This window comes from Cetorhinus maximus, chromosome 7, assembly GCF_964194155.1.
Source record: "Cetorhinus maximus chromosome 7, sCetMax3.hap1.1, whole genome shotgun sequence".
NCBI lineage: Eukaryota > Metazoa > Chordata > Chondrichthyes > Lamniformes > Cetorhinidae > Cetorhinus > Cetorhinus maximus.
Window position 1 is genome coordinate 18,075,281 of NC_135885.1, and position 72,089 is coordinate 18,147,369.

The following is a 72,089-nucleotide window of genomic DNA, read 5'->3' on the forward strand; positions in this document are numbered from 1 at the left end:
CTTGCACTCAGCAGATTTCTAAACTGAAAGCTATGTTCTAACTTGTATATTTAAGTTTTAATTTTTGTGGGCCATAGTCCAAATTTGTTCATTAATTTTCAATTATCTAAAGTTGCCTTGGCGATCTAATTTAGGGTTTATCTGCCAGCCTGCTTAAAAGTCCTCTCCAAACTTCGTTGTATCGATTTTGAGTGATGGAGCACCATTGCCTGTGGGGTGCATATGAGAAGGGAACAGAAGTGGGCTGATCAGCCCTCTAGATCCGTTATCATGGCTGATTTGTGTCTACTGATTTGTTTTTCAATATTCCATCAATATAAAAACAAAATACTGTGGATGCTGGAAATCTGAAATAAAAACACAAAATGCTGGAAAAACTCAGCAAGTCTGACAGCGTCTCTGGAGAGAGAAACAATTACCATTTTGAGTCCGTATGACTTCTCCAGAGCTGAGCTTTCAATCTCTGCCTTGAAAACTTCAATTAACCCCACAATCATTTTCAGGAGAGAGGGTTTCAGGTATCAACTAACTCTTGTTGGCAATCTTAAAATTGCTTTTCACACAAAGGTTTTAACCCTTGAAGCCCTGAAATCATTCAGTTGACTCTAAGCTGTACTCTACTTACGTGAAAACATCTTTCCTGAGGTTTGGTACTCGAACTGAATGCAGTACTCCAAATGGAATCTGACTAAGGTTCTGAAGCATTACTTTATCATCATTTAATTCCAGCTTTGTTTAGGTCAATATTCCATTAGCTCTTTTAATTACTTTGTTTACCTGTTCATTAGGTTTCGGTGATTAGTGTACATGGATTTCTAAATCCTTTTGCTCCAACAGCCTCTAGTCACAGCATAGCAAAATATTCAAATATGTCTTTTCAAAGTAGATTCCCACTTCCCTATATTGAAGTTCATCTCTCAAAAATTTCCCTACTCACTTAGTCAATGGCCCTTTGTAACTTACTGTTCCCATCCACACAAGTTATGCTTCCTAATTTTCTGCACACCTGGATATATAATTCCCTCTTCCTTCACCCAAGTTATTAATTATATGGTGAAAACTTGTGGAACGGAGTACTGATATCTAGGGAACACCAATTACCTTTATCCTTCCTCTTAACTACCTCTCAGCCAATTACTGACTCATGTCACAAGGTTACATCCAATTCTACATGTTCTGTTTTTTTGCTAATCTCTTGTGCAGGGCCTTATGACATGCCTTCTGGAAGTTCTTCTAGACAATATTTATTGACAGCTCTATCCACCCAAAAGAAAGATTCGATTCGTTGCCTATGTGCATTGATCAACAAGTATTTGCATACCTGTTCTAAGTGACGATCATAAAATGTCTTGAAAGTGCACCTTACTCATGGTGTATGTTTAATCAGCTGAAATATTAGAATGTCCAAGTTGGATTGTGGCATAAACATTGATTAGCTTAAGAAATATCTTATGATCTCTTAGTAGTATTATGCTCCTCTTCACATCTCTTGTAATAAAATTATACTCCAGGGAGCATACACTGATTTTAAAATATTTTCTTTTGAATGTGTTGGGACAGAAACTAAACAGTCAAAATATGAGGCAACATGAACACTACTCTCAAATCACAACTGGAGAATGTTTGTATCTAGTTCAGGTGATAATATGCTTACACTGCCTTATACCCCATAATAGTTATTGGGAATGGCATTATTATTTATAGTAAAGTATTGAAACATGAGTATTGTTGCTGTACAAAATAGGTTGCTCCACGAAGATGCAATTTTTTTCCCATACATTTGTTCAAACTGCAAATGGATGCTAATAAAACAATTAGAATATTCCAGAGATTGTATATAAACACAACTTGTGGATGATGTTTGATAATCTGAATGAGGTGGAAACAACATTTATTCCACTGGTTTAAACTGGAAGGTCGCTATGGTCTATATGAAAGTTTTTTTTACAAAACTACAGTGCAATTTTTCATTCCTCAATGGAAGCCAATTTAAGATCAGTTGGGCTTCTAGTGTGGCTCACTTACACATGCTAGGAGCTACATATATTCACACAAAGGGCCCTGTCCTTCATAGACAGAAGGTGCATGTCCACACATTGTGCCTTTTTCAATTAAACAAAAGCTTGGGGGAACAACTATTCCCTGGTGCATTCTCCATCGCAATGCCTCTACCAATCAATCAACATTCTCATGCAGTATAAATTGTTGTTCCCTTTACTATTGGTATTCTTGCAAACAGTCCTGATGAGTGCAAGACAAAAAGCTTTGACAGTATATCACTTTTTTTAGCAATTGTTGCTATACTCAACTGATATAGTAAATCTCACTTTAATACCAAAGATCTAGGGAGATTAGGAAATCAGGCTCTGCTTATTAGAACAGAAATGATTAACAGCAATTCAGATTGGTGCTCAAAAGTGGAAGGGGAGAAAAAAAACTTTCTATTGAATTACAACTATAGAAGATCACTAAAAGAACACAAGGAAAGTTTGGGATTTTTTTTTAAGTAGAGGGTCATTAGGGCATGGAAAAAGAATCCCTAAGAGCTTTTAAAAGGGTGGAGGATTGGAACTAAGTGAATAGTTGTCATGTGCTGAATGGCCTCCTTTCAGACTGTAAGATTCTCTTATACAAAATATCAAACTGCATCATCAAGCATAATTGAGCTTGATCCCATTATAACCTACGCCTTTGTATACACACTTCCCAGCTGGGGTCACTGAACCTCCTTTCCCTCCACTTCCTCCCTGGGCTTGGGTAATTGGAGGTCAGTTAAGTTACCACCATAGCTGGCCTAACATCAACAAACTCCAATTAGGCAAGACAATTCCTTCAACTGAGTAGGTCAATGAATTCTAGGAAGTATATGTTACTCCTAAATATTGAAAAGCAGTCCTAGAGAGTAAATTGAAGGACATAGAATTAGGAAGAATAGAAGTGTAAGGAAGGCACCATATTAAGATCAGTGTAATTAAAAAGGCCAGAATAAAATGACACATTGTGCCCATCTGGCCAAATTTATCCTTTTCTTCGTTAATGTAACTTAAATTTGCTAATTGGCTTGAATAAACCCACTTATGGGCAAAGGTTTATTTTAAACACAACAAAACCACAGCAAATGTCTGTAATTTCAATTTGTGGAACTCTACCTGAATATTTCTTTCCACTTTATCTTGCTAATATACTGTAAATATACTAAGAAAAAGTGAATCCAAAAGAATTTTATTTCAAACATTTAAAATTAAAACCCTCAGTGCATAAAGTACAGTATTGTTTTCAAAAAATATTTAAAATAATGAGTCAGCATGTGTGTTGTTACATGGTGATTTCTTCCCCCATGGTTATTTCAACCATGTAAACCACAATGCATCATTTAAAAGATGTTTAAAAAAATGAGCCATGAAAAATAAGGCAAATAAAAATGCAGTTTAATAACCCTTGGTCCATCCCAATCACACTGATGGAAAAATGATTGTCCCTAGAGACTCTCCTTTACAATATGTGAAGTCACCAACATAGATGACCTTTTACAAGCAGCTCAATTCTGGTAACTATGACAGTAGAGTTACTATAGACAGCGCACTGTTTTACCTTTATCCATTAACATTTTGTTATCCGAATCTCACATGGTGATCATATTTCCATTTCTTCTAGAGGAGACCATTTCAGAGGAGTGCATGTCCGAATTCTCGGTGCAGCTTTCGTTTTCCACATTGTGGTCTAACCGCTCATAATGTACACTCCCATTGGCAGTAAATCCCTTCTCCTCCTTTCTCATGAACACAGGCAAAGTTGCCAGTGTTAAATTGATATCTTTAAAGGCATGCAACAAAAAGATGCCCACTATGATGGTGAAGAAGCCACTCAATGTGCCAATGATGTCATCATTGTCCATATGATACCATTCTTTAAAAAGAATAGCAGAACATGTCAAAACAGATGTAGTGAAGAACACATAATAAATGGGAGTCACTAAAGATGTGTTGAAAATATCCAGTGCCTTGTTCAAGTAGTTAATTTGAGTGCTTACACAAGCTATAAGGCTTAGCAGAAGGATCCATGACAGAGAATAGGTAAGTACAGGCTTCCCGCCAAACAGTTCCTTAATAGCAATACCAAGGCCTTTCACACAGGAGACAGAGAGGGCACCGATGACAGAACAGATGGTTATGTAAACCAGGATATTCGTCTGCCCATGACGGGGTCCAACAACAAAAATAAGAATCAGAGAAACAATGATGACAAAAGTTGCGAACACCACAAAACCTGAAAGAGAAAAAAAGCTGTTCAGAGAATTAAATATTTTGTTTTTTCTCTGTATAGCATTAACATGAACTATTGTAGAATTCCTCAGCTTTGAGTGTAGGTGAGCAGGCAGCCTGCTCTTTATTCCCTCTTCTTTTTCACTGACGATGCTGAGTCTTGTTGCTTTATTGCCACAATGTTATCAGCATGTTTTAAGTATCCTACAGAATAGTATTTAATGGAAGTGGGAAAAATAAGCTTTATGGAATTGTAATCCTTTTGTAAGTTTACTGTTTAAATCCCAGAGGGAAACTTGAACTGTCATAACCTATATTTTCAATATGTTTGAGATGCAGCTCTGAATTCAGGAATAAGACCACTGAGTCTCGAGCTTTTTTTTTAATATCAAACTAAATTAAACATTTATTAATTTAACAGATTAAACACATACACATGTCTACGAATTGCTACCATAATAACTTTTAAATAAGTCACCAAATTAATCACTCCCAGGTAAATCTTCACCAAGGCAACAATAACCCATAGACTTTAAACAGACACCAGGCAAAGCACATATGACTTTACAAATTCAAAATGAGGTTCCTTTGCAGGCACAGTTGGAGACTTACAGGCTGGTTAGATCTTAAATGCCTCTGCCTTACACACACAAACTTCTTTCTGTTTATACCTAGCTTTTCCTTCGAATGTAACGAGGTTTTTAATTTTCCCTCTCCTAACAATATCCTTTCATTCCACCAATTTTATTAGTAAGCTGAAAAAAAAATAAACACATTGCTTGGCATCTTCTAGCTAGATTGTACTCCCACTCTTGAATGTTTTATTCAACAAATGCAAATTTACACTTTACCTTCTATCCTCCTTAATGTTTATCTAATTAACATCTCAAACTACTATACATCAAAGCACCCAGACTACCTAGCTTTAATCCAATTGAGACATACACAAACACTTAGATACAGACTCTAGTTTTAAAAAAAATTCCAATAACATTATAGACATTAATATCTCTTCATGACATTTAAAGAGGGTGGAAGGCCAGCTGAATGAGCATGGTCGAGTCTGGAACTAACGTAGGCATGGTTGAAAATTTCAATAGTAGATGAGATGAAGGGGGGCTAGGACAAGCAATATTACGAAGATGGAAGTAGACGGTCTTGGTGGGAAGTATATTGTGTCAGAAGCTCAGCTCGGTCAAAGAAGACACCAAGATTGCGAACAGATTGTTTCAGCTGAGAGGCAGAGATGTGGAATTGATGGCTAGGGAATGGTGTCTGCAGTGGTGACAGAGGGCAATTGGTGTTCCCAATATTTAACTAGAGGAAATTTCTATTATTCCAATATGTTGAACAAGCAGTGTGCCAAATCAGATGTAGCACAGGAGTTGAGAGAGATGGTGGTGAGGAAGGGCTGATTGTCCTCAGTGCACATGTGGAATCTGACGTTGTGTTAGTGGACAATGTTGCTGAGGGGCTACATGTTGATGAGAAATAGGAGGGCCCATGAATAAATCCTTGCAAGATTCCAAAGTAACAGGAGTGTGAAGAGAAGCCACTGCAGGAGATTCTCAGACTATGATTAGATAAATAATAATAGGTGAGGACAGTCCACTCAATTGAACAACGGAGGTGGTTTGAAGGAGGATGGCTTGGTCAACCATGTCAAAGGCTACAGACAAATCGGGAAGGATAAGGAAGAATAGTGCACCACAAACACTTAAGATGTCAACTTTTATAAGGGCTGTTTCACTGCCTTGGCAGGCTCAGAAAACTCAGGATAATTTCAAACATGAAGTTGTGGGAATGATGGGTACTGATTTGGGAGGCAACAATTCAAAGAAAGGATAGGTTGGGGATCGGCTGATAATTTTCAAGCATGGTGGGGTTGTAGGTAGGATTTATGAAAATTAGGGTGACGACCACAGATTTGAAAAAGATAGGGGCGCAATAGCAGCCAAAATAGTTAACATTATCAGCTAGTATGAGGGCCATGAAGAGAAATTGGTTATCAGCAGTTTAGCGGGAACAGGGTCACATGGATAGAATGAGCTCAGATAGACCATGGGGGGAGGTAGGAGAGAAACAAGAGAAAGATGAGAGTTGAGGGCTAAGACGGGGGAACCTTGGGGAAAATCTGGCTTGGGGGACTAGGCGTATCAAAAATTCTACTGTTTGTATCCTGACTCATACTAAGTTCCGTTCACCTATTACTTGTGCTAAGTGGCTCCTGGTATAGCAATATGTCAATTTTTAAATTCTCATCCCTGTATATTAATCCCTCCATGGCCTTGGCTCACTATCTCTAACTTCTTTCATCCCCACAACCTTTCAAAAATTCAGCATTCCTCCAATTCTGCCCTCTTGTGCATTCCTAATTTCCGTCGCTCCTTCACCCCAGCCTCTAAGTTCAGGAATTCCCTCCCTAAAACTCTCGCTTCTCCTTTCAAGATGCTCTTTAAACCCTGCTTCTTTAACCAAGCATCTATCCTAATGCCACTTTATGTGGTTTGCTGACAAATTTGTCTGATAACTGATGTCTCATAATGCTGTGAAGCACCTTTGGACATATTACTATGTTAATGGTACTACATAAATACCAGTTGTTGTTGTATAACTGAAATGTAACAATCTTCTTATTTCTCCAGAGGAGAATCAATGAGATTTATCAGTCCTCACAAGACAAACTCCATTGTAAATCAGTGTTATAAGAAAAATTATGACAGATCAAGAGAATTAAAATCAATTTATTGAAGTGTCAAAATAGAAAATTTTTAAAAACTTTGAGACAGTACAGAAAGGAAAAGATTTTTTTTTAATTCTCCATCTCCTCACTTTTGATTTTTTTCTTGTTTAGTAGGATACATTTAAGAAAAAATAATTCCCATTTCTACAATATTTTTCACAACCCCAGGACCAAAAGTGCTCATCAGCCAATTAAATATTTATGAATTGTAGACACTGCCAATGTTGCAATGTAAGGAAGGCAGAAGGCTAACTTGCTCACAGGAAGGTCCCATAGATCTAAATGAGATAAACTGCCAGCTAATCTGTTTTTGGTGGTGTTGGTTACAGGTTAACATTTTGGCCAGGACACCAGGAGAACTCTCGCTATCTTCAAACTACAAGAGAGCACAGGCAGCATTTTGGTTTAATGACTCATCTGAAAGTTGGCAACTCTGCCCGTACAGCTCTCCCTCAGTACTGCACTGGGAATGTCAGCCTAAATTTTGTACTCAAGACACTGGCCCACAACTTTGTCTCAGATGTAGGAGTGCTATTCACTGAGCCAAGGTTGTGCCTTATTTAAATTACTGCTGTATAAAGGAAGTAGAATGTGAAAGCACGCGTGGTACCTGGATCTTTAAGTTTAACGGCCATTTCATGTATGGTTTCCACTTCTTCCTCTTGTGGTGCGTGTATTACCATCACAGTAGAACCAATAATACTTAGAAAACAACCAAGTTTGCCATGGAGGTTAAGTCTTTCATTCAGAAAGTAAGATGACAGAACAGCACTATGGAAAAGAAAAGCCAACATATAAAAGAATGCAAACATTATGTTTGAAATAGATTAGATATTAAGGTAGACAAAAACTACATGTAGCCACAGTTATTTTATCACAATTGAAGTTCAATAATTATTCAACATTGAACTGTCCTAGCACCATGAGACAGTAGACACCAACAAGCAAGAACCTGCCCATTCCTTGACCCACTTCCATGCTAGCTTGTGCAACGACTGTGGAGTTCTCTCTTGTTTTGCCAGATGACAGGTGTCTAGTACATTGCATAAATATAAAAATGAGGTGCAAGAGGGGAAAAATTGTTGTTTCTTCCAAAATTGATGCATGCAAATGTAGTCCAACCAATGAATTTAAAAGAGTTTTGTTTGTACCTATAACCAGATGCCTTTTATGTACACATCAATACTTAATTGAGTCCATTAACAGCTTTACACTGACTGGATACAGTCAGTCTTTTGTGAATAATCACAAACAAATGGTTTTCATTTGCTATGGACACTCAGTCACTGTGTGCACATGCTCCAACGTGTTAAAAACCATTAAATCCCATCCACAATTTATCAACCTCTTGTGTCCTGTGTACTCAAGAAGCATGGACATTTCCAGCCTGTACAGGTGTGGATCATCATCCAGTCTGGTCCTAAACTCAGATTTGCCAGGTTTCTCTGCAGAGGTAGTCTTTAATTTGTACCCTGCTTTGAAGGAGATGCAAAACCTCCACAGAGAGGAGAGTTCATATGAAAATGCTACAAGTTGTAATTTGGTATTATATCGACTGGAGTCATATTTTATACAAAGATTTGTTATATCTTTTCTTTCTCTGATGCCCAGCATTAATATTCTTACCTGACAAGGACACTAAGAGCTCCCAACGGGGTCACTAATGTGGCCGGAGCAAAGGCATATGCAGCAAAGTTAGCGGCTTCTCCAGCGCCCACTGCAAGGTGAGGTAAAGAACCCAGTTAAAATTCTTGATGCATTTTTTATAAAGTCACAATTTGAGTTTGTTAGCACTGTCTGCATAAGTGATATTAACATTTTACAAAACCACAATGAATTGCTGTGAAAAAGCATTTGGTACAAGGATTCCATCCACCCCAGGATGTGGAGCCTGCCAAGGACTTTTTGTAACATTTCTAATAAACAAAGGCAAAGTATTTCTCTAGGTGATACAGAGCAGAGTGTGAACTAGGGGTATACTGACGTGTCCTCAAAGAAAGACTTTCATTAATATAGCACTTTTCACTGGATGGCTCAAAGCACTTAATAGCCAATGAAGTATTTTTGAAGTGCTTAACTGTTGTGATGTAGGAAATGCAGCAGCAAATTTGCACACAGCAAACACCCACAAACAATAAGATGACAATGACCAGATAATTTGTTTCCGTGATGTTGATGGAGAGATAAATATTGCCCAGGATACTGAGGATAACTCCCCTGTCATCTTCAAAATATCCACTTGAGCAGGCAGATGGGGCATGGTTTAATGTCTGATTCAAAAGATAGCAACTCCAACAATGCAGCACTCCCTCAGTACTGCACTGGAGTGTCAGCCTTTCTTCTTGTGCTCAAGTTCTGGACTTGAACCTGGGATCTTGTAACTCAGAGGCCTAATCAAAATAGCAAAGTCAGTCATTTAAACTGCATTTGGCTTTGAAATTATTAAATCCTTGGCACAGAACAGAGTAAAAGAAATTTTACAATAAAATGCAGAGCTCTTTGTTTACGGCCACAAATTACACCGGTTAAGTTCAAACAATACTTAATTTGTAAGTAATCATTTAGCTGCGACTTGATAAGAATCCAGGTTAGATTGGGACGTTTTCAATGTCTAACACAACTCCTAAAGCTGCACTACAAATGAGCACAACAATGTACAGCATGAACAGTATTTAGTAAAATAGTTTCAAGTTGGCACCAGCTGATTACATAAATGGCTGACCAATTTAAGCCAAGACATTTGTTTTTGCTAAGTTAGTTGATTTTGGGATAGTTGTATAGATATTACAACTTTAATAGAAATCCTGGATTAGAAAAGGGAGAATCATCCAGAGTTCCTGTTCCTGATAACTGTCCAACAATGCTGGAAGTGCATGTGTGGGAAACTCAAGGTGAGGATGGAATCAGGCTCAGCTCTGATTCCCACAATAACCAACTCGGAGTCAGAATTGTCAACCTCTGACTTGAAAACACAACGACTGAGATCCACAGCCCTCAACGGTAGAGAATTCCAAAGATTCATAGCCCTTTGAGTGAAGACATTATCTTCATCTCAGGATGGGGGAGTGTTGGTGACATAATGGTAATGTCACTGGACTAGTAATCCAAAGGTCCAGGCCAGTGTTCTGGGGAAATGGATTCAAATCCCACTATGGCAGTTGGTGGAATTTGAATTCAGTTTATAAAAGCCAGTCTCAGTAATGGTGACCATGACAAATATCATCAATTTTTGTTAAAACCCATCAGGTTCACTAACGTCTTTTGGGGAAGGAAATCTGCCATCCTTATCCGGTCTGGCCTACATATGACTCCAGATCCACGGCAATGCGGTTGGCTCTTAACTGCCCTCTGAAAGCCAGCCACACAATTCAAGAGCAATTAGGGATGGGGGAAAAAATGCTGACCCTGTCAGCGACACCCATATCCCCTGAAAGAATAAATTTTAAAAAAATCTCAGTCCTAAATGGCTAACTCCTTATTCTGAGACTATGACCTCAGACCTAGACTCCCCATGCCAGAAGAAACAATCTTCTAGGTTGATCCTTGTCAAGCCCTTTAATAATTTTACACTGTCCAATGAGATCATCTCTCATTCTCCTAAACTCTAAGGGATGGGCTCTAATCAATCTCTCATCAGAGGATAATACCCCCATTCCAAGAATGAGGCCGGTGAACCTTCATTGTACTCCCCCTAAGGCAAATATATCATTCCTTAGATAAGACAACCAAAGTTGTACACAGCACACCAGGTATGGCCTCACCAAGACCCTTTATAACTGCAGCAAGGCTATCTTACTCTAATGCTCCAATCCCTTAGTAATAAAGGTTAAAATACCATTTGCTTTCCTAATTGCTACTATACTTGCACCTTAACTTTCTGTAATTCGTGCACAAGAACACCCAGATTCCTCTGAATACCAAGATTTCCCAGGCTCTCATCCTTTGATCCATTTTCCCCAAAGTGAATAACTTTATATTTTTCCACGTTATATTCTGTTTGCACTTTCTTGCCCGCTGACTCAAAGCGTCAAAAGCCTTTTGCAGCCTCTTTGCAATCCTCCTCATCACTGATTTCTCAAAGTTAGGTGTGAAACTAAATAATTTCAAGAATGAATGAAGAGATGGAAGAAAGGATGTTGTGTTCCTATGACATGAGAAGAACTCCAACACCGTTATTCTTATAACTATTTTTATAAACTGACTTTTTGCTGAAACAAAAAGATGGCTGCTACAAGTCACCTGACAATAGAGTTGCCCTTTGTCTGAGAACCACAACCAGGAGATTCAAAAACAAAATAATTATTTTCGCGGTTTCTGGAATCTCACACCTCATTGTACAGACCCATTGTAATCACAAAGACCAGATTATCCAACCTCACTGTGCCTAAAGAGCTGCTAACAGATTCATATCACACTTGGGGCTGTCCAGATTCACGTCAAAGGGAACCACAGGGGTGTCATTCACCTTGCTAGCAGAGTCAGTGGGTCTGCCTAGACAATGGCTTCCTAAACACCAAGCCCTCAACATAGCTGGTACCTCTTTCAACAATTAATGACTGGGGCATTATTAGCCCTGAAATCAAAGTCAATTCCAGACACTGGATAAACATCCCTTTTTGAAGTCTTTGTGGAGAAGGAAGGTCACATGACTCCAGTGACCATTTTGAAATCCCTATATGTCTTTGAGAACAGAGAACTAGTCAGTTTGCTTTTTTAACATCCAACTAGTGAGCCAGCAAAAAGCAGGCCCCTCCAGGCAGAACAAAAGCCTGTACCTCGGAACTTGTCTCTGCTGGAGGATTTTGTACCATTGTCTACAGAACTGACCCAGTCACTGCATATCTACTTCATCTTGTGGTCAGCACCAACTGAAAAGCGAATACTTCAATTCTGCTCTTCAGCCAGCTAACTCGAATGCCTAAATGAAAGAATTCCTCATTGGACTCTGAAAATAACATGAACTAATATTCATTTCAGTGGTTCTTGTACTGTAAGACTCCTTTTCTCTATTCCCCCCCTTTACTGACTGACTGTGTGTGTGTGTGTGTTTTTGGAGTGGAATGTTGCAAACACTCCTTCCCCTGGACTTTGAATGTGGAAAATAAACTAACATTCTGAGTTAGTCCTAACTCAAGTTTATTATTAGTAAATTGGATCACAAAAACCAAGGGATTGGGAAAACGCCACCACAAACACCTCTGCTTACGGACAGGTGGTAAGAGGAAATCAGTGCAATTTGGCTGTCTCTCTCTTGTCTATAACAGGGAGAAAAACTGTAGGCAAAGGGTATTTCATTAAACAAACTACATTACTCTAATACTTACTTGACAACAGTCCAGCCCACCATAGCCACTCTTTAAGATATGCATGTCCTCCCTGGCCTGTGAATTCACAGAAAACAAGATGTACTAAAATAATTAAGTAATCAGCAATAATTCTAGTACATAAAGAAATTTCTACAACAAGCAGGAGTGGAGTATGGGACAGTCTACTACAGTATTTGAAAGTAGCTACATGCATAAAATCTCTAATTCTTTCTCCTGTCCCTTATAATTCTCTCACTTTAGTTTCAGGAAATTTTATGATCACACTGCCTCAATTTATTTTTCAGGAAATCCCTTCAGATGTTACTGATCTCCTTCCCATCAATGGAACTGAGGCTATTGGGGGTAAGGAACAGTATCCTTGTTCACAAGGGAACACACATACACATTTACTTCACATTGCTAATGGACTTTAGTTTTTTTTTTCTTCCAAATCTTTCTTTGCAACTTTTCGTGTAAAGGTACTTAATCATGCTGAAATACAAATTACATGGTCAGCAGGCACCATCTGGTACCTCACCGAGGTACTCTTATCTCCTTGTGTGAGTTTAAACAATGAACAGGTATTCTGATATTGTGGCTATTACAGCTGAGCATATTCCTGCTCACACTTTATATCCAGGCTCACTGGATAGCAATCATGTTTAAATGATATTGTGTCATCTTAGCACAGGGATGTTGAATTTAATTGCACTATCATCCCAACTGAAAAGCTTACTCAAAACAGACCAGAGATTAAAAATGGGACCTGCCTGGACTGTCACCGTTGTTATACTCCAGGCTGTGAATTAACCAACCAAGTAACTGAAGTGGTCCTTCCAATGAAAACGTAAGTCTAGTTAGTAATTAGACCCATCATCAGAATATTTATCAGGCAAATTAAAATTGACTCGGAATTGACAATTTAAATGGTCAGGGAAAATATCACAGCTGTGCATAAGCAGGACAGCCCGGAGGGCTCGTCTACAGAGGCCATATGGGTGGAGCTGAGGAATGGGAAAGGTGTGACCACACTAATAGGGTTGTATTATAGACCGCCCAATAGTCAGAGAGAATTGGAGGAGCAAATCTGTAGAGAGATAGCAGACCGATGTAAGAAACAGAAAGTTGTGATAATAGGAGATTTTAACTTTCCACATATTGACTGGGACTCACATACTGTAAAAGGGCTGGATGGCTTGGAGTTTGTCAAATGTGTTCAGGAAAGTTTTCTAAATCAGTATATAGAGGTACCAACGAGAGAGGATGCAATACTTGATCTCCTATTAGGGAACCAGACAGGTCAGGTGACAGAAGTATGTGTACGCGAACATTTTGGGTCCAGTGACCACAATGTCATTAGTTTTAAGCTAATTATGGATAAGGATAGGTCTGGTCCTCGAGTTGAGATTCTAAATTGGAGAAAGGCTAATTTTGTGGAAATGAGAAAGGATCTAGGAAGAGTGGATTGGCATAAGTTATTTTCCGGCAAGGATGTGTTCAGTAATTGGAAGGCATTCAAAGGCGAAATTTTGAGAGTGCAAAGTTTGCATGTTCCTGTCAGGATTAAAGGCAAAGTTAACAGGCATAGGGAACCTTGGTTTTCAAGGGATATTGGCGATCTGGTTAAGAAGAGAGGTGTATAGCAGGTATAGGCAACAAGAAGCAAATGAGGTACTTGTAGAGTATAGAAAATGTAAGAAAATACTAAAAAAGGAAATCAGGAAGGCAAAAAGAAGACACGAGGTTGCTTTGGCAGATAATGTGAAGGTAAACCCGAAGGGTTTCTACAAGTATATTAAGAGTAAAAGGATAGTAAGGGACACAATTTGAAGATTGAAGATCAGAGTGGCCGTCTATGTGTGGAGCCTCACGAGATGGGGGAGATCTTAAACAGTTTTTTTGCATCAGTATTTACTCAGGAAACTGGCATAGTGTATAAGGAAGGAAGGGAAACAAGCAGTAGTTTCATGGAACATATAGAGATTAAAGAGGAGGTGCTTGCTTCCTTACAGCGAATAAAGGTAGATAAATGCCCGGGCCTGACATGATATTCCCTCGGACCTTGACTAGTGTAGAAATTGCAGGGGCCCTGGCAGAAATATTTAAAATGTCCTTAGCCACGGGTGAGGTGCCGGAGGATTGGAGGGTAGCTCATGTTGTTCCGTTGTTTAAAAAAGGCTCCAAAAGTAAACCAGGTAATTACAGGCCAGTGAGCCTGACGTCAGTAGTAGGTAAATTATTGGAAGGTGTTCTGAGAGATCGGATATATAATTATTTGGACAACCAAGGGCTGATTAAGGATAGTCAGCATAGCTTTGTGCGTGGTAGGTCGTGTTTAACGAACCTTGTAGAGTTTTTCGGGGAAGTTACCAAGAAAGTAGATGAAGGAAAGGCTGTGGATGTTGTCTACATGGACTTTAGTAAGGCCTTTGACAAGGTCCCACATGGGAGGTTAGTTCAGAAGGTTCAGACACTTGGTATCCAAGGAGAGGTTGTAAACTAGATTCGAAATTGGCTGTGTGGGAGAAGACAGAGAGTGGTAGTGGATGATTGCTTCTCAGACTGGAGGTCTGTGACTAGTGGTGTGCCTCAGGGATCTGTGCTGGGACCATTGTTGTTTGTTGTTTATATCAATGATTTGGATGATAATGTGGTGAATTGTATCAGCAAGTTTGCTGATGACACTAAGATTGGAGGCGTTGTGGACAGCGAGGAAGGCTTTCAAAGCTTGCAGAGAGATCTGGACCAACTGGAAAAATGGGCCAGAAAATGGCAGATGGAATTTAATGCGGAAAAGTGTGAGGTGTTACATTTTGGAAGGTCAAACCAAGGTAGGACATACACAGTAAATGGTAGGGCACTGAGGAGTGCGGAGGAACAAAGGGATCTGGGAGTTCAGATACATAATTCCCTGAAAGTGGCGTCACAGGTAGACAAGGTTGTAAAGAAAGCTTTTGGCATACTGGCCTTCATAAATCAATGTATTGAGTATAGGAGTTGGGATGTTATGGTGAGGTTGTATAAGACATTGGTGAGGCCAACTTTGGAGTATTGTGTGCAGTTCTGGTCGCCTAACTACAGGAAGGATATCAGTAAGATTGAGAGAGTGCAGAGAAGATTTCCTAGGATGTTGCCGGGTCTTAAGGAGTTGAGTTGCAGGGAAAGATTAAACAGGTTAGGACTTTATTCCTTGGAGCGTAGAAGAATGAGGGGAGATTTGATAGAAGCTTACAAAATTGTGAGGGGTATAGACAGAGTAACTCCGAGTAGGCTCTTTCCACTTAGATTAGGAGAAATAAACACGAGAGGACATGGCTTTAGGGTGAAAGGGGAAAGGTTTAGGGGGAACTTCTTCACTCAGAGAGTGGTGGGAGTGTGGAACGAGCTACCATCTGACGAGGTAAATGCGGGCTCACTCTTAAGTTTTAAGAATAAATTAGATACATGGATGGGAGAGGTCTGGAGGGTTATGGACTAGGTGCAGGTCAATGAGACTAGCGGAATAATATTTCGGCACAGACTAGAAGGGCCGAATGGCCTGTTTTCTGTGCTGTAGTGTTCTATGGTTCTAAGTGCAAGAACAGAGATCCCTTGGGGTCTATGTACACAAATCTTTGAAGGAGGCAGGACAAACTGAGAACATTGTTTGAAAAATAAATATAATCCTCGGCTTTATAATTAGAGGAATAGAATACAAACAGCAAGAAAGTTATGAAAGAACCTTTATAAAACACTGGCCAGGCCTCCGCTGGAGTACTGATCCAGTTTTAGCTACCACACTTTAGGAAGAAGGTCAATTGACCTTGAAGAAAGTGCAGAGGAGATATCAGGGATCCGGAACTTGTAGAGAAACTGGAATTGTTCTCCTTAGAATACAGAAGGTAAAGGGGAGATGCAATAGAGGTGCTGACCTCCCAGTTTTTGGTAAGATCTGGTTAGGGACCCATAACGTTTTGTTTAAAGTGGCCAAAGTTTGAGATTCAAGACACTTGCTAAGGGAATAAAGCCAAAAGATTCCACTAGTTTTGAACAAACAATACCAGGTTAGAAAGGTAAAACAATTTACAATATCTATCTTATATTCTAACATTCAGGGGAGGCACTGGCATAGTGGTATTGCTGGTATTCCAGGGTAATGCTCTGGGGACCCGGGTTCGAATCCCACTTTTGAATTCAATAAAAATCAGGGGTTAAAAGTCTGATGATGACCATAAAACCATTGCCAATTGTTGTAAAAACCCATCTGGTTCACTAATGTCCTTTAGAGAAGGAAATCTGCCATTCTTACCTGGTCCGGCCTACAATTGTCTCCAGACTCCCCCCTCCCCCACCCCAAACAAGGACAATTAGGGATGGGCAATAAATGCTGCCCTAGCTAGCGACACCCAAATCCCATGAACAAATTTTTAAAAATAATTAGGGTTAACATGGAGGCACATGTGAATTAATGGGCCTCTCCTGAGCCCTCCCTGATGGCCAGAGCTTCTCCTGAGCCCTCACCGCTTAAAAGTCTGCCAATCGTAGCCCTGCTTCTGCTTGCAGCATCTTTATCTGCTCCTCTTTCTTCTCAATTGGGACCTCTCCCTGCCCGGAACTGCCTTTTTGGGACTTCTCCCTGGGTCCCCTACCTGGGACTTTTCTCCAAAACCCTTTTTTTTCCTGACACCACTGTCAGCATGGCTGTGCCCCAAAACTGCCACCCTGCGCATGCACCACCCACTCCCGGACTGCACATGCACAAAACCCCCTAGACCTATTGGGGCTTGGAGTTCCTGATTTCCCGCTCAACGAACTAAGTTTGGTTCTCATAAAAGGTACAGTAAATGAGAAAATATTTCCAGTGGCAGAAGGGTCAATGACCGGGTTGGCAAAAGTAAGATGAGCAAAAAATTTTCACTGCGTGTTGTGATGATCTGGAATGCAATTTCAGAAAGGGTACTGAAAGCATATTCAATAGTAACTTTCAAAGTGGAATTGGATAAATATTTGAAGGAGAACAAAAATACAGGGCTATGAGGAAAGGGCAGTGGGGTGGGATTAATGGATAACTCTTTCAAAGAGCTGGCAGGCACAATGAGCCAAATGGCCTCCTTCTGTGATGTATCATACTATGAAATTATGTCTCCAAGCAACCTGTATAAAACATATAAGGACAAGAGGTATAACACATTTTAAGCTGCAGAATAAATTTTAAGCATCCACTATCTTGGCAAGTTGTGTTGTGACACAGGATGAATTTCTATGGCTAACATTACTCAAAATGAGTTATATAACATTAGAAAACATTATATGCCATATGGAAACATAACTGTGGACTTTTAAAGTATTGTTCTCGAAATGTGGGCAACACTGACAATACCACATTTAATGCTCATCCCTAGCCGTCCTGAGGTGGTGATACAGGAATGGTGATCCAAAAGACTTCATCTCACCCACATATTAGAATATTGTTTACAAAGCAGTCCAGTAACAATATCTTACCTGCTCGCATTGACCCTTTTTTGGCCAGTCTGAGGAGACCTTTCTTTTTTAAGATGAAACTCCCTCCAATAAAGATGCTGGAGCTAATGGCTAATACCAAACCAACATAAAAGTCATATTTTCCTCTTTCCTGTCCCATCCTTCTTGGTATTAGCAAGCAGATGTTTACCACATTAAGTACCAAACCGAGGAGCTGCCACTGGGACCGAGGCAAACGAGTAAAGGTGACAACTGGAGCTATGATCAAAACAAACAAAAATTGGTTAAAACTTTTCTGACAATTTCACAGAAACACAGTAAAGACAGAACAAATTAGACACTGTTTCCTTGTGGCTTATTTGGGATTTGTTTTTGTCACATTTCCTCTTCCTCATAGGCAGAACCTATACTTGCATTTTGCAAACCTCTCCTATGATACATTGCCAAGCTTCAAGTATTCTCTTGTCATATTTAATGGATTAGTAAGGTAGTTTTTGAAGTTTTCTTGCTTGATTGCTAATATTTTAACACAAGCCAAATGTAATGGAAACTACCAACACTTTGCTCCCCAAAATTCATGATGAGAGCATATTAGAAACAGAAAATGAGTCATAATTCAATTAAAACGCTTTTTCACAAACTTAAGACAAACAAAAAGACAGACAAAAATAAAAACAAGTTCTGAACAGGAGTCATATTCGACTCGAAAGCTAAAACTCTGTTTCTGTCTCCACAGATGCTGTCAGATCTGTTGAGTTTTTCCAGCACTTGTTTTCAGACAGAAGGTGTAATTCAGCAAAATAAGGAAAAATTGTTGGAAATAGCTCAGTGAAGATTTTTCAATTGCATAATCTAACCCAGCCCAGCCCTTGTTCAGCTCTCCTCTTCTGACCTTACTTCCCTCATTCATTCCTCTTCACCCAATCCCAGCTCAATTCTCCTCATCCAATTTAAATACCGATCTTAAGACCGACTCACATGATACAACTTCCAACGGCAACTCTCACTCTCAACTGAATGGACATATATTACAAAGGCAAATTCAATGAACTTAGAAGTGCCAGATATTTTTCAGATATGAATACACTCATACACGCCAGGGAATGAATTTGAGGTGCCTTTGCCCTTCAAATTGGGTGAGGAGAGGTGACAGAAAGACAAAAAGCATCTACAGCCCCTGTAAATTCACCATTTTCTTTAACTAATTGCTGGATCTGCTGACCTTTACATTTTTGCATATACCAAACCTCCACTCCAAATATATATTCAGTACACACTTTGTTTTCATTTCCCAGTGTGCAAACCCTAGACAATTATTACATGGTATCTTCACTGTCGGTTAGCTAATAATTGTTCTTTGGGGCGGAGAGGTATATACAAATTTTAAACTATGAACAGAACTAAGACTAGCAGTATGACAAAAGGAAAATTCATTCATGTGTGCTCACCAGTTTAATATCCCATGTGCCTTTTCACTACAATAAACACCCAGATGAAATTTAATGAGAATGAATGAGCAAGAGATACCAACTCTCAAGAGATTACTGAACATTAATCTGGTTTGCCTGATCCCCACCTAATGATGTCAAGAACACAAAGAGAGAAAAAAAATAAATAGAAATTATAATAATGGAGATGTTGGAAACCTGAAATAAAAACAAAAATTGCTGGAACAACTCAGCAGGTCAGGCAGTGTGAATGGGGAAAGGAACAAAGTTGGTGTTTCAGGTCGATGACCTTCCATCAGAACTGGGAAAAATTAGAAATGTACAAGTTTTTAACGATGTGAAAGGGGAGAGGGTGGAAAAAGAGCAAAAAGAAAGGCTTGTGATAGGATGGAAGACAGGAGAGATTAAATGACAAAGGGTTGATGGTGCAGGGCCAAAGGGAACAGCAATGGAACAAATAAAGAAACAAAAGCTGTGCCTGGAGGAGGTGTGAATGATGAGCAGTTGCTGTCCGAAAGTAAAAACAAGGAAGAAACAAGGCTAAAATCAAAAACTGACCTAATCTTCCACTCCCCTAGCCTCAGTGTCCAATGGATCATTCTCCACCATTTCTGCTAGCTCCATGTAATGCCACCTCCAAACACATCTTCCTCTCCACTCCTAGCATTCCACAGGACCATTCCCTCCACAACTCCTTGGTCCACTCCCCAATCATTCCACTACCCCCTCCCCTTCCCATGCAAACGCAGGAGATACAAAACCTGCCCTTTTATATAACTCCTCCCTCCTCACCATCGTAGGCCCCAAACATCCCATTCAGATGAAAGTGATTTCCATGTACTTCTTTCAATTTAGCATACTATACGTGCTGCTCACAATGCCAGCTGCTCTATATCGCAGAGACTAAATGCAGATTACATGTATGCTTTGTTCAGTCCACAAGCATGACCCCAAGCTTCCAGTAGCATGTTTTAAATCTCCACCTTGCTCTCAACACTGACCCCTCTGCCCTCGGCCTCCTGCAGTGTCCCAATGAAGCTCAACATTGCCTCAAGGCACAGCACCTCATCTTTGGATTAGGCACTTTACAGTCCTCTGGGACTCAATGAGTTCAACAATTTCAGACCATAATCTCTTCCCCCAATTTGTTTCTTCCTTCTCGTAGGTCTCGGTTTTATTCTTGTTTTTACTTTCGGACAGCCATTCACTATTGTGCCATTCACATCTCCTCTGGACATATCTTTTGTTTCTTTGCTTATCCCATCACTACTCCCTTTGGCTCTGCACCACCAATTCTTGTCATTTAATCTCTCCCATCTTCCACTCTATTACATCCTTTCCTTCTGTTCTTTTTCCACTTTCACTTGGTTAAAATCTATTACATCTCTAATTTTTCCCTGTCTGATGAAAAGTCATCGACCTGAAATGTTAACTCAGTTTCTCTCTCCATAGATGCCTGACTTGTTAATTATTTCCAGCATTTTCTGTTTTTATTACTTAAGAATCATTTGTTGGCTTATGTATTAAAATGTCAATTTCAGAGCTTCTATCCTGCAATTTATATTTACTGACATTACATTTACTGACATTAAATATTCGACACATGGACCCACACCCGCATGCCATTTCAATCTGATTATAGTCTTTTCCTCATGTTGGATTCTAACACCAACAAAAATCTTTGTGCCATCCACAAATTTACTGACAGTTCCCACATCATCTTCATTCAAATCATTTACATAGACAACGTAGAAAAATTATCCCAACCCCAATCCCTGTGGAATTTCACTAGTAAGCATCTCTACATAGAGCCACTACCATTTTAACTATCCCCTGCCTACGAAAATACAGCCAACTCCTTATTTATCCCAAGATCTACCCACTATTAGACAGTTCTCCACCTTCTAAATTAGTCTATTATGTGGCAGCTCTTGAAAATCCAAAAATACCATGCTTCTCAGGTTATCTAAACAGACCTGAAAAACTGAACCAGGCTGTCAAGTTGTGACCTTCTTCCGAAATCATTGAGATTTCTGCTAACTTCTTCTCTGTCTGGGTGGTCTCTAATGATCTCTTCTAGTAACTATAACTGAAATAAAGATAAATTGGCCCATAAACTTTGGACTCGGTGCTTTTTTTAAAAAAAAACGGTATAATATTAGCCTACGTTGGATTGAATGTCTGAACGGAAAAAAACAAGCTTCTTATTTGGCCGCAGGTACTAACTCCCATTCCAAATGGAGATTTGTGAGGAAGAGAGAGAAGATCAGCACAAATAGCTGTGACTAAAAAGATAATTATTGGCAGATTTACAGGGACTGTAACTGCAAAGCCCTCATCAATGCAAAGGAAAACCTGGCAGGTGTATAACATGTGGTCCGTCTACATTCTACAGCCACCCTTCCAACCAGAGCTGGAAGTTCCACCTATGGAATCATAGGCTTAAGCGTTGAACTTCACAGCTGTACATTATTTGGATTGCACACCAGCTTTGCCCATTTAATAAATATTTACTAAAGTCCATTAAACCCTATTGGAAAAGTAGTGCTTTTACTGATTTTCTGTTTTTATTCTTTTATGGGATGTGGGCGTCGCTGGCTGGGCCAGCATTTATTGCCTATCCTTAACTGCCCTCGAGAAGGTAATGGTGAGCTGCCTTCTCAAACCGCTGCAGTCCACGTGGTGTTGGTACACCCACAGTGCTGTTAGAAAGGGAATTGCAGGATTTTGACCCAGCGACAGTGAAGGAACAGCAATATGTTTCCAAGTCAGGATGGTGAGTGACTTGGAGGGGAACTTGCAGGTGGTGGTATTCCCATCTATCCACTGCCCTCGTCCTTCTAGATGGTAGTGGTCGTGGGTTTGGAAGGTGCTGTCTTAAGATGCTATGAGTAAGAAATATGTGAAGGTACACCACCACATTAATGATGGACAAGAAACTAGGAATCCTGTGACGAAAAACTCACCTCCTGACTCCCCAAAGCCTGTCCACCATCTACAAGGCACAAGTCAGGAGTGTGATGGAATACTCCCCACTTGCCTGGATGAGTGCAGCTCCCACAACACTCAAGAAGTTTGACACCATCCAGGACAAAGCAGCCAACTTGATTGGCACCACATCCACAAACGTTCACTCCCTCCATCACCGACACACAGTAGCAGCAGTGAGTACCGTCTACAAGATGTGCTGCAGGAATTCAGCAAGGCTCCTTAGACAGCACCTTCCAAACCCACGACCACTACCATCTAGAAGGACAAGGGCAGCAGATAGATGGGAACACCACCACCTGGAAGTTCCCCTCCAAGCCACTCACCATCCTGACTTGGAAATATATTGCTGTTCCTTCACTGTCGCTGGGTCAAAATCCTGCAACTCCCTTCCTATCAGCACCGTGGGTGTACCTACACCACATGGACTGCAGCGGTTCAAGACGGCAGCTCACCACCACCTTCTCAAGGACAACTAGGGATGGGCAATAAATGTTGGCCCAGCCAGTGAAGCTCACATCCCGTGAATGAATAAAAAAAATGTGCTACTTCAGCCTTTATTATGAGAAATAACCACTTTCTGAAATGTAATTCATTCTTATAGGTTGACTGCTGATGGCAGTCCAGGTTGACAATGGATTACAATCCACCAATTTGCCCAATGCTCTGAGCATGCATCATAATTCATTGATCAAGTTTGGTATATTTACTGTACAGTCTCAAACACATACTGGGTTGAGATTTTGAGTGCACAGGCTGTCAAATATTTGCTTTACTTTTTCTTAAATAATATGATTTATATAATCACATGGATAGGGCCCAATGGCAAGCATTTATACATCATGCAGTGTTCTGAACTGAAATATGAAAGAAACCGCAGTGTTATACTTACTGCACGAGTCTCTTAAGATTCATGATTATTGCCGCAAGGACATAGTGAAGGATAAGGAGTACTGGGATGCATTGTTAAGACAATTCCATATAAAACAAAAGATGTGTCCTTGTACAAGACCTTGGCTAGGCCTCATCTAGAATATTGTGTCTGGTGCTGGTTTCCTCATATGATGGGAGATAGAGGATCTTGAAAAAGACTTCAAGGCAAAGCAGTTAGAATGAAACCAAGTTTAAAAACCCTTAATTCTCACAATTGATTTAGGAGTGCGGGGTCTTTTTATTCTAAAAATGAGTTCAGCGAGATTTGATTGGACATTTAAATTAAAGAAGGAATCAGATTGTGGCTATGAATAGCCAAGTTGAATCAAATAGGTCAGGAAAATAAGGGGACATGCATGTAAGATACATAAGCACAGAACCACCCTAGGTGCCAAGTGTTTTTTTTTACAGAGGGCCATCAACCTATGGAAGAACTGGCTAGCTTAGACAGATGCACTGTACACATTCAAAAGGGAGATGTTGGCAGTTTCTGGCTGAGGTTGATATCACGACATACAAAAGATGTACAAGAGTTACGTCTCACTCACTGTGATCTCCTGGAATTTATTTTAATTGCCTTTGGGAGCTGAAGAAGAATTGCCACCAATAATCTCCATTTTTCTAGTACCATTTACATAGCAAAACTAGTGTTATCAAACAAGTTTTGACACCAAGCCACATTAAGCAGATATCCGGACAGATGACCAAAAGCAAAAGAGGTAGGTTCTGAGGAGTGTCTCAGAAGGAAAGAGGTTTAAAGGAAGAAATTCCAGAGTTTAGGGCTAAGGTACCTGAATGGTGGAGCAATGAAAAATTGGGAACAGACATCAAATCAGAACTGGAGGAACCCAGAGATCTTGGCGGGTTGTAGGGCTGAAAGAAGTTACAGAGAAATGGAGGGATTTGAAAATAAGGGTGAGAATTTTAAAATCAAGGCATTGCCCGATAGAGCCAACGTAGGCTGGCGAGCACAGGTACAGGGGTGATATCTACAATTCTTTTCTGCTAAGTTAGCCAAGAGGTTTTTTTTATCTCTCTGGTAGATTACACAGCTGCTGGTGGATGAGAGAAGTGGGAGTCACGGTGCTTAAATGCAATATAACTATGTGGGACTGGCCTGATAAGCCAGCTTCTCTTTGTTTCAACGTTTTCATATGCTCAGATGGCCAGCTATTTTGTAGCTATATTAAGCAACTATTTTCTGCCAGAATATCACAAAACCTATATTCACACAGAACATGCAGATAAGAGTATTTGAAATACTGCACAATTTCTGTAAATTAGAACTAAAGTAATAACAGCTCAAAAACTTAAATCCTAGAGACACAAAAATGTCATTGATATTGCAGGATAAGCCTTAAGAGTACCTGCAAATTGCTCCCAAGAACATGTTTTTGAATGAATTATGATGGACTGAATATTTCTCATCCACATTTATCTTCTAGTATTAGATACAATTAACCAACCAGCGTTCATATATGATAAACTGATCCCATACGAAACAGAAGCGATGGTTAAATAACTAGTACAATACCTTGTACCTTTCTTCGTTGAAAAACGTTAACGTGCTGTTCCTCTTTTCAATAAATGCATTGGGTTGCTATTTACAAAAGATACGCAATATATCTGTTGGCGGGAAATAACATAATTGTTTAATCGTAAATTGTTTACAGTAAGAAAGGAATAGTCAGGAATAATTGCAGAGTTGACTGTCGCTCTCATTCTTTTTCTTACTTGTCTGAACTTACCACAATTCAAGTTAACATCACATTTCAAACCACAAAAAACATTTCCTAATCATTTTCACAAAACTAAAGTTTTAATAAACTAGCAGCCCTAAACACATGGCACAACTGACTGATCCCGCACTTAGGTTTAGGGATAACTAACTATGGAGTGTAATTTTTATAAGTGAATCTCTCATGGCCTTGTTAAATGTTCATTAGAGGAAATGGTAGATATTTTTGATTCCAGTGAAAGGTTGATAATCAGAGGGCACAGATTTGAGACAATTGGCAAAAGAACCAGAGGCAGCATGAGGAAACACTTTTTTACATAATGGTTGGTTAGGATTTGGAACATGCTTCCTGGTTGGGTGATAGACACAGATTTAGCAGAAGCATTCAAAAGATAATCAGATAAATAGCTGAACTTTTAAAAATAACAGGGATATGGGGAAGGAGCAGGGGAATGAGACTAACTGGGTTACTCTTCAAAAGAGCCAGCACAAATTTGATAGCTGAATGGTGTCCTTTAGTGCTGTAATGTTCTATGATTCAATGTGTTAATCGTAACAGGTTGAACATGACAGCACCATCACTTGAGTAATAAGAACTCAAGATGTTATTATTAACATTAGAGTGCTCCCCAATGATTTCAACTGGAAACAAGGCAGCATTACAAACTCAAGAATTCTTATTAAATAACTCTGTTCCGTACATTTATATTCCCAACAAGTTAATTTTTCAGTGTCAACAGTCCATAAACTAATTTGAGTCTTGCAGTTAACGCATCCGTAATTTATTTTATTCTACTTTCCAAAATTCTAACAGTAATGTATAAGATGCAGTAATATTATTTACTTTGCAGCCTTTCAATGTCGTAATTTAAAAGAACTAAAGCTGCAATTCAAGCACAGCTCTTTTGTTCTTCAGTCATGGAAGCTGGTTCTATTCTTTTCCAGATAGCTAGGGAACGAAAGATAGAAGTGGAACCTAAACTTCTATTTACGAAGACAGCATTTCCAACATGAACATCCTACCCAGTCTGCTCCTATAGGAGCATAAGTGAACTCTCGATTAACATCCACCACCTGAATACAATCAGATTCTCGATTACTATACATTTGGTACTTACGACATATGCATTTTTCCAAACAATATTGGTTTTGCTCCCTGCATTAGATTTTACCCTCAGTCACCATGTCTGGGCTTATGTTTGTGTCCCATATTTACAGATGGGCTATGCCCTGCTCAGCTAGGCCTTAGCCATGATTCAGGGAGGCTACTGAATGCCTAAATACCTTAATATGTACCATGGTGTGTGCCCTTTTCTGCTTTCTGACTCTGCTGGCTTCAGACGCCCGATATAAATTTGCTCTACTTTCAGACTTTATGTAAACCATGCTTATGCTGCAATTCATTTTGTATTTGTTGACCAGAACTTTGTGCACATTTTTGTTAATGGAATTATAGAAATGTACAACACAGGAGTCCTTTTGGCCCATCGTGTCTGTACCAGCTGAAAAGGAGCTATCCAACCTAATCCCACTTTCCAGCTCTTGCTCCCTAGCTTTGTAGATTAAAGAACTTCAATGCACGTTCAACTACTTTTTAAAATGCAATGAGATTTCTGGCTCTACCACCCTTTCAGACAGTGGATTGTTGAATGTAAACCTTTGAAAAAAGCTATCAACATTTTTATTTTTAAAAAAGTGACTTTCTTCCACATTGTGATGTTTTTGATAGGCAGGGATGAGGAGAATATACTGCAGCAGTAAATAGAAATCAAGGTACTTAATGTGATATGCCCTGGAAAAAGATGAAGATAGCTTCAGCTTTTCCTTACTTTAGTTCACACTCAGATTGTTACTTATGTAACATGTGTCTCCCAGTCAAAAGTAGGTGGAATGCCTCATTTTACTTTCTCTCTATTGTCTACCCCATTATACCTCCAGCATCTTGAACTTGTTGATTAGTGCTATTATATAAACATATTTTCTGCACTAGCTCTGACATAATGGTGAGTTATTAACTATGATTTTTACACTGCATTGGAACCCATTCATAGCTCACTAAGCAATAATCTCCTGCACTCTAATAAACAATGCAATATTCCTCAGAAATCAATGGTAACTCATGCATGTTTATTCAGAACCTATTTACATCTGTCAATTTGCATCTGTTTCAAATTCTTACAATGCATCCTAAACACAGTTTTTCAATTAAATCCATGCAGTTGTTCTTCATTCTCTGATTCACAGTATTTTCAGGAACTATCAACAAGGCCAGTGTCCTTTAAAAAACATTGTAAAGATATTCAAGGTTGCCAAAACATTAGGACATTATCCAAATGACTGCTCCCCTTGCCATGCAATATATCAGTGCTTTGGAACAGCTTTCAGATTGTTTTCCCTTCAGGCTAATGTTGCTGCTATTATTTCAAAAGCAGCCTTTTGCTTTAGTTGTTAATGCAACTGTCATCTCATGTTTTGGAGGAGCAGCATTAAGAGAGACCACAGCAACAACGAGACAATCACCAGGATTTTAAGAAAACAGGAAATCTAGTTAGGCTGTCCGCTACAATAAAGCCTTTCTGAGGTGACTTTTACCTTTAAGCTCAGTAAGAGTGGATACAAGCACTGATGCCAAAGCAACACAGGCCATTCTCCTTTATTATTCCAGTCTCTGTGTGTGTCCAAAGATCTGTTCAGGAGGAACATTGCATCATGAACAGCAATCACCAGGCCCACTGGAAATGTGATGCTGAGCCTGTCCTGTTCATGAACATGAAGCAATGAGCCAGCACAGTCCCCAGGAGGCGGTCATTGTTGAATCAGGTCACATATTTATACCGGTAAATGCTATTCACAGCATGAGACCACAACTGTTTGAAGTGACAGCACTCTCAAAGTAAAAGCATCATAAATGTTCCAAGCCATCTCTTCTTGAAACAGGTTGTGGCAGATTCAAACTGCACCTGTTCGATTGGCTGAAGAAATAAGAAGCCATCCTCTTGGAAATTTTGTCAGTGTTATCGTCAGTTCCTCAAATAACTCGTGACCAAACCGACTTGCAAATCTTCAATGTCTGCAGTGTTATCATCTGAGGTGCAACTTGAACTTGTGATCACATCAGCCCAGCACTGGTCATGCACCTTTGTCAACCCCCATCTTCTCCATGCCATGTCAGTTCAGTACCAGCCAGCTACATTTAGTATTAGGATTAGGATCTCTGCTTTGACTGAAAAATTTACTGGGAATTATGGAATCCGGTATAATTTTCCCCCCGCCAACTTATTTGGCGGGGGGGAAATTTCCCATGTTACTGGCAAATGTGAAGCAGGAAAAGAACAGCAGACATCTAGTAACGAAGTATATATAGTCACCAATTCCAGTACTGAGGCTGAATTCAGTCAAGTAATCGCTATTCACCTATTAGTTCTTCATCACCTACAAAGCAGTTGATCCAATCTAGACCTTAAGGTCTCTTTCTAACAGGGGGAATCCGAAGTATTGCTTAACCTGAGCAAATTCTGTACTACAAATTATTCTTTGACAATTCATCATCTGAAGTCGAACAACTGAGCACTACACCTTTAAAATATTTTTATTCTCCCTCTTTCAGACAATTGAAAAGCAACTTCAATTCATTTCCTAGCTTAGTTATGCCCATGGCCAAGGTACCAATGCACAAAAAATGGACTTTCCATTCTCCTTTCCAAAGGATCTGAATGACAGAAATCCAGGACTAAAAGCTTCTCATCAACGAATGTTTCCATCCAAAAGCCAGTGAAAAGTATTTTCCAATCAACTGTCTGAGTTAAATGAATCTTGGAAGGTGTGGGTGACAGATTTGAACAATCCATTAGAGGCATTGCAAGTGCCTCTTCAATTGTCCCTGCTGCATCCTTAGTGGGTTTCATTCTCCCCGCCCTCAAGAAGGCTTCATTCATGCTTTGGTCCTCCCGGAAGTGTTGAGGTCAAGTGTACCACTTACCTGCCTCAATTGCTGCCCTGCATAAATCAAAAATAACTAGTAGATAGTGGCAAGCTCTGATCAGAATTGTCTTTTATCGAAATGATCTGTCTTTAAGCACTATAGCTTCCAGTTGCTCGAGATTTATTTTAAATGCAACTAATACAAAGATGCACATGCCCATCCAATTTTCTTTTCAAATCATTGTTTATTTCCGATTCCACCACCCTCATGGGCAGCGAGTTCCAGTTCATTACCATTCGCTGCTTAAAAAAGACTATGACTCTAAGACTCGAAGGAGTTTTAAAGATTTCTGTTCTGAAGGACTTGCTTTCAGTGTTGTACAGGTGGTCAGAGCCACAGGGAAATCAGATGCTTCATCCACTGGATGGGTGTTCCATTCACTTCCTTTCTTGATTACAATCAGGAGGAATAAAAGCACTTGCAACTGTCCTTCAATTATGATCTGAGAACACCATTTGTACCACACATCTGATCATCTTTATGTACCTCAACTGACCAATTCAGGTGTCAAACATTCATTACCTGTAGCTGAGATAGGCACAACTTGAGCTGATCCCTGTTCCATATTTGCCAAGGAAATAATACTTTTATTTGCTCGTGCCTCATCTGATCCAGTGTTAGGCTTGGTGGGAAGGCCTTGTTAGGCTTAAAGAAATCAGAATTTCTAACTCACATCAATGAGCTGGATTCAGAAACTCGATGCTAATTGGTATGAGGCACAGAATCAAAGAAAGCCACACTAAAACCATTAAAGAAAGAGGTGAACAAATGTGGAAAATGGCAAATGAAATTCCACTGCGAAAGTGACAAACAACAAGAGGAAGGAAAAATGAGCAATACATATATTGTTGCAATGATGAAGTTACATACAAGATAGAAATTCAGTTCAACTAGCCTGTGCTGGTGGTTATATTCCACGAGTCTCTTCCCATTCCACCTATCTCATCTCAGTTGAAGGAAACCTGGAAGTTTTTGTAAAATCAATGTTCAACACGTCCAGCCTATGCAGAGCAACAATCAACAAAACTAATAGAACCTTGAACTAAATAAGAACAGTAGAATAAAAATCAGGCAAATCACAATCAAACTGTAGTGTGCTCTAGTCAGATCGTATCTTAAGTACTGTGCACAGCTCTGGTCTTTTTTTTAAACTAGTGAGTGGTTAGGATCTGGAATGCTCTGAGTGTGGGGTGGAGGCAGATTCAATCACAGCTGTCAAAGGAGAATTGAATAATTATTGAAAAAGAGAAAAAATCTGCAGGGCTACAGGGAAAAAGCAGGGGAGTGGGGCGAGCTGAGGTGCTCTTACAGAGAGCCAGAAATGTTGCTTCAAGAACTGACAAGAGTCACCGTATTCATCAGGACCTGAATATCATCAGCCTTTGAATGTAGAAAGGAATAGCACCAAAACCAGTGGTAAGAAACAGTGCATGTGTGTCATGTAAATGCAACTTCAGCCAATTGTCTTGCCTGTGAGACTCATGTACCCACTTAAATCAAGTATAAACATGCGGACAATGGAAACAGATTCAGTTTCCCCTCAGCTGGAAACTTATGGATACAATTCTCCCCAATGGGGAGTGACCGTTCACCACCTGAGTGTGGAAAAGGATGCATTCATTCACACCCCATCTGACACACCATTCGCTGCACAGTCAATGGAAAGGAATTCAAATTAATCATCCCATTGATTGTCACCAGCACAGTCACGGAGAGAGAAACTGTTTAGATATTTCACTTGTGGGAAGGGATTCACTTTGTTTTCCCACCTGTTGACACTCCAAAGAATCCACAATGGGAACAGTTGCTTTCAATACCCTGTGAGAAAAGCTTAAAAGTTCAAAGCAGCTGATTCACAATCGGCACATTCTTACTCAGAAGAGACTGTATAAATATCCTGTGTGGGCTGACCAAATGGCTTCTTTCGGTACAGCAAATCTTCCTATGTTCTATAGTCAACAAAACAAAAGGCAAACATTCAAGCATGAGTGGAAGCGCAGAAAACAGGTGTGAGGCTGTTCCCAAGTGTCCAAGATCTGAGTTAAAGTTTGAAAAAATTTAGATGTTTCAGTCTTAAAAAGAGATGGGCAATGAAGTAATCTGATAGATGTATAGCTAACAGTATGGAAAAAGTAAATGCATTCAATTACTTCAAAGTAAATTGCATGTTTAAAACTAGGGAATATGCGTTCAAGCTATTGAAGGTCAAATTTCAGATTAATATCAGGGAGTTCTTAATACAGACCGACTTCTAGAGTTAAAGGTGGAACTCCTGCAACCAGTTTAGAACCCAGTTGATGCTGCAATGGGAATATTGTAAGGTATTTGTGGGTGGATGAACTAAGATGAATGGCTTCTCTCATCTTTAATTATTTTGCGATCTGCCAGAAAGATCTGACTCAAATTGATCAAGCATTTTTTCCAAACCACATCACTATGGTTTTCATTTATAACATGCTATAAAGAAATTGTGGCTTTTATATTCATATTCATAGAAGTACACTGACCAAGTTTAACTGACAATTTTGAGAAGTGTATCTCCTTCTGGCATCTACTTCAAAGGTTGTTATTCTGCTGTTTCAAACTTCAACATGGAACACACTACAGTTACTATCCTGAACAACTGTTGTACCCATAGAATTAATACACCATCTATAGTGAAAGGTAACAGATTTTCTAGGAGCGTAAAATGATACTCGAATGCAAATATGGCCCAAGGCTATTCTCAGAAATCAGGAAATTAAAAGTTGAGACTGTAATCCATAGCTCTGAAATTCCTTGTCTCTGGTTTTACAGAACAATCCATTATATACAACCAAAGAGTTCTGTGAGTGAGTACAAAAACAATTGGCAAATTACCGCTCCAACTTCAACAGCATTCAGTTTTTGTCCCCTCTATCATCTCTATTGTTTTTCTATTAGTGAGGGCAATTTAACATGGGTGACTTCTGTCATCATTGAAAAGTACTGAAGGCAATAAATGGAGGAGTGACTGCATGATACTAGAACGTGCAGCATCTTTCTTGGGAACATTGAGTTTACACACCTCCAAACTAGCCCAGAGTGGAATAAAACTCAAAATGTCTGAAATATTCAGTAGGGGTCAGCCAGCATTTTTTGAGAGATACAGAGAGTCAAAATTACAGGTTGATGACAGTTCTGATGAAGCGTCATCGACTTGAAATATAAACTCTGCTTCTCTCCCTCCACAGGTGCTGCCAGGCCTGCTGAGTATTTCCAGCATTTTCTGTTTTTATTTCAGATTACAAGCACAGTATTTTTGCTTTTGCAGCCCAGAGTGGATGTTATTACCGTATGTTGGAGGTGAATTTAGAAACTAAGTAATCAGCTATGAGCATAGCACCATTTTATCCTTAAAACCAAATCTCAGGTCCACTCAAAATTTATTTGCTTGGTTTTGTAGTGCATACTGGAATGACAGCTGTAATATTAAGCTAGAAGAGTATAAAATGTATTGTACAAATCAGGAATTAAGACATACATGTCGTAATAATTCTAATAATATTGCAGGTTAAAAGACTTTAAATTACACTAAGTACAGGTGCCTCTTAGGGTTTCTTGGCTCTTTAGTGTTGGTACTGTGAGGGTGACATTTAAAAACCTTGAGAAGTAAATTTGCTTTTGAAAAAACTTATGTTGGATATCACCCTACTATAGTTCATAAAACATTAAATGTTCCACCATAATAATATATAATCAACTGTTCACCAAAGAAACCAAAGAAATTTCAGGACTCGCAGTCATTTGGTCTAGTACAGCTCTACTACGCAAGGATCTACTTGAACTCCATTTTCCTGCTCTTCCCCCATGTCCATTAATAGGCTTCCTGTTCGAATGTTTATCCTATTCCCAAAATGCTGCAATTTACTCAGATTCAATAGTCACTGGCAGTAACACATTCCATATTTTCGTTACTCTGCATGAAAATATTTCTAACCTCACTTATGATTTTAGTACTTATTCTAAATGTCAATTCACCAACCAGGTGAAGTAATCTTTTCATCTCTCAAACACAGTCAAAATGTTATAATCTACTATAATAATGTACAGCTTTAGTCTGATTGTTTTGATTGGTCAGTTTAACGGACATATGGGTTGATGGGTTTATTTGGTGGGCAGTGCCTGACACACATGGAGGCATGTGGTTTGCATTTACTCTTCAAAGTCATTTGTGAGTAGTGCAAATGCAATCCAAACTTATCAAGATCTTGCTTGAGGGAAGTGGTTGCTGGCTGCCTATACACAAAAACAAAAACTTTAAATAGCACCTTTAACATAGTGGAATGACTCACCATGGTTCACAGGAGCATTACCAAACAAAAGTGGACAAATGACTAAAAGCTTGGTCAAACAGGGAGGCTTTAAGGATTGACTTAAAAGGAGGAGAGGGGTAGCAAGCCAGAGAAGGAACTCCAGAGCAAAAATAAAAATACCTGGAAAAACTCAGCAGGTCTGGCAGAATCTGCAGAGAGGAACACAGTTAACGTTTCGAGTCCGTATGACTCTTCAACAGAACTAAGAAAAAATAGAAGAGAGGTGAAATATAAGGAACCCCAGAGCCTAGGCAGCTGAATGCATAGTTGCCAATGGTGAAGCAATGAAAATCTGGGAAGCTTAAAGAGGCCAACATTGGAAGAGTGCAGAAATCTACACCTGGGGGATGATAGTTAGTTAATTTGTTATTTTGAAACTTTGAGTGAAGCGAGTACAACAATGTTATGATCCATCTGGTACAAGGCAACTGCAATAAGGTCTAAGGTTGTCTCTTTACAATCAGGTGTGGATCTTCTCTGCCATGCACGCAGTTTCAGTGAAGTGATTGCTAGCTGCAATGTTTAAAACTCCTCATTGTTGCTTGTGGAACCTTGCTGTGCACAAAGCAGTTGCTATTTAATCCGACAGACTGCACCAGATAATTAATTCAATGTGAGGTGCTTTGGGACATTCAAAAGACACAAGAGAGTGCTGAACAAATGGAAATCTGTGTGTCTTTAAGGAGGATCTGCCAGGATAGGGTATGGGGCTGAGGGGGGAGAAGGTGACAGGAAAACAGAATAAGGGGCGACTGCACAGATGGCATGGGACAGGGTGCGGGGATGTTGGGCATGGAAGGGGTGAATACATGGGAGGGGTGGAATGAGGAATGGGGATGGCACAGGCAGAAGGGGTGGCATAGGGATGATTTGAGAGGGATGAAAGGCATGAGATGGGTATTGTTAAGAAATAGCGATAGTTTAAGTAAGTTATATTTGTTATATTTTAATTCTCACAAATACAAATATAACTTTAATGTTAAGTTTGATTTGTATTTCTGTATTTGTGTGTTAAAACAAAGTTGAGCTTTAGTTCCACTTTAAAAGATGCCTGCATTTTAACGAAGCTTTTATGACTTTTGAAGGGAAGTTAAAACAAACAAGGTTAAAAAAAACTAGGTATTGCAGAGCAACAGGGGTCCAGAGATAGGGACCCACGGAAACAGAGAAAACTAGAAAAGCAGTTTCAGTTCAGTTGAAGCCAGGATTCCAGAGAGGCTGGACAGCAGAGGGACAGATGGCAAGTCCCAAATTAAAGTTGAAGCCAGCTGCCAGGAGAAGCTGGATACAGGGGATGCAGGAGCAGGTTCCAGAAACTAAAGAAGAATGTCCCCAAATCCAGGGGGGTGGAACAGGAAAGGTCCCAAGAGCACTATCTAGTCAAAGGGCAAGGACAGGAATCTGAAAAAGGTCCTGTCTGTGGAGGTGAAAATAAGGAGCAGAGAGAAAGGCTTCAAGCTTAAAGAGATGAAAGCTGCAGGACACAGATTTAAAGCAATATAGGTGTGAGAGAAGCCAGGAGATCCAAGGGGACAGCCGAAGGTCTGTAACTCTTTACTCTGGCCACGTGAAGCAGTGGTGTTCTGTTGGCACAGCTCAGCATTTGAGAGAGAGTGCGTGGATGGAAGTTTGAATGCAAGTTGTGATCCAGGGCAGAGGAACATCACAAGGAGTAGTAGACCCTTGTGGAAGGTGTCCAAGAGAAAGCATCAGTTTGGGAGAAGATTCCAAAGCGAGTTCTTCGAGAATGGAGATTGGAAACCCTCGCGTGAAAGATGGAGTTCAGTGAGACCAGTTGGCTCACTGTGAGACAAGCATCTGGGGGTAGTTGATCAAAAATTCATAGTATCGGTTTGGGGTGACAACTGTCACTTGGTTTCAGAGAGTGGTGTATCTGACCACAGGTCGCGTATTGGTTTACATAGACTGTGTACTTATTGTGAGCATTAGAATATAAGATAGCTTTCATAACTTGTGTTATCCTTACAAATCTATATATGTCTGTAAAGGTATAGCTGTGCGTAAAGGAGTATTATAATATTAAACAAGAAAAATGAACTTTAAGTGTTTTATTCTTTTGTTACAAGTTCATCAGCTGACTCTTGTGACTCTGTTCAGTAGCCACTCTCCATGTAACTAAACAAAAATAAAAGTTAGGATCTACGAAGCCGAGTTCCACCCTGAGATTTGGCTTTCTAATAGTAACATCAGCTGGGATCATAACAGTATGGCATGGGATGGAGAACTGTACTGTTGCAAATAAAGATACTAATTTCACCTCAAATGCTTTGCGGATCTTTGTTAGTTCTATTAGATTCTCCTTCAAATGTTTCAGTTCCAATGAATGCAATTCTTATTTTTCAAGTCTCATAACTGTATCCTCCTATCCCTGGAAGCATCCTGATAAATCTGTGTTATACTTTTTCATGGTTCCAATATCCTTTCTACAATGGATTACCCAAGACAACAAGAATGTTTCAACTGTGGTCTAATCAACGCCTTGTACAAATTCACCATCAACACAGTATTCAATAATGCAACACATTTTAACCCAAGATCACATTTTCCACTTTTTGATGGCTTTTCCATCTGTAACCATCAGCATTATAAAACTCAGCAGGTCTGGCAGCATCGGCGGAGAAGAAAAGAGTTGACGTTTCGAGTCCTCATGACCCTTCAACAGTTCTGTTGAAGGGTCATGAGGCCTCGAAACATCAACTCTTTTCTTCTCCGCCGATGCTGCCAGACCTGCTGAGTTTTTCCAGGTAATTCTGTTTTTGTTTTGGATTTCCAGCATTCGCAGTAGTTTTTTGTTTTTAGCATTATAAAACTGTTCATTTACATCTCAAAGTCTCTCTGGTTTTCCAATCCATTGAGAATCTTACTATGTAGTTTCCATTTCTATTTTCTACACATTTTATTACTATTACACTCCGCCCCCCTGCCCAATCCCCAACCCCCCCCCCTATTCCCTAGCAGTCAACATGGATACCTTTATGAGCAAGATCAGCAATACAAGTTGTTTGTAAACTTGTGCGAATCATTTCTAACTTTGCTTCAATGTAGATATGTTGCACCAGGACAAATTGCATTTTGCTGAACCAACGACAATGCAACTGTACAAACTTGAAAACTTACATGAAATTTGAAACTGGCGTCATCAGTATTCAGTTTTTGAAACAGTTTTAGCATCATCCATAAATACCAGTTTTTTAAATTCATTCAAAGGATGTGGGCTTCGCTGGCTGGGCCAGCATTTATTGCCCATCCCTAATTCCCCTTGAGAAGATGGTGGTGAGTTCAAATCCTTGTTAAGTATAAACTTTAGTATAAAAGTGCAAAGTTATGACAAATCTGCCAGAAAGGTCCGCACCATCCACAACCCCTCAGATTTTGAAGCAGGCCATGCCCTCGTGCAACAATGCCAGGACAACATTCAAGTTCGAGCTGTTAATATTTGCGCCACACAAATGCCAGGCAATGCCCATCTCAAAAAGAGAATCTACCCATCTCCCCATGACATTCAATGGTATTACCATCGCTGAATCCCTCACCATCAACATTCTGTGGGTTACCATCGACCAGAAATTGAAATGGACCAGCCATATAGGCACTAGGGCAGGTCAGAGGCTGAGAATTCTGCAGTGAGTAACTCACCTCCTGACTCCCAAAGATCTGTCCAGATGGAATATTCTCCACTTGCCTGGATGAGTGAAGCCCCAACTGCACCCATGAAGCTCAACACCATCCAGGACAAAGCAGCCCATTTGATTGGCACCCCATCCACCACCTTAAACATTCACTCCCTCCACCACCACTGTGCACGTGGCAGCAGTGTACACCATCTGCAAGATGCACTGCAGCAACTCACCAAGAATCTTTTGTCATCACCTTCCAAACCCACAACCTTTACCACCTGGGTAAAAGAAAAAGGGTAGCAAGCGCACGGGAACACCATCACCTGAAAGTTACCCTCCAAGCCACACACCATCCTGACTTGGAACTATAGTGCCATTCCTTTACCGTCACAGAGTCAAAATCCTGGAACTCTGACCCTAACAGCGCTACTTGTGTTCCTAACCAGTTGGACTGTAATGCCTCAAGGAGGTGGCTCACCACCAGCTTCTCAAGGGCAACTAGGAATGGGCAACAAAGTCTGCCCTTGCCACCAATGCACACATCACAGCAATGAAAAAGTATAGAATTACACCTAAGTGTAATGTGCATAGTGTCAAGAAAACAAGAAATTCTAATATTTTTAGTTTGATAATTGTCACATTTCTCATGTACTGGAAGTTGGGGGGTTTGTAAATATGGTAATTGGAGTAAAGGCCAGAGTAATTGCAAGAGTCTAAAATCAACAGTAAGAAGTGGTTTTGATATGTTAATGAACCATGAGGAACTCCAACCACAGTTTTACATAAAACAATAACAGGAGTAATTTTGAATTGAGCTGTTTTAGTTCAGAGGGAGATATATGCAGGTTGCAAAAAGGGTGTAAGTAAATAAGGTAAAAATAGGGCAAGTTAATTTTTAAATAACAGCTGAAGTAAAGAAGTGTTTAATCAATTCTGGAAGAAAGCATTTCTGAAGAGATTGGTTGAGACAATAGAGAGATCAAGGGAAGGTATGCATTTAAGGAAATACTTACGCCTAGGTTGGGGGCTGCTACGATCTCCCAGAAGACAGCAGGGTAGCTGGTCTGAGCTCCCAGAGGACAGTGTGAACAATGTTAGACCTGAAGACCCAGTTGCTGTCACCCTCAGAGGACAGCCCAAGAGAAAAAAAGCAGTGTGTGGTAAAAATTACTGGAATTCTATAGATCTTGAAATCATTCTTGTATTTAAGTGTAACTGTGTTTTTTGTCTCTATTTTCTTCTAATAAACATTTACTCTACCATAAAATCATCACAAGTAGTTGGGGACATCATCTCCTGATTTCAGAACCTCTCCTCATACTAAACAAATTGCAAAAACCGTTTTGGTAGCTGTTTCACGTTTCTCTGTGAAATTTGGGCAGCTCGGCATTTACCATCAGCCGTGCCATAACAATAGTTCTGGTCTCCATGTCACCAAAAGAATATAGAAGTACCTGAAAGGTACAAAAAAGATTAAACAAATACCAGAAATGAGGTTATAACAATCAGGTTAGACTGAATAGACAGGGTCTCTTATCTATAGGAAAAAGCTGATGGGTGGCCTAATACAGGGCCCTTTTAGCAAGGTCAGCATAATATACCAATGCTAAGTTGAACTCATAGGCTGCCATCATTTCTGGCACATTATCACAGATTTAAAAAGAAACTTTCCAGCATTTAATCATTATTTAATGAACCCCATTTCAAGGCTGGAACACATCTAAAGGTTGAAATAAGATTTACTTCAAAACCTGAGGCACAGGTTGCATCTTCATTAACCACTAACTGCTCTACAACTATGGGGCCAGACTACATAGTAGACAACCTAGCATCTTACTTAAAAACTTACTATATACTGGTATATATTTGTTGATACATCTTCCACAATGTCCTAAATTTTCCTCATAATATGAGGAACAGACTATATTAGAGCATCTGTACTTCTCCCTCAAATTGCACTATTCATTTGAAGCATATTGCAAAGTATCAATTATTCTTTAATAAATATTTATGGCAGTGTAACCTGCTAATCTGCTGACAAGCACTGCTCACATGATGCTTTTAGTCTTTAGGTAAAATGTCACTAACTGTCATTTTGGCACTCAGCTCAATCTTTGCAACTATACTGGTGTAGTCACAGCAAAAGGAACCAATTATAAATATTACCGTACTGAAAATGTCTGGCATTTCTTTGGGTCCCTCACTCCAACAAATAGTGTTGTCATGGTCTTAGTTTCTAAACATCCAGATACTCAGTCTTCAAGCAATCATCCAGATTTCCCAATTACAGTCCTACGATATTTACTGTGTATATATATATTCAAAATAAAAGACACTACAGAGTGAATTAAAGGGTATAATCAACCTTAAGAGTTCAGAGAATGATCATAAATCATTCAAGCTTTGCCTTGCTTTCTGTTCTTGTTTCTGAACTGTTTACAGAATTATGGCTTGTGCTATGATTTGCAGTATTCTATCTTCATTTTACATTGTACAAGCCCTGGTAGAGATTCCGTTTTTTGCCAATTCATAAAGTCCTGCTTGAGACTGAACTTTATTCGATCACTTGAAAAATTACAGTGTGCCATAGTCTACCGATAATTCAAGGTTATTTTGCATAAAATTTTGAATAAAGCAATGTAAATAACACAATCATTAAAATTTCAGACTTAAAGAAATTGCACTTCAAGATAATGTTACGATCCCCAGCTGAGGTTACCACTGGACAAGCCTGAACCCAGAGTGGAACCCAGCTTGATAGATCCTAACTTTTATTTGTTTGTTTAGATACCTGGAGAGTAGCTACTGAACAGAGTCACAGGAGTCAGCTGATGAACTTTTAACAAAATAATAAAACATTTATTTAACAAGATGAACTATATTACAATAACCCTTCACCCTTTACAGATATATATGGATTTGTAAGGGGAACACAAGTTACAAAAGCTATCTTATACTCTAATGTTCACAGTAAATACACAGTCTATGTAAATCTATGGTGGCCTGTGATCAGACACACCACACTTTGAAACCAAGTGACTGATGCCACCTCAACCAGATGCTATGGATCACTCATCAATTCTTCCCCCAGACGCTTGTCACACTGTGAGCCAACCGGTCTCACTGCACTCCGTCTTTCACACAAGGGTTTCCAATCTCCACTCTCCAAGATCTCGTCTTGGAATCTTCTCCCAAACTCATGCTTTCAGATGCCTTTCACAAAGGTTCACCTCCAGAGTTTCGAACTCTCCTTCCGATGCTCCACTTCCCTGGGTCACCACATGCATTCAAGCAGTCCTCCACGCATGCTCTCACACCAACTCAGCCATCAACAGTGCACCACTGTTTGACATGGCCATAGCAAAGAGTTACAGATCTTCAGTTGTCTCTTTGGACCTTCTTGACTCTTACCAGCTGTTCTCGCTTTAAATCTGCTTTCTGCAGCTTGTCTGTTTAAACTTGAAGCTTGGAGCCTTTCTCTGCCTCTCACTCTTAACTTCACTTAACAGAACCTTTTCCAGATTTCAGTCCTTCCTTTGGCTGGAAGATCTGCTTGGGACTTTCTCTTGTTCCACTCCCCAGGATTTTGGGGTCTTTTCTTTAGCTTGGGGATGGCTGTCTGTCCCTTTTTTCAGTCTCTCCTGGCAGCTACTTTCAAAACCAACTGCACTGAAACAGCTTCCAAAATCAAACTGTTGTTCCTAGCTTTCTGTCTGTGGGAGGGAACTGCTTCTCTGGACCCCTATTCCTAGGCAACAGCCCAATTCTTCCACCCTTTAGGAGTTGTAAAACGGATTTGAAATGCAGGCACCTTTTTAAAGTGAAACCAAAACTCAATTTGACCTTTCTTAACACACAGATACAGAAATACAAATCAAACCCAACCCCCAAAGCTAAATTTCATTCCTAACACAAAGAAATACAAATATAACTTACTTAAACTGTCTCTATTTCCTAACAAGCTCCCCCCCCCCACCCCCCCCCACTTTGGAGGAAAGAAAGCTTCACAATAGTGAAGGTATTATAGTGAAGACCATACAATGGTCTTATATCCGCCTCACACAAACTTATCATAAATTTGTAACAATAGCTTACTACATGCAATACAAATAAAGTTCCCATTTTGTTTCAACATTAGACATGTTATCGTACAATTACAAAGATTTAAGCAAAACAAAGTCGATGTAATAAGATTAGCAGAATTTGCACATCAAAGTACTATCTTAACTCAACTCTTATGTTTCTTTTTCTTCTTATTCCCAGTCTTTAACTCAGTAAAGAATGCGCCATTTAAGTCTACAGCCCAATCGTCCTATTTGCTCGCTAAAGGCATAATTCCATCTTCAAGCTCATTTTCCAAACTCAAACGTAGTAAATTCTCATTTCGACTTAGCAAAGTAAAAATAGCATTTTTGTGCATTAACATCTCATTTCTTCTCTGGTCAAAATCTCTTTTTGTCGTTTCAAGGTTGTTATTGAGATGCTTTTTATGTTCACACAAAAGGGTTTCATTTTCCTGCTTGGTTTGATCTTTAAACTTTTTATGATACTTGCTTCTCCAGGTCTTTTCCACTTCTCTTTGAGCAGTATCAATTATTCTCCCTGTGGAGTTTCATAGTTTGTTCCAACCCTTTAATTATTTTACATAATCCATGAACTATATCATTCCACTCCTTTCCAGGTTTTGAATGGTCTTTTGCAACCTATCCACTTGCCTGAAGTCCATCTGCTGTATTTTGTATATTAGCACTGACAATCACTTGCGTGTCTGTTCATTGGCTTTTCCAGGCCATTTTGCAATTTTAGTCTTTTCTGTTGACAATTCTTAATTTCCAATTCTGCATGCACTTCAGTTGTTTTAATATTGTGTATTAATGAGGTTGATACATCAGTAATTTTACTTGGATCAGTTCTTTGCTTAACTGGACTTCAATTCAGCAAAAAGTTCTTATTCACAGGAACAACTTTCAAACTGTGACACTCCATACCACACATCTTCTCTTTCATTCCCTCCAGTTTGCATTGAAATTCGAGAATTTCATTACTCTTGTCCCAAAGTACTAACAGTTTGTTAGTTTTGGTTTTTAATTCTGCATTCAACCAATTATTCTGATTTCCCAACAATTCCTTTTCTTCATCAAGGCATTTACCATGATATTTCATAGCAACTACTGATGTTTGAAGTTCATCAAATTTTAACTGAAGATTGACCTTTGTTAAGTTTGCTTCTACAAGTTTATCATTTAGGCATTTCAAATCCTCAGTCAAGTGTTCTACTTTCTGTGGCTGAGTCTCAATTGTTCCGATCAATTCTCTTCTTTCTTTAGCATACTCTTCTTTCATACATAAAAATTGATTCTCTACGTTAATCAGGTTTTCCTTCAATTGCTTGTTATCGTTAATAAGTGTTTTATTTTTGGCCACAGTAGTTTTCTAAAGTTGGCTAAGCTCAACATGATCATCTGTCTGCTGCAATTCAGTCGTCGCCACATTACTGTCTCCACCAGCCAAATCATTACCCAGAACAAAATCCACCCCTTCAACAGGTGATTTAGGAATAATTCCCACTGTAACCATTCCATTTACAAAGTGACTTTGTAAGTTACCTTTACACAAAGAAACATGTCCATAATTCCATGAATACCACTTATCAATACTTTTTCTTTCATAAAACTACCTGGAACACAAATTGTATTAAGCCACCAATGATTGATCTGTTTTTGTATCTCTCAAAATTTTAATCTGCTTATTTTGTAGTAGCAGTAAAGGAACACTTCTCCCTTCGACACAAAACATCCAGACGCTCTGTTAGCCTGACTTCCTCCACCAGCAAATCAAAGAAGAATTCTCTGGACTATCCTGAACCATATCCCCTTTCCTGTATGTTCTGAGGGAACACGTTTCACTTGTACTACTGCTACAGTTTTAACAAACATTTCTTTTTCTGATGCAACCTTCCCTGTGGATTCCTTTGGCATTCCCACTACTGCAATGGGTCTACCATTTAACTTCCAGCAATCTGCCCCAACATGTCCCCACCCTGTTACAATGAAAACACTCAGGCTTTCAAATCTCACTTCCACCCTCAGTACCTTCCTTTTTGGTCTGAGGAGAAATTTCCTGAGAATTCCCAACTGTCCCTTCTCTTCCCTGGCTACTTGCCTTCCTTTCATCTTCCCATGTTCAATCTTTCTCAGGTTTATGGAAAAAGGGTTTAGTTATATGGATCAGTTCATAATCGTCAGCCATCTCTGCTGCCTGTCTAGCTGTTTTAAGCTTCTGATCTTCAGCATGGGTTCTAACTACAAGAGGAAATGAATCTTTAAATTCTTCCAAGAGAATTATTTCTCTAAGAGCTTCATACGTCGTTTCTAAATTCTTCCAAGAGAATTATTTCCTTAAGAGCTTCGTACGTCATTTCTACCTTTAATGCCCTCATTCAACGGTCAAAATTACTTTGCTTTACCCTCTCAAACTCAATATAGGTCTGCCTAGGAGGTTTTCTTAAATTCTGAAATTGCTGCCTGTATGCCACAGGGACCAATTCATATGCACGCAGAATAGCCTCTTTTACTGCATCATAATCCACTGATACTTCTTCTGAAAGTGAAGCATAAACCCTATGAGCTCTACCTACCAACCTAGATTGTAGAAGTGATGTCCAGATTTCTTTTGGCCAGCTCATTTGCCTAGCCACCTTTTCAAATGAAATAAAGAATGCCTCTACATCCCTTTCCTCTAACTTTCGGAGAGATTGCACAAACTTAAACATCTCATCATTAGGTTTTAGGTTGAAGGTTTTTTCATCATCAGAACTTTCCTCAGCATCAGAGATCTCTTTTTTAATTTCCAGCTATCTAAGCTGGTATTCCCTTTCTTGTTCCTTCTCTCTTTCCCTTGCCACTCTTTTTTGCCTTCTCCCTTGCCTGAAATTCCAGTTCCAACTTCCTTTCTCTCTTCTACCTTTCCACTTGCTCCTTTTGCAACGCCCTCTATTCTTTTCTTTTTCATTTCCCTCTAGCCTTTTCAATTCCAATTCTCTTTCCTTTCCCTCCAATTCAAGTTTCTTCATTTGTAACTGAAGTCTCACTATCTCCAGCTGTGACTCACCCTCTTGAAGAACGTGGTTTCTCTGTTATCCCTTCCAGTTTTAAATGCTGTGCTATTATCCCAAATATGTCGACTTTCCTCACCCCTTTGGGTAATTCTAACTCCAACTTAACTGCTAATTCTATTATCTTACTTTTGGTTAATTCCTGTAAACCAGTCAGAGTTACATTTTCCATCAGTAAAAAAGTCGTAGAACCCTCCAAAGCCATTTCGATTTCCAAACCGCATAATACCTCAAGGCAACTCCAATTCCTATGTCCAGTACTTATTTACCTCCACATACTTATATTAAAAGATTCACAGATCCTACCAAAGTTTAAGGATTTCCAATCCCACCTTATAAATGCTAATCCCGGACCAATTATTATTCCGCGTCCAACAACCCGCTGTCCATATTTCAAATCCTGCAAGAGGCCCCACTTTGTTACGATCCTCAGCTGAGGTAACCACTGGACAAGTCTGATCCCAGGGTGGAACCCAGCTTGATAGATCCTAGCTTTTATTTGTTTGCTTAGATACCTGGAGAGTAGCTACTGAACAGAGTCACAGGAGTCAGCTGATGAACTTCTAACAAAAAAAAACATTCACTCAACAAGAAAAGATAAACTATATTACAAGACTTCTTCACCCACAACTATGCATTTACAGATACATACAGATTTGTAAGGATAACACAAGTTACAAAAGCTATCTTATACTCTGATGCTCACAGTAAACACATGGTCCATATAAACCTAGTGCCACCTCAACCAGATGCTATGGATCTCTCAGCAACTCTCCCCCAAATGCTTGTCACATCGTGAGCCAACCAGTCTCACAGCACTCTGTTTTTCATACAAGGGTTTCCAATCTCCACTCTCCAAGACCTCGCCTTGGAACCTTCTCCCAAACCAACGCTCTCTGTCAGACACCTTCCACAAGGTTCATCTGCAGGGTTTCGAACTCTCCTTGCGATGTTCCCCTTCCCTGGATCACCACATGCATTCAAGCTGTCTTCCACGCACTGTCTCACACTGACTCAGCCCTCAACAGTGCACCACTATTTAAGCCCATAGCAAAGAGTTACAGACCTTCAGTTGTCTCTTTGGACCTTCTTGCTTCTTGCAAGCTGTTCTCGCTTTAAATCTGCTTTCTGCAGCTTGCCTCAACTTGAAACCTTTCTCTGCCCCTTACTGTGTGTGCGTGTGTATGTGGGAGATTCCTGCTGCTAGACAACAGCCCAATTCTTCCACCCTTGTTTGTTTACCTTCTCTCTCGTTGTTGTAAAACTCATTACAAATGCAGGCACCTTTTAAAGCGAAACTAAAACTCCATTTGACTGATACAGAAATACAAATCAAACCCAAACACCAAAGCTAAAACTCATTCCTAATAGTCAAAAAATACAAAAATAACTTACTTTAAATGTCTTTATTTCGTAACAATAGTTCAAAGTTGCTTAACTCAAATTAAGAGAAATAAGAAAAAACTTACACTTATTTGGCACCTTTGACAAGTTCAGCACCTCTGAAAGGCTTGCAAAGCCAGTGAAGTACTTTTGAAGAGCAGCTACTGTTGCTCTGTACGAACAAGGTGTTAAAATAGCTAAGGATACATCTGGCAGAGACCACAGAGTCTTAGCTGATTCTAATCATGTCTGACCAATGCAGAGCACTAATCAACAAAACATGTCACAGGAAGCTGCAGTTAAAATATGTAATGTTCTAGTCAGACAGCAACTTAAATATTTCATCTTGTTCTGGTTGCCAAAACACTCAGGTAAACACAGTTTTGACAAAAGGTCACTGACCTGAAATGTTAACTGTGTTTCTCTCTCTACATACGCTGCCTGGCCTGCTGAGTATTTCCACATTTTCTGTTTTTATTTCAGATTTCCAACCTCCACAGTATTTTGCTTTTGTGTTGTAGGCACTCAGTTGCTTAAGCCTTGCAGGAAACAGCCATGGGCTGGCCCCTCGGATCAAGCTTTTGAACTATGAGGGAAGACTGAAGATATATCTAAGAAGCTATCCTTGAGGAGGCACATGATTTGTTAAGGGAACAGAAAAGGTGTACTACTTTAAATTAAATTGCGACAGTAAGACAAGAGGACACTAGTAAAAAAATATATTCGGAAATGCTTCACGCATAGCAATGAATGTACAGAATGGACTCCCAAGGAGGCTAGTAAAGGCAACAACCCTGGAATTTTCAAAGAAATGCTTAGATGCTGCAATGCTCAAATTTTAGGATCATTTTGATTAGATGGATAAATTAAAATGGGCTGAATGGCCTTGCTCGTGCATAATTACCTTGGCATCACCCAGAGCAACAACCTGCTTGCTTTCTAGTCTATGGCTGCACTAAATTTTTTCTCAGAATTTTAAGCCATACATCAAAACATACAGGTTTAAACAAGACAAATTTCAGTACAGATTTTAGAATGCTATGCACAATTTTGCAGTATAACTCCAGACCAAAGGCCAACTACAATGTTAATTTCATTTCCAATGTGCACCCACATCAAAAAATGACACTGCCCCACGATGGTGGCAAAAACAGATTACAAGGAAGATTTCTCTATAGCACAGTAATAGATGTCACAGGATTATTATTTGTCACTACAGAGTATCAAAACTTTCTACTTGTGAAATAGGACAAAGCGCCATTCTCACCATGGCGGACACAGAGTTGAGGTGAGCATAAATCTCTTCCCTTTTCTCCTAAAGGGAAGGTTACAGTGATCATGGGGGATTTCAATATGCAGGTAGACTGGGAAAATCAAGTTGGTAGTGGATCCCAAGAAAAGGAATTTGTGGAATGTCTACAAGATGGCTTTTTGGAGCAGCTTGTGGTGGAGCCCACTAGGGAACAGGCAATTCGAGATTTAGTGATGTGTAATGAGGCAGATTTGATAAGGGAGCTTAAGGTGAAGGAACCCTTAGGAGGAAGTGACCACAATATGATAGAATTTACCCTGCAATTTGAGAGGAAAAAGCTGGAATCAGATATAACAGTATTACAGTTGAATAAAGGCAACTACAGAGGCATAAGGGAGGAGCTGGCCAGAATTAACTGGGAGATGAGCCTAGCAGGAAAGACAGTGGAACAGCAATGGCAGGAGTTTCTGGGAGTAATTTGGGAGACACAGCAAAAGTTCATCCCTAGGAAGAAGAAGCATACTAAAGGGAGGACGAGAGAACCATGGCTGACAAGGGAAGTCTGGGACAGCATAAAAGCTAAAGAGAAAGCATACAATGCGGCGAAGAGCAGTGGGAAACCAGGGGATTGGGAAGCCTACAAAGACCAACTGAGGACAACTAAAAGAGAAATAAGGAGGGAGAAGATTAAATATGAGGGTAAACTAGCCAATAATATAAAAGAATATTGCAAGAGTTTTTTTCGATGTATAAAGGGTAAGAGAGAGGCAAAAGTGGACATTGGGCCGCTGGAAAATGATGCTGGAGAAGTAGTAGTGGGGAACAAAGAAATGGTGGAGGAACTGAATAGGTACTTTGCGTCAGTCTTCACAGTGGAAGACATGAGTAACATCCCCAAAGTTCAAGAGAGTCGGGGGGCAGAGGTGAGTATGGTGGCCATTACCAAGGAGAAGGTGCTAGGAAAACTGAAAGGTCTGAAGGTGGATAAATCACCTGGACCAGATGGATTACACCCCAGAGTTCTGAAGGAGATAGCTGAAGAGATAGTGGAGGTGTAAGTGGTGAACTTTCAGGAATCACTGGAGTCAGGGAGGGTCCCAGAGGACTGGAAAATCGCCAATGTAACCCCACTGTTTAAGAAGGGAGTGAGGCAAAAGACGGGAAACTACAGGCCGATTAGCCTGACCTCGGTCGTTGGTAAGATTTTAGAGTCCATTGTTAAGGATGAGATTTCAGAATACTTGCAAGTGCATGGTAAAATAGGGCAAAGTCAGCATGGTTTCATCAAGGGGAGGTCATGCCTGACAAATCTGTTAGAATTCTTTGAGGAGGTAATGAGTAGGTTAGACAAAGAAGAGCCAATGGATGTTATCTACTTGGACTTCCAGAAGGCCTTTGACAAGGTGTCACACAGGAGGCTGCTCAGTAAGATAAGAGCCCATGGTGTTAGAGGCAAGGTACTAGCATGGAGAGAAGATTGGTTGTCTGGCAGGAGGCAGAGAGTGGAGATAAGGGGGTCCTTCTCAGGTTGGCGGCCGGTGACTAGTGGAGTTCCGCAGGGGTCAGTGTTGGGACCACAACTTTTCACTTTATACATTAATGATCTAGACGAAGGAACTGAGCGCATTCTGGTTAAGTTTGCAGATGATACAAAGATAGATGGAGGGACAGGTAGTATTGAGGAGGTGGGGAGGCTGCAGAAGGATTTGGACAGGTTAGGAGAATGGGCAAAGAAGTGGCAGATGGAATACAACGTGGGGAAGTGTGAGGTCATGCACTTTGGTAGGAAGAATAGAGGCATAGACTATTTTCTAAATGGGGAGAGAATTCAGAAATCTGCAGTGCAAAAGGACTTGGGATTCTCTTAAGGTTAACTTGCAGGTTGAGTCAGTAGTTAGGAAGGCAAATGCAATGTTGGCATTTATTTCGAGAGGACTAGAATATAAAAGCAGGGATGTGCTGCTGAGGCTTTATAAGGCTCTGGTCAGACTACATTTAGAATATTGTGAGCAATTTTGGGCCCCATATCTCAGGAAGGATGTGCTGGCCCTGGAGAGGGTCCAGAGGAGGTTCACGAGAATGATCCCAGGAATGAAAGGCTTAACATTTGAGGAACGTTTGAAGACTCTGGGTCTATACTCGATGGAGTTTAGAAGAATGAGGGGGGATCTGATTGAAACTTACAGAATACTGAAAGGCCTGGATAGAGTGGACGTGGGGAAGATATTTCCATTAGTAGGAGAGACTAGGACCCAAGGGCACAGCCTGAGAGTAAAGGGAAGACCTTTTAGAACAGAGATGAGGAGAAACTTCTTTAGCCAGAGAGTGGTGAATCTATGGAATTCATTGCCACAGGAAGCTGTGGAGGCCAGGTCATTGAGTGTATTTAAGACCGAGATAGATAGGTTCTTGATTGGTATGGGGATCAAAGGTTATGGGGAGAAGGCGGGAGAATGGGGTTGAGAAACTTATCAGCCATGAATGGCGGAGCAGACTCGATGGGCCAAATGGCCTAATTTCTGCTCCTACGTCTTATGGTCTTATGTTTTGTGCCAAAACTTGAGAGATGGACTAACAAATTTGAACAGCACTGACAGCTGTCATAACGCCTGCCACACATCATGCCACCACCACCACCCCAACAGATGGCTGCTTGTCTCAATTCGGATGCATACAAGATAAAGGGTACAGTTCAAAAGGGAGTGCAGGAGCAGAAGGACCTGTGGATATGTGTAGAAGTCATTGGAGGTGGCAAGGCAGGTAGAAAGAGTGGCCAAAGCATACAGGATCCTAAGCTTTATTAATAGGGGGATAGAGTACAAGAGCAAGTAGGTTATGTTGAACTTGAACTTGTATGAGATATTGGTTCGACCTCAACTGGAGTATTGTGCCCAGTTCTGGGCCCCACACTTTAGGAAAGATGTGAAGGCATTAGAGACTGCAGAAAAGATTCACGAGAATGGTTCTAGGGATAAGGAAATTCAATTCAAAGGTAAAACAAAAACAAAAATACCTGGAAAAACTCAGCAGGTCTGGCAGCATCTGTGGAGAGGAGCGCAGTTAACGTTTTGAATCTGCATGACTCTTCAACATTCTGTGCTCCTCTCCACAGATGCTGCCAGACCTGCTGAGTTTTTCCAGGTATTTTTGTTTTTGTTTTGGATTTCCAGCATCCGCAGTTTTTTGCTTTTATCAATTCAAAGGTAGGTCGGAGAAGTTTGGACTGTTTTCCTTGGAGAAGGAAATGTAGAGAGGAGATTTGATAGAGGTATTCATGAGGGATGTAGACAGAGTGGATAGGGAGAAATGGTTTCCATTCCCGAAAGGATCGAGAACAAGAGGACACAGGTTTAAGGTAATTGGCAAAAGAAGCAATGACGCCATAAAGAAAAGCATTTTCACATAGCGAGTGATTAGGATCTGGAATGCGCTGCCAGATCACGTGGTGCAGGCAGGTTCAATTAAGGCATTCAAAAAGAAATTAGGGAGTTATTTGAAAAGGGAAAACATGCAGGGTTATGGGGAGAAGGTGGGGGAATGGCATTAAGTGAATTGGAGAGCCGGTGCAGACACAATGGGCCAAATGGCCTTCCGTGCTATGACAATTGTGATAATTGGGAAGAATAAAGATATAAAATCGTGACAAATAACAACAATTTAGCAATGCTACTTTTTTATACAATGCTGTATATTGATAAAAATGTACATATACAACCCCTATATTGATAAATAAAAATGCACATTTGAAACAGTATTATCTTCTCTTTAGCTCTGAAGGGTCATACAGACTCGAAACGTTAATCCTGTTTCTCTCTCCACAGATGCTGTCAGACCTGCTGAGTTTTTCCAGCATTTCCTGTTTCTATTTCAGATTTCCAGCATCCGCAGTATTTTGCTTTTATTTTATGAACTGGGTTCTGACAAATGCAAATACCTCCACCTTAAACTTTTTTAACTATTACATTGCTTGCGCTGGGGATACATGATGCAAAACTGTAAGGCAAATCAAAAGCCAATTTAAATGCCAGAACTTCCCCCATCCCATACACAGATATATCAAATGCGATTCATTTCAAAAGAATTAATTCCCTAAAACACATCTGCAGATAACCTGAATGCATCCACCCCATTGGTAGGCAATAAAATTCGCCTCAATTGAGTAGGTAAAAATGAATTCAACTCCGTGCATATTCGGCCAAAATGCATCTGTAGAAGCAATAAAACGATCAAAGCTCACTGCGCTGAGGAAGTGTTTCCACAAAACTTATAAAATGAGATATACAGAGGAACAAAATGAACATACAGCTGAGCTGCAGTTGAGTACATTTTCTTCACACAATGAAAATAAAATTTGCTTTTACAAGGTCGGATTCGAGGAACTTTTTTTTTTGTCACCTTAAACACGATTTGGAAATTAAGGGCGACAGGGGAAAATGTGGGGAGGAACTTTTCACCAACTCGTGTACACACATAAATAGGTGTTAAAAAAAAAAGAAACAGGGCGACAAGTTTTTGTGGAGCAGTTTGCCGGCAGAGGGGTATTGTGGGCGGGATAAGAAACCCTAATATAGGGTCGAAGGAGGAAGATCAAGGCAGGTTCTTGTCAACAACTGGGACTCAAGGTTATTGGGAATGAGCTGAGGGTGTTGCTATGGGGAGGGCGGGCTCAGACCCCCTGCCTCCTCTCCTCTCCTCCCACTGGGTTCATGTGGAAATCCGCTGACATATTCCGGCTTCCCGCTCAAACGGCGGCAGCTCGATGCTTGCCTTCCCCGGCAAAGTGAAGCCGACTCCCGGGGAGACAGGGACCGATCTCCTGAACCGAGTGAAAGGTGGGGGGAGACCCGGGGGCCTGTTGGAGGCGCTGCCTCAAAGCCAATCCCAGCGACTCTTTCCTTCCGGGCAAAGCCCGGCCCTTCGAACCGAGGGGGAGGGCGGGGCGGCCCTGCTCCCCCCCCCACCCACCTCCGCGGCTCAATTTACATTCGCAACCCCAGGTTTTACTCACCGCCTGTCCCTGCCGGTGCTGCCCACCGTCCCGCTCCTCATCCTCTCTCCTTTCCTCGTTCTCCCTCACCCACCTCCCAACTGACAGCACAGCCGCATCAGGCTTAGGGCCGGCCGCATCCACTCCTCCTGCAACAGCGCCACCCGCCGCTCCGGAGGCCACTTCGCCAAGGTGCAGCTTCCCCGACTCTTGTCACCATCCCCATTGAGCCATGACCACCCCGGCATGGGCTGCAGGTACATGGGAGCGACCACACCACCTTGCAAATTCCCCTCCAAGCCACGCACGGTCCTGACTTGGAACTGTATTGCTGTTTCTTCACTGTCGCTGGGTCTGTGCGTGCATGGCACTGTGGGCGTACCTACACCGCATGGGCTGCCGTGGTTCAAGGTGGCAGCTCACTACCACCTTCTCGAGGGCAATTAGGGATGGACAATAAATGCTGGTCTAGCTCACAACGTCCACATGCCATGAACAAATAAATAAAAATAAATATGGCACACAAAGAAAGGTTTGCATTTATAATCACCACGCCTTTCACAGCATCCGGAAGTGCTTTTACATCCAAGAGAGTACTTTTTGGAAGGGTAATCACTTTTGTAATGTAGAAAATTTAGCAGCTAATTTGTGCCCAGTAAGCCTCTACAAACAACAATGTGATAATGACCAGATCATCTGTTTTAGTGATGTTAATTGTGGGATGAATATTGGACAGGATACCTCCTGCTCTTCTATGAAATAACGTCTTTTACATCCATCTGAAAGACCAGACACACTTGGTTTAACACCTCATCGGACAGACAGCACCTAGCTCTAACAGTACAGCACTCCCTTAATGCTGCACTGAAGTGTCAGCCTAAATTTTCATGCTCAAAGCTCTGGAATGGAATTTGAACACAATCTTTTCACTCAGTGCCACCAACTGAAGCATAGTTGACACTGAGCAAGCATAGGCTTGAAAATTACGCAAGTTACGCTAAGCCTGTTTTTCACCTTGGTTAATCCACACTTAGGGCAGCATTTTCCAGTCCTGCCAATGGTGGGAATCGTGGTGAGCAAGAGCAGAAAATTCAGAGTGAGGCTAAAAGTCGGATTTCTGCGGAATTTCCCACTCAGCACTTTCATGCTGGCCTAATGGTGGGTCGACTTTCCTGCTGATCCATGTTGGGAACCCCATTTACATGCATTAACATATCATGAACGTTCATTCAATATGCAACATGCCGAAATCACGTTCTGTCTCCTAATTACGTGTCACACCAGTGGGAAATTAGATTGCAACCGCAGAAGGTGCAACACCTGCCCCTTTACTTCCCCTCTCCTCACCGTCCAAGGGCCCAAACACTCCTTTCAAGTGAAACAGCACTTCAATTGCACTTCCCTCAATTTATTCTACCACCGTCAACACCCCTTTGTCCTTTTGTCTATGACATCTTTGGCAGTCTCTTCTTGGCCTCCACCTATCATGGCCCCCTATCGAGCTCTCCTGTCCCACCCCCTTCTACCAGCTTATATTTCATCTCATTTCTATATGTCTTAGTTCTGATGAAGGGTCATACGGACTTGAAACGTCAACTGTATCCCTCTCCGCAGATGCTGTCAGACCTGCTGAGTTTTTCCAGGTATTTTTGTTTTTGTTGTGGGAAATTAGACTGGTCTGATTCACGACTGGATATAAGTGGCACGCACCTGCCCACCTTCACTTCCCTCGTGACTTCGAGGTGCATACAAAATTGACAGCCTATCTGCAACAGCGCTGCTCCGATTCGTCACAGCTGCCAAAGCTGCTCTCTGAGGCAAGACAGGTGGGGTTGGGAGGCAGGGCTGCTTGCACTGTGCTGCGGGGCGCAGGCAGGGCTGCATTTTACCAGCAGAGTCCAGCATGGGGACAGGGGTTGGGGGAATAGACAGAGACATGAGGATGAAGGGAATAGTGGAGAGAGGGCAAATGGCAAACAGAGGGAAGATTGGGAGTGGGCGAGGTTATTAGGAACGTAAAGGGGAATGGCAGGCAGAGGGATGACTGTGAGCAGGGGTGCTGGAGCCCGACATGGAAAGGGTGCACGCATATTTGGGGGATGGTGTGGGTGGGGTTAGAATGGCATGAGAGGGAGGATTGTACACAGACTCATGACTGGGGGAAAGGGGTTTAGTGTTGCACAAGAGGGAAGGGGTGCACGCAGACTTGTGACTGGGGTGGGGAGGTGAGTCCTGAAGGAAGTGGGGGGGTTGACTGTCTAGACAATCATAATCCTGGGACTGAGGCCAAATGTTTGGGTGAGAGGTTAAAAGCAGTCCTGGAGTTCTGTGGACCACATTGTCGGGGTGAGAGATTAAAGGTAGTCCAGGGGCTTTGTGGGTTATGCTACAGTGATTTGCATGGCACACACATTGTAGTCCCGGTCCAGGGAGTGGCAAGGCCTATCTGCTCAATGGGGGTCATGGACAGCATAGTGTGTAGGGTGCGATCAGTGCCTCACACACAGGGCTGAATTTTGCCGTCGGCGAGCAGGGGGCGGGGCCCGCTCGCCGACGCGCAAAATGATGCGGAATGACGTCAGGGGGAACCCCCAACGTCACCGCGGCCCATTTAAATTTTCAGGAAGGCGGGGGCACAGCCAAATCAGCTGCGGGCCCGCCGACCTGTCAATGGCTAATTGAGGCCATTGACAGGATCATTTAAACAATTAAAGGACCTGCCCGTCCAACCTTAAGGTTGACGGGCAGGCCAGGAGCCCTGGCGGCAAATAGAGAAAACATGAAACCTCATCCACCAGCGGGATGAAGTTTCATGTAGGGATTTAAAAAGTGTAATAAAGATTTTGTGAAATTTATTAACATGTCCCATCTTGTGTGACATTGTCACATGAGGGGGATATGTTAAGGTATTTTTTTCTATTTTTAATGTTTGTATAAGTGTCAGCGATCGCCCTGAGGCAGAACTCAGCCTCAGGGAGATGTGCGCTCTTTCCTGCGCATGCGTGAAAGAGTGCACTCTAGCATTTGGGGAATTGCCCCCCCCCCGCCCTCCGCCTGCACAGGGAGTGCATAGCACTTCCCGCTGGGCGGGCCTTAATTGGCCCGCCCACTTAAAATGGCAGTGGGGTCCGCTTCTCTGGTGGGGATTGGCTCCCCGCCCGCTGGAGATTGGGTCGGGCCTGCCCGCCCGATAGGCAGAAAATTCTGCCCACAGTGTTGGCTCGGTACTGGGCTGCAGATGGAATAGTCATGCTCAAGGGAGGCATCTGCAGCCTGTAAATGGGGAAAACATAATGTAGGTGCCTCAAGGGGGTGTCGGGCACCTCTGTACGTGATCATGCAAATGGCTTCAAGACGGGGAGGGTTGAGGTCCACATGAGGCATGGGGATATCCACAGTGATTGAATCAACAGGGAGGGCAGAAATGTCCACAACAATCAATATGGGCTTCAGGGTTACTGGGGGGGTGCTGGAGAGTAACCGGAGGGTGGTCTACCTGCACAACGTGGGGTTCCAGAATGATCGGAAGGAAGTGAATGGTGGCAGGGGGAGGGTCGAAGCTGGTCTTGAAGCAGGAGTGCAGCACCACCATGTTGAGACCCCAAATCAATGATGCAGTTTAAAAATGAAACTAAAAAAAAAAATCACTGTGGGAGGGGTCTGAGGCAGTGTGGGAGGAGCCCATGGCTTGACTCTGGGGCCCTTTTAGGGGGAAACATCATACTTATTAGAGTTTCAACATGGAGATGAAAGCTCAGCTGAGATAACTTATGAAGACTTTATTGAAAAGTTAGAGTTGGAACCAGTAGCTCAAGGTGCACTTTTATGCGAGACCACATTAGGCATTGGGGTCACATTAAAGATGGTCTCATTGAGCATTTAACCATCAGAGGAATGTGAAAAGAGAAGAAGCAGCCAACTATTAAGGGAGCACAGCTGCTAGACATATGCAAGAAGCTCTATCAACCCTGCAAACATTTGGCATGGGTCATAGGGCACTAGGCATCCAATCTTTCCAAAAGTACAAGGCAGGGGTAGTCTCAAATTCAAATTAGGCAGCGTATGAGTGCCTTTAAGTGAGGCTCAAAATTACATGGTTGTGCTCAACCCTCTTCTATATGGGACTGAGATGTCAAGTTGTTGGGGTGGCTTCTTTGGTACCTATGATCTGTGAGGGAGCACCTCAGCTACAAGGGTGGAACAAGGAAAGGCAGCTAGCACAAGCGCAGACCAAGGGAAGGACAGTGGCATTCTGGCTTGGAGTGGCACGTCTGTAATTGTTGGGTAAGCTACATTGATCTCGGACCCATCTGTCCACATTAAGAAGAAGAATTGAAGAAAGAAAGCTGCAGTCAATGCTTCTTGATGGCAGCGCTGAGATTAAGGAGGAGAAGAAGGGCCTGGCACCATGTAGCACTGGTTAGAGAAGAGCCCTGGCCTGAAATGCATGGTCCAGAGGAACCCCAGGAAGACCCAGAGGCTGCGGTCAGACCCATCCCACAGAGACGACTAGTACATCCAAGGGTATATCGAAGACACCTCTCCTATTTGGAGATGAACGACAGTACCACGCATGTCTACATTTGTCAAGGGGTGTGGTGGCTCATATCTGCCACATTCTGTGGGAGGATCTGACTCTGCATGGACTGGGAGGCTGCCCCCTGCCCCCTGCCATTGCCTCTGAAGGTCACCGTTGCACTCAATTTCTTTGTAAGCAGCTCGTTCCAGGGATCCACAGGAGACTTTTGCGGCATCTCTCAGGCCTCAACACATAAATGTATAAAGGGGGCGATGAATGCCCTCTACAGTAAGGCTCAACATTATAAAAAGTTCACAATGGATGAATCTAGCCAGGCTGCTAGATTTATGGGATTTGTGGTGATCTCTGGCTTCCCAAGAGTGCAATGTGCAATCGATTACACACATGTCGCTTTCAGAGCTACCTGGCAGCAACCCCTGATTTTCATTAACAGGAAAGGGTTCCACTCCATCAACGTTCAGCTGGTCTGCGATCATCAGAAGTAGGTCATGCACATTTGTGTCAGGTATCCTGGGAGTTCTCACAATTCCTACATCCTGAGTCACTCCTAGGTGCCACAAATATTCAACGGGCCATGGCGCTCACAGAGTTGGCTGTTGGGTGATAGAAGTAGCTGCTGAAGAGATGGCTCCAGAAACCTGTGCTTTGTCCTCTAAGTGCCTCGGAGGAGAGATACAAAACGGCGCTCTCTGTGACAAGATCCACCATTGTCATCCTGAAACTGATCTTCCATTGTTTGGATGGTTCAGGTGGAGCTCTGCAGTACTTTCCAGAGAGGGTGTCCTGCATTAGAGTGGTCTGTTGCGCCCTGCACAACCTGGCACTTCAAAAGGGAGATCACTTGCCACAGGGGGACAAGGAGGAGGCAGAGATTTCCTCAGGCAAGGAGAACGTGGAAGGGCAGGAACCTGAGGAGGGCAATGATGGTCAGCTTCCATGTGAGGATGGCACTGCAGCGGCACGATGCGAAAGACATGCCTGTGACACATTGATAGCTACAAGGTTCCAGCAGGAATGGTCCACGCAAGGGGTCCCGAGCGCATTTCTCCTGTCCCTTAGCGACATGCCAGTGATTGGAAAGGCCTTTACAAGCAGTGAAATTACAAGCAAGGTCAGCATTCAGCCTTGGACTTGTAACCCTCAAGGATCACAAAGCCCTCATTCTTGGAAAGGTCAACGTGCCACGCTGCATGTAGCCGGTGTGCGAGGTGAAAGGCAGCAAGTCAGCACACGCCCTGCATCAACTACACATTGTGCAGTCGCTGTCACCTGAGGGAGACACTTTCAGCAGCCACAGATATTTGCACATGGTTGTAGAGACTATAATAGCCCCAGGACATGTGCTTTCACACTCATAATGAACACAGCTCGGTGTTGATGATACAACATTAGACTTAACCCCCCAAGGCACATGAGTACACAGCAGTCAATGGTGCATTGCAAGGCTTAAAGGATCAAATCTCAATGTGCAGCCACTTGCAGTATATGGCGTGACACATCTCCCTGACATGACACGAGGGGCGAGTGACTGATATGAGTCTGCTAAACATCACATGAATCTGAGGCACACAAAGGGAGGCAATCACAGAGTGGGAGCTGGGTCACCCTCACAATAAGAGGGCACATCGATGCATATGCAAGAGGCATTCACACGATGAGCCCATTATCATGAACTCAAAATGTATTTACAAAGGTGCACGACATTTACAGTGAGTGAACACCCATGCCACCATTGTGCTCTCAGTATTTCTTAATTTTTCTTACCCTATTGCTACGTCTAAGTGCATCTCCAACATCCGCAGCAGAGATGGAAGCAGCCTGCTAACTGCTATGCCCCGTTATCTGTGATGGCCTTGGCAGGTATCCTCTGGAGGGCTGAGGCCTGGAGGACCCCAGCCTGCTTTGTGTGTCCTGCTGTGGGGCACTTGCACCCTCCTTGGCCTGTGGAACTGGAGCTGATGGGGTCATAGACAGAGAGGACTGGGAGCAGACTTGGAGTCTCCTGGGTAGATGGCCCCAGGGTGATCAGCTGATAGGCCTCCTCCCTTTGGATGCATGGGGGCCCCTGCCTGATTCCTTGAGGAGAATGGGCACCTGGAGGTAGGTCAACGTGACCTGTCCAACTTTCGCCTACTCACTGATGGATCCCACTTATGCCTATAGTGACAGAGTGCAGGTCTGAGCGCAAATCCGGCAGATCCTGCTGGACCAGGATCTCCAAGGTGGCCACCACCCTTCCCACAGTGATCTTGAGGCACTCACATGTCAGAGCCATGACATCAGACAAAACACAAAGATTCCTCCATCCTTCGCTCTAGTCTGTTGACTGCCTCTTGCAACTCTGCCTGATATTCCGCTGCCTGTTTTTGCATCTCCAGCATTTGTGCTATGGCCATTTCCAGAAGCTCATCATCTGACTCGGACTCAGCGGGTCGCTGTTCTCCAATAGTCCTCAGAGTGCCAGAGACCCAGGCTGTCACTGCCTCCGACTGCTATGGGGACGTGTCAGTGAGGTGATCTCCAGAAAGTGATTCTGAGCCTAATCTAGATCTATGACCCGCTGAGATGTGTGTCTCTGCACTGGTGGAGGATGCAGGTAAACGCAGTGACAGGTCTTCAGTGAATGGATCCTCATATAGGGTGGACTGGGGTCTGGGGCTGATGGTGTGGCTGGACCTGTGTCTGGGCCTGTTGGTGCCTGTAAGAGAGTGAAGAGAGATTTAGTTCATGAACAGGCAGAGTGCAACATTGCATGTCACTCACTGCGAATGTCAGGATGTGATCAGCTCATGGAGGGCTCATCTATACTGGGTTGCTGGGAGAGGCCAGTCTCATCTTCACCACAGGAATAATCCCTGCCCTCGTCTATCAACCCGGCTGCCTCCTCCTTGAAGGTAATGATCTCCTGTATGTCCACCGTTCCTCCTCCTGTCTGGGATCACTCCCTCCTGCTGTGAGCCAGCTTGGCCTGCGTGAAGACAAATGGATGGAATTTGATGAGAAAGGATGGAGGAGAGGTTGGGAAGTTGCTGTGTGTGCTGGGCCCTCCCCAGTAAGGGCTGAAGATACTATTTGTGCAGGATGATGTATGAGATGTGGTGATGTCAAAGTGTGTGTGAGACAATCGGTGCTGATGTCTCTTCCGCTATTAATGTGTGAGATCCCTGAGGAGTGCCTGATGCCATTATGAGAGTGAGAGTCTGGAGTGAGCAGAAAGTTGACTTACCCTGGCGGAGTGGATTAGATCATTCATCCACTTCCTGCACTGGTTCCCAACAGCACTGACATCCACTGCGACCCCTCCCAGGCCAGTGAGGTGAAGTTGGTGGACCTCCTGCTTCCATCCCTCGGGAAGAGGGCATCACGGCATTTGCAGGCGGCTTTGAGGAGAGCCACCAGGGAGCCGTGGCCGAATCTTGGACACGTGGCTTCTTTCTCCTTGGGGGCCACCTCAGGAAATCCAGACCACATAGCTGGGCTACAGAGAGTGAGTGTGTGTGTTCAGCTGGCATTTAAATATGGCGCCAGGACCCATAAGGTGATAGCAGGGTGGACAAAACAGTGCCCAGCGCGCCATGTGAGTCAGAGTGGCTCACCAATGCATAATAAATTAGGTTCCCAGCATTCAATCGGGAGCAAGAACTCACCCCGCCACCCAGCAGGGAACACACCTCTTATCCCACTCCGGAGCAGAAAATTTCACCCTGTGTGAAATTCTAGTTGCCATATTACAATAACATTATAGAGGCATGGGAAAAGATGATACCAGAAACACATAGGTATACACAATAAGGAAAGGATTGAAGGCTGGGCCTCTTTTCTCTTGAAAAAATAAGGCTGAAGGTTCACTTAATAGAGATCTTTTAAGGAACATAGGAACAGCAGTAGGGCATTCAACTCTTTGAGCTTCTCCACTATTCAATATGATCATGGCTGATCATCCATTTGAATGTCATTTTACCACATTAACCCCATATCCCTGTCTGTCATTCGTATTTAGAAATCTGTCAGTCTCTGCTTTAAACATATTGTTATGATCCTAGCTGGCGTTACCACTGGATAAGCCAGATCCCAGGGTGGAAACTCGCTTGATAGATCCTATTATTTTTTCTTTACATACATGGAGAGTAGCTACTGAACAGTGTCACAGGAGTCAGCTGATGAACTTTTAACAAAACAATAAAACATTTATTAAGCAACCAAAAAATGAACTATATTACAATACTCCTTCACCCATACCAATACCTTTACAGATATATACAGCTATGTAAGGATAACACTAGTTACAAAAGCTATCTTATACTCTAATGTTCACAATAAGTACACTGTCCATGTCAACCAATAGGCAACCTGTAGTCAGACACACCACACTCTGAAACTAAGTGACAGGTGTCACTACAAATAGATGCTATGGACCTCTCCTCAACTCCCCCCAAGACACTTGTCACACCGTGAGCCAACCGGTCTCATTGCACTCCATCTTTCACACAAGGGTTTCCAATCTCCACTCTTGAAAAACTCGCTTTGGAATCTTCTACCAAACGACGCTTTCTCTCAGGCATCTTCCACAAGGGTTTACCACCAGGGTTTTGAACTCTCTTTCCGATATTCCTTGCCTTTGGATCACCATGTGCATTCAAGCTTTCTTCCACACTCTTTCTCTCAAATGCCTAGCCATCAACAGTATACCACTGCTTCACATGCACAGAGTAAAGAGTTACAGACCTTCAGTTGTCTCTTTGGACCTTCTGGCTTCTCAGACACCCATATTGCTTCAAATCTGTATCCTGCAGCTTTCTTCCCTTTAAGCTTGAAGCTTGGAGCCCTCCTCTCTGCTCCTTACTTTCATTTCCACAGAATAGGCCCTTTTCCAGATTCCTGTCCTTGTCCTTTGAGTAGGCTGTCCTCTTGGGACCTTTCCTGTTCCAATCCCTTGGAATTGGGGTCTTTCTTCTGTAGTTTTTGGAACCTGCTTCTGCAGTTCCTTCCCCTGCCCAGCTTCTCTTGGCAGCTGGCTTCAACATTAGACTGAGACATTCTATCTGTCCGTCTGCTGTCCAGTCTCTCTGGAATCCCGGCTTCAGGTGAACTTTGGTTTGGGACTGACTATCTGTCCGTTCCAGGCTGCTTCTGCTGGCAACTGCTTCCAAGTGAACACAAACTGCTTTTTAATAGTTTTCTTTGTCTCTGTGTACATGTGTGTGATGGGGGGAGGGGGGGAGAGAGGCGGGGGAGGGATCCTCCCTTTCCGGACCCCTGTTGCTAGGCAACAGTACAGATTTTTTTAACCTTGTGTTTGTTTTACTCACTTCAAGTGTCGTAAAAATCTCAGTAGAATGCCGACACCTTTTAAAGTGAATCTAAAACTCAACTTCTCCTTTTCTTGACACACAAATACAGAAATACAAATCAAACTTAAAAATGTAAGATAAAAGCAAAAAACTGCGGATGCTGGAAATCCAAAACAAAAATAAAAATACCTGGAAAAACTCAGCAGGTCTGACATCATCTGCGGAGAGGAACACAGTTAACGTTTCGAGTCCGTATGACTCTTCAACAGAACTAAGTAAAAATAGAAAAGAGGTGAAATATAAGCTGGTTTAAGGTGGGGTGGGGTGGGGGGGAAGGTAGAGCTGGATAGAGCCAGTGATAGGTAGAGATAACCAAAAGATGTCATAGACAAAAGGACAAAGATTTGTTGAAGGTGGTGATGTTATCTAAGGAATGTGCTAATTAAGGGTAGAAAGCAGGACAAGCAAGGTACAGATAGCCCCAGTGGGGGTGGGGTGGGGTGAAGGAATCGAAATAGGCTAAAAGGTAGAGATAAAACAATGGATGGAAATACATTTAAAAATAATGGAAATAAGTGGGAAAAGAAAAATCTATATAAATTATTGGGAAAAAAAGGGGGGGATCAGAAAGTGGGTGGGGATGGAGGAAAGAGTTCATGATCTAAAATTGTTGAACTCAATATTCAGTCCGGAAGGCTGTAAAGTGCCTAGTCGGAAGATGAGGTGCTGTTCCTCCAGTTTGCGTTGAGCTTCACTGGAACAATGCAGCAGGCCAAGGACAGATATATGGGCATGAGAGCAGGGTGGAGTGTTGAAATGGCAAGTGACAGGGAGGTCTGGGATATGCTTGCAGACAGACCTAAGGTGTTCTGCAAAGCGGTCACCCAGTCTGCGTTTGGTCTCTCCAGTGTAGAGGAAACCGCATTGGGAGCAACGAATGCAGTAGACTAAATTGAGGGAAGTGCAAGTGAAATGCTGCTTCACTTGAAAGGAGTGTTTGGGCCCTTGGGCGGTGAGGAGAGGGGAAGTAAAGTGGCAGGTGTTGCACCTTCTGCGGTTGCATGGGAAGGTGCCGTGGAAGGGGTTTGAGGTGTAGGGGGGTGATGGAGGAGTGGACCAGGGTGTCCCGGAGGGAACGATCCCTGCAGAATTCCGCCAGGGGAGATGAAGGGAAGATGTGTTTGGTGGTGGCATCATGCTGGAGTTGGCGGAGGATGATCCTTTGAATGCGGAGGCTGGTGGGGTGATAAGTGAGGACAAGGGGGACCCTATCATGTTTCTTGGAGGGAGAGGAAGGTGTGAGGGCGGATGCGTGGGAAATGGGCCGGACATGGTTGAGGGCCCTGTCAACTACCGTGGGTGGAAAACCTCGGTTAAGGAAGAAGGAAGACATGTCAAAAATTGAAGATATACCTTATTCTTAACACACTCAAATACACATATAACTTACTTAAACTATCTCTATTTCCTAACAATACTCAATGGCTGAGCTTCCAAGCCTTCTGGGGTAGAGAATTCCAAAGATTTACAATCCTCTGAGTAAAAATATTTCTCCTTATCTCAATCCTGAGGGGTTTCTCCTTTATTTTGAAATTATGTCCCCTGATTCTAGGCTCGGAGTAACAAGCCCAGAGAACCATGGATGACCAGAGACATTCAGGTTACGATGAGAAGGAAAAGAAAGGCTTTTAGCAAGTACAAGGGAAGCAAATCAGCAGAGGCATTAGTGGAGTACAGAAAGTGCAGGGTGGAGCTTAAGAAAGCAATTAGGAGAGCAAAGAGGGGAAATGAGAAAGCTCTGGCTGGTAAAAGTAGGGAAAATCCCAAGATATTCTATAAGTATATCAATGGGAAGAGGATAACCAGGGAAAGAGTAGGGCCCATAAGGGACCAAGGGGGCAATCTATGGGTGGAGCCAGATGACATTGCTAGAGTGTTGAATGAATACTTTGCATCCGTCTTCACCCAAGGGAATGAGGATGAAGGTACCGAACTTGGGGAGAGAGACTGTGAGGTCCTTAAGCAACTTGATATAGGGAGTGACAAGGTATTGGAGGTGTTGGCAGGCTTAAAAGTGGACAAATCTCCAGGTCTGGATGATTTGTGTCCCAGACTGCTGAGGAGGGCAGGGGAGGAGATTACAGGGGCTCTAACCCAAATTTTTAATTCCTCCCTGGCCACTGGGGAGGTGCCAGAGGACTGGAGAACACCTAATGTGGTTCCACTATTTAAGAAGGGTTGTAGGGATAAGCCAGGGAACTACAGACCAGTGAGTGAGTCTCACATCAGTGGTACGGAAACTACTGGAGAAAATTCTGAAGGAGAGAATCTATCTCCACTTGGAGAGGCAAGGTTTGATTAGGGATAGTCAGCGTGGCTTTGTCAGAGGGAGGTCATGCCTAACAGATTTGATTGAATCTTTTCAGGAGGTGACCAGGTATGTCGATGAGGGTAATGCAGTTGATGTAGTTTATATGGATTTCAGCAAAGCCTTTGACAAGGTCCCACATGGGAGACTAATAAAAGGCAAATGCACATGGGATACAGGGTAATTTGATAAGGTGGATTCAAAATTGGCTTAGTTGCAGGAGACAGAGGGTGATGACAGAAGGATGCTTTAGTGGCTGGAAGCCAGTGTCCAGTGGCGTACCACAGGGATCTGTGCTGTGTCCCCTATTATTTGTCATTCATATAAATGACATAGATGACTATGTGGGGGGTAGGATTAGTAAGTTTGCAGATGAAACAAAGATTGGCCGGGTGGTTAACAGTGAGGTTGAGTGTCTTGGGCTACAGGAAGATATAGACAGGATGGTCAAATGGGCAGATAAGTGGCAGATGGAATTTAACCCTGAAAAGTGTGAGGTGATACACTTTGGCAGGGGTAATTTGACAAGGAAGGATTCAATGAACGGCATGACACTAGGAAGTTCTAAGGAACAAAGGGACCTTGACATGTGTGTCCATAGATCTTTGAAGGCGGAGGGGCATGTTAGTGGGGTGGTGAAAAAGGCATATGGGACACTTACCTTTATCAATCAAGGCATAGATTACAAAAGTAGGGAGGTCATGTTGGAGTTGTATAGAACCTTGGTGAGGCCACACTTGGAGTACTGTGTGCAGTTCTCTTCGCCACATTATAGGAAGGATGTGATTGCACTGGACGGGGTGCAGAGGAAATTCACCAGGATGTTGCCTGGGATGAAACATTTAAATTATGAAGAGAGGTTGGGCAGACTTGGGTTGTTTTCATTGGAGCAGAGACGACTGAGGGGCGACCTGATCGAGGTGTACAAGATTATGACGGGCATGGACAAGGTGGGCAGGGAGCAGCTGCTCCCCTTAATTGAAGGGTCAGTCACAAGGGCACATAAGTTCAAGGTGAGGGGCAGGAGGTTTCGGGGAGGGGATGTGAGGAAAAACTTTTTTTACCCAGAGGGTTGCGACGGTCTGGAATGCGCTGCCTGGGAGGGTGGTGGAGGCGGGTTGCCTCACATCCTTTAAAAAATACCTGGATGAGCACTTGGCACGTCATAACATTCAAGGCCATGGGCCAAGTGCTGGTAAATGGGATTAGGTAGGTAGGTCAGGTGTTTCTCACGTGGCGGTGCATACTCGATGGGCTGAAGGGCCTCTTCTGCACTCTGTGATTCTGTGATACCCAACCAGGGGAAACATCTTATCTGCATCTACCTTGTCTATTCCTTTAAGTATTTTGTAGGTTTCAATGAGATCACTTCTCACTAGAGAAACTCTAGGGAATACAAGCCTAATTTCCCCAATCTCTCTTCACTGAACAACCCTGCCAACCTAGGAACAAGTCTGGTGAACCTTCGTTGCACTCCCTGTCATGAAGACATATTAATGTCTATAATGTTATTGGAAATTATTTTTTAAAATAGAGTTCTCCTGGGATCTGAGTCTATGTGTGTGTCTTAATTGGGTTAAAGCCAGCTAGTCTGGGTGCTTTAATGTATAGTAGTTTTGAGATGTTAATTAGATAAAGTGTAAATGTGCATTTGTTAAAAGAAACCATTCAAGCCTGCGGGTGATATCTTGCTCCTAGCTAGAAGACATCAAGCAATGTGTTTTTTTTTTCCGCTTACTAATAGAATTAGTGGGATGAAAGGATGTTATTGTTAGAAGAGGTAAAGTTAAAAGCCTAGTGATACAATGGGAAATATACATTCAAACAGAAAAATATGTATAAAGGAGAAAGGAGATTGTGTGTACGGAAAAGGCATTTTAAGATCCAATAAGTGTGAAAAGCCTCAAGCTGCTGTCTGCAAAGACCCAGAGCTGAAAGAAACTCATTTTGAATGCGACTGTCCAGGATGTGCTTTGCCAGGGGTCTGTTAAATCTATGAGTTTTACTGTTGCCTTAACGGGGGTGTAACTGAGAGTCAGATTAATTAGGGGATTTTTGTAGTTACTATAGTAGTAATTTTGTAGACATATGTATGTGTTAATAATATTTCTTGTATTAATAAATGTTTAACTTAGTTTTATAAAAACTTCTTGATGCTCTGTGGTCTTATTACAACTGAATTCAAAGCCTGCATCTCAAAACATACTAATTGCAAAAATGGGTTCTGACAGTTGTTTCAAGTTTCCCTCTGCAATTTGAACAATTCAGCCTTTACCTTCGGCTGTGCCATAATGCTCCCTCTATGGCAATAATATCCTACCTAAGGTAAGGGAAGCACACAGTAGTCCGGGTACGGTCTAACCAAGGTTCTATACAATTGAAGCAAGACTTTTCTACGCCTATACTCAAATCCTCCTACGACAAAGGCTAATGTACCATTATCCTTCTGAATTGCTTGACACCTGCATGTTAGCTTTCAATGACTTATGGACAAGGACACCCAGATCCTTTTGTACATTTACACTTTCTAATCTCTTACTATTTAAGAAATACTCTGAACATCTGTTCCTCCTACCAAAGTGGATAACCTTGCATTTTTTGATGTTATATTCCATCTGCCATGCTCTTGCCCACTCACTAAGTTTGTCCAAATTCTCTTGAAGCCGCTTTGCATCTTCCTCACAACACACTTTCCCACCGAGCTTTGTGTCATCTGTGAACTTGGAAATATTACATTTGGTTCCCACATCCAAATCATTGAGATATATATTGGGGCCCAAGTACTGATCCTTGTGATACCACAGGGCCTATCAACATGAGAATGACCCATTTATTCCAACTCTCTGTTTTCTGCCCGTTAGCCAATCCTTGATCCATGCCAGTATTTTGTCTCCTATCCCATGTGCTTTAATTTTGCTAATCAACCTCCTGTGGGAATCAAAGCCCCTCTGAAAATCCAAGTATACTATTTCCTTTTATCAACTCTGTTAGTAACATCCTCAAAAAACTCCAACAGGTTCATCAAACATGATTTTCCATTCATAAACCCATGTTGACTGTGCTGAATCAGATCATTATTTTCCAAGTGTCTTTATCACATCCTTTATAATAGATTCTAGCATTTTTCCTACTACTGATGTCAGTCTAACAGGTCTGTAGTTCTCCGTTTTCTCTCTTCCTGCCTTCTCAATTGGCGGGGTGACTTTTGTTAGCTTCCAATCTGCAGGAGACTTTCCAGAATCTATAGAATTTTGGAAGATGATCAACAGTGCGTCCACTATCGCCATAGCTACCTCTTTCAACACTCTGGGATGTAGAATATCAGGTCCCACGGACTTATGAACCTTCTCTCACAATTTCTCCAAAACAACCTGCTTACTACTAGTAATTTTCTTCAATTCCTCACTCTCCATAGTCCCTTGGATCTCTAATTCCGGGAGATTTCTTGTATCTTCCTCAGTGAAGACAGCCGGTGCTGACGAGGTGGGCTGAATGGCCTCCTTCTGTGCCGTTAAAATTCTGTGGCTCTGTGTAATTATTTAACTTCTCTGCCATTTCTCTGTTTTCCATTATAAATTCTCCTGACTCTGCCTATTAAAGATTTGATTGAGTGGATACAGAAAAAATGTTTCCTTTTTTTTTGCTTTTTTTTATTACTTCTTGGGATATGAGCACCACTGGCAAGACCAGCGTTTATTGCCCACCCTCAATTGCCCTTGAGGTGATGATAGTGAGCGGCCTTCTGGAACCACTGCAGTCCATGTGATGCAAGTACACCCACAGTGGTTTATTTTTCCTGTAGCGGTTTGATACAATTGAGTGGCTTACTGGGTCATTCCAGAGGGAAGTTAAGAGTCAACCACATTGCCTGTGGATGTGGAGTCTCTTTTAGGAAAGACCACATACGGACGGCAGATTTCCTCCTGTGAAGAGTGAGCTGGATGGGTTTTTGCAACAATCCGATAATTTCATAATCAGTACATAATGCAGAGACTAGCATTTTATTCCAGATTTATTAATTAAATTTACATTTTCCCAGCTGCTGTAGTGGGATTTAAACTCATGTCTCTGGAGCATTAGTCTAGGCCTCTGGATTACTAGTACAGTAACATTATCACTACGCTACAATTCTTGTGGGGAAGGAGATAACCAGAGGCCATCACTGCAAGATGATCACCAAGAAATCCAATACAGAATTCAGAAGTAACTTCTTTATCCAAAGAGTGGCGAGAATGTGGAACTGCTACCACAGGGAGTGTTGAGGCAAACAGTATAGAATCACTTAAGGGGAAACTAGGCAAGCATAATCGGGAGAAGGGAAGAAGGGGTTAAGAAGATAGACTTAGGTGAGGAAAGATGGAGGAGGCTCGAGTGAAGCATAAATGCTTGCATGGACTGGTAGGGCAGCACATCCTGTTTCTGTGCCATCTGCAGCAGTTCAAGAAGGCAGCTTACCCACCACCTTCTCAAGGGCAATTAAGGATTAGCAATAAATGCTGGCCTAGCCAGTGAAGCCCACATCCCATGAATGAATATTTAAAAAAATCTACTCTGAAAAGAAATATCCAATTAGTTCCACTCATTCTTTATAGTCCAGCAATTTTTTTCTGCATCAAGTATTCATCCAATTAGTTTTTAAAGTTATAAGTTTAAAGTTTAAAGTTACTGTATTGAATGTGATTCCACCACCTGCGCATCTGGATTATAGCAACACGCTGTGTTCAAACAGAAAATCTCACCTCAGCTCTGGTTCAGGTACAGGGGGAGGTTGCTAAAATAAGTGCTGGAAATACATGGTCTCCATCAGCAAGTGATAGTGAAAGATGGTGTGAGCCTGTGTCAGGTTGGCCAGCTCCAACAGTTATTTTATAATAGTTATTTGTCAATCACTGTTTTGATGATCTTTCATAAATTCAGATGCTCCAACCCCACAATCATCTTCGTACAATACATATTGACCTGTGCACGGTGCCCCCAAATCAGGATGAGCTCCTGATTTCTTGAATCATGGTTAAACAAATCCCCACCATTCCCCTCCACATGCCTGAACTCATTTTCAACTTGAACTGATTTCTCTCGTTAAAAGGTGTGGCCATGGGAACCTATATATCATCCAAACTATGGTGCCTTTTAATAGAATACATGTAGCCACTCTCCATTCCAACCCTACTCAGGATCCTCTCCCAACATTTTCTTGCATTGCTGATCATGTTGGTAATGCTTCCTACTGTCAGTCTCTGATCTTGAGAATTTCATTAACTGCACTTCCATTTTCCACCCATCTTTCATTTTCATCTGGTTCATCTCGGATTTCTCCCTTCCCTATCACCAGAGATACTGAAAGCATACCTGAAGAATGATTTTCCTTAGCCTGCTTCCTGTGAAGACTCCATAATTTTCTCCCAATTTCACCATCGCTGTTGCCCCCGCTATGAATACTGGCCACCTTCCACACCAGAGTCTCAGAAATGTATCATTTTCTCAATCCATGATCACCCCTCTATGATGGCCAACAGTGTCTTGAGTGCTTTCATTCCATTTCCTGTGCTTCTGTTGCCACCCCCTCCCCCCAACTCCCAGTAGAGAAGGGTTCCCCTTTTTCTCAACTTCCACCTCACCAGCCTCCACATTTGCCAGGTCATTTGTAATTCGCACCATTTACAACACTGATCCCACCAACAAGCAAATCTTTCCCTTTCCATCCCTCTCCACTTTCTGCGAGGAACTTAGTCTCCACAATATACTCACCCACCACCCCAACTCTCCATCTTCCCCCGTCACCTTCCCTTCCAACTGGAACAGGTGCCACACTTAGGTTCAAGGAGGCAGGGGCATTGTGGCTGTAAAAGGAGTCAGCAGATGCTGACACAGGGGGAAGAACAAGGAGCAAACTCAGTATAAAACGATTCTGAAAGGGACAACCAGATAACACTGAAGAAGGCTAGGATGAGATCATGGAGGAATTTGAAGCAACAAAGTATGATAAAGTCAGTTTGTTGTGGCAAGGGAACAGAGTACAGCTTGGCAAGGAGAGGTGACAGGGTGCAGCGGAGGACATTTTGAGTAAATGGTAGATTCGTGGAGCATGGAGCCAGACAGAAACCAAATTGGCAAAGCAAAGCCCCAATATGATAAAGGTGTGGATGACAAGTTTTGACAGCAGTGGGGAAGACACAGGTGAAGAGGTAAGCAATATTCCACAGGTAGAGGAAAGTAGTTTTGATAATAGGGAACCTTGGTTTTCAAGGGATATTGGCGATCTGGTTAAGAAGAAGAGACGTGTATAGCAGGTATAGGCAACAAGAAGCAAATGAGGTACTTGTGGAGTATAGAAAGTGTAAGAAAATACTAAAAAAGGATATCAGGAAGGCAAAAAGAAGACATGAGGTTGCTTTGGCAGATAATGTGAAGGTAAACCCGAAGGGTTTCTACAAGTATATTAAGAGTAAAAGGATAGTAAGGGACACAATTGGTCCCCTTGAAGATCAAAGTGGTCGTCTATGTGTGGAGCCTCACGAGATGGGGGAGATCTTAAACGGTTTTTTTGCATCAGTATTTACTCAGGAAACTGGCATAGTGTATAAGGAAGGAAGGGAAACAAGCAGTAGTTTCATGGAACATATAGAGATTAAAGAGGAGGTGCTTGCTGCCTTACAGCGAATAAAGGTAGATAAATCCCCCGGGCCTGACATGATATTCCCTCGGACCTTGACTAGTGTAGAAATTGCAGGGGCCCTGGCAGAAATATTTAAAATGTCCTTAGCCACGGGTGAGGTGCCGGAGGATTGGAGGGTAGCTCATGTTGTTCCGTTGTTTAAAAAAGGCTCCAAAAGTAAACCAGGTAATTACAGGCCAGTGGGCCTGACGTCAGTAGTAGGTAAATTATTGGAAGGTGTTCTGAGAGATCGGATATATAATTATTTGGACAGCCAAGGGCTGATTAAGGATAGTCAGCATGGCTTTGTGCGTGGTAGGTCGTGTTTAACGAACCTTGTAGAGTTTTTCGAGGAGGTTACCAAGAAAGTAGATGAAGGAAAGGCTGTGGATGTTGTCTACATGGATTTTAGTAAGGCCTTTGACAAGGTCCCACATGGGAGGTTAGTTCAGAAGGTTCAGACACTTGGTATCCATGGAGAGGTTGTAAACTGGATTCGAAATTGGCTGTGTGGGAGAAGACAGAGAGTTGTAGTGGATGATTGCTTCTCAGACTGGAGGTCTGTGACTAGTGGCGTGCCTCAGGGATCTGTGCTGGGACCATTGTTGTTTGTTGTCTATATCAATGATTTGGATGATAATGTGGTGAATTGTATCAGCAAGTTTGCTGATGACACTAAGATTGGAGGCGTTGTGGACAGCGAGGAAGGCTTTCAAAGCTTGCAGAGAGATCTGGACCAACTGGAAAAATGGGCCAGAAAATGGCAGATGGAATTTAATGCGGAAAAGTGTGAGGTGTTACATTTTGGAAAGTCAAACCAAGGTAGGACATACACAGTAAATGGTAGGGCACTGAGGAGTGCGGAGGAACAAAGGGATCTGGGAGTTCAGATACATAATTCCCTGAAAGTGGCGTCACAGGTAGACAAGGTTGTAAAGAAAGCTTTTGGCATACTGGCCTTCATAAATCAAAGTATTGAGTATAGGAGTTGGGATGTTATGGTGAGGTTGTATAAGGCATTGGTGAGGCCAACTTTGGAGTATTGTGTGCAGTTCTGGTCGCCTAACTACAGAAAGGATATCAGTAAGATTGAGAGAGTGCAGAAAAGATTTATTAGGATGTTGCTGGGTCTTAAGGAGTTGAGTTACAGGGAAAGATTAAACAGGTTAGGACTTTATTCCTTGGAGCGTAGAAGAATGAGGGGAGATTTGATAGAAGTTTACAAAATTGTGAGGGGTATAGACAGAGTAAATGCGTGTAGGCTCTTTCCACTTAGATTAGGAGAAATAAACACGAGAGGACATGGCTTTAGGGTGAAAGGGGAAAGGTTTAGGGGGAACATTAGGGGGAACTTCTTCACTCAGAGTGGTGAGAATGTGGAACGAGCTACCATCTGACGTGGTAAATGCGGGCTCACTCTTAAGTTTTAAGAATAAATTAGATAGATACATGGATGGGAGAGGTCTGGAGGGTTATGGACTAGGTGCAGGTCAATGGGACTAGCGGAATAATATTTCGGCACAGACTAGAAGGGCCGAATGGCCTGTTTTCTGTGTTGTAGTGTTCTATGGTTCTAATAGATTGAACAGGAGGAAAGTGGCTCAGCTCAGGGGAGAACAATTGTGTCCAGGTTCTATAGCAATGGAATTACCTCAAAACATTGGATG

At 41.9% G+C, this 72,089-nt stretch overlaps 1 protein-coding gene across 4 annotated transcripts; it reads right to left on the minus strand.

The window, feature by feature from the left end:
- Positions 1–3,205: 3,205 nt before the first annotated feature.
- On the minus strand, positions 3,206–51,724 carry nipa2 (NIPA magnesium transporter 2). Of its 4 annotated transcripts, XM_078545129.1 has the most exons (8): positions 51,590–51,674; positions 29,756–29,896; positions 24,675–24,766; positions 17,793–18,029; positions 12,330–12,386; positions 8,632–8,722; positions 7,616–7,776; positions 3,206–4,266 (listed from the first exon to the last, which is right to left on the minus strand). In XM_078545129.1, the coding sequence occupies exons 4-8, from the start codon at positions 17,929–17,931 to the stop codon at positions 3,623–3,625; spliced, it is 1,092 nt and encodes a 363-aa protein (XP_078401255.1). In that variant the 5' UTR covers positions 17,932–18,029; positions 24,675–24,766; positions 29,756–29,896; positions 51,590–51,674; the 3' UTR covers positions 3,206–3,622. The 4 variants fall into 4 exon arrangements, with proteins under 4 accessions (XP_078401255.1, XP_078401256.1, XP_078401254.1 ...); XM_078545130.1 differs by lacking the exon at positions 29,756–29,896 and having other exon boundaries at positions 24,682–24,766; positions 51,590–51,724; XM_078545128.1 differs by lacking the exon at positions 29,756–29,896 and having other exon boundaries at positions 51,590–51,710.
- Between the last annotated feature and the right edge of the window lie 20,365 nt (positions 51,725–72,089).

Excerpts from the sequence above, each read along its gene's own strand:
- nipa2 (XM_078545130.1), bottom strand. The coding sequence starts at position 17,931 with ATGGGACAGGAAAGAGGAAAATATGACTTTTATGTTGGTTTGGTATTA. Across the intron at positions 12,387-17,792 it reads AAAAGGGTCAATGCGAGCAG|GCCAGGGAGGACATGCATAT; the intron begins GTAAGATATTGT and ends GTGAATTCACAG. Across the intron at positions 4,267-7,615 it reads CGTTAAACTTAAAGATCCAG|GTTTTGTGGTGTTCGCAACT; the intron begins GTACCACGCGTG and ends TTTCTCTTTCAG.